Below are 61,554 nucleotides of genomic sequence, written 5' to 3'. Positions count from 1 at the left end.
GGTCACCTCGCCCCTGGGGGGCCAAATTGCTGCGGATGCTGGGATCTTTATCGAAAGCAACAAATGCTGGAGAACACAGTGGGTCAGACAGCAGCCATGGAGAGAGAGAAAGCTAATGTTCTGAGTCCAGATGACTGTTCACCACAGCTGAAGTGAAGTGTGGAGGGGACAGCATTTATGCTATAGTTTGGTTGGGGGGGGGGGGGGGGGGGGGTATATTCGAGCCACTCACTGAGTAGTCATAGAGCCATAGAGAGGTACAGCACGGAAACAGACCCTTCGGTCCAACCCGTCCATGCTGACCCAGATATCCCAACCCAATCTAGTCCCACCTTCCAGCACCCGGCCCGTATCCCTCCAAACCCTTCCTATTCATATACCCATCCAAATAGCTTTTAAATGCTGTAATTGTACCAGCCTCCACCACATCCTCTGGCAGCTCATTCCATACACGTACCACCCTGTGCGTAAAAAGGTTGCCCCTTAGGTCTCTTTTATATCTTTCCCCTCTCACCCTAAACCTATGCCCCTCTAGCTCTGGACTCCCCGACCCCAGGGAAAAGACTTTGCCTATTTATCCTATCCATGCCCCTCATGATTTTATAAACCTCTATAAGGTCACCCCTCAGTCTTCGACACTCCAGGGAAAACAGCCCCAGCCTGTTCAGCCTCTCCCTGTAGCTCAGACCCTCCAGCCCTGGCAACATCCTTGTAAATCTTTTCTGAGCCCTTTCAAGTTTCACAACATCTTTCCGATAGGAAGGAGACCAGAATTGCACGCAGTATTCCAACAGTGGCCTAACCAATGTCCTGTACAGCCGCAACATGACCTCCCAAATCCTGTACTCCATACTCTGACCAATAAAGGAAAACATACCAAACGCTGCCTTCACTATCCTATCGACCTGCGACTCCACTTTCAAGGAGCTATGAACCTGCACTCCAAGGTCTCTTTGTTCAGCAACACTCCCCAGGACCTTACCATTAAGTGTATAAGTCCTACTAAGATTTGCTTTCGCAAAATGTAGCACCTCGCATTTATCTGAATTAAACTCCATCTGCCACTTCTCAGCCCATTGGCCCATCTGGTCAAGATCCTGTTGTAATCTGAAGTAACCCTCTTCGCAGTCCACTACACCTCCAATTTTGGTGTCACCTGTGAGCTTACTAACTGTACCTCTTATGCTTCATGCTTCCTTTTCAGAGGCAGACTCATTCACCTGAGACTGCCTCAAGTGAGCAGACCTCCACCAGACTCCCAGACAGCACACTATAACATTCCTTGCCCGTCCCTAACTGCCCATTTGGCAAGGTGGTGGTGTAAGGACACCCTGCACAGTGCAATTCTGCGATCCGGCCACTCCGAAGGAATGGCCGATGTCGTTCCGAGTTGGAATGGTGTCTGGGGGAATGTGGAGGGGAACTTGCAGGGGGTGGTGTACCTCGTCCTTCCAGGGGGTAGAGGTGATGGGTTTGCAAGGTGCTGTCAGAGGAGCCATGGCGAGCCATACAGTCACACAGTATGGAAACACCCCTCGGTCCAACCAGTCCATGCTGACCATAATCCCAAACTAAACTAGTCATACCAGATAATCAAAGGGTTAGATAGGGTTGGACAGTGAGAGCCTTTTTCCTTGGATGGTAATGGCCAGCAGGAAGGGACATAACTTTAACTTGAGGGGTGATTGAGTAGAGAACTCTGTCCTATATCTGTGTAGTAGGGGCATGGAACGCCCTGCAACAGTAGTAGACTCACCAACTTTAAGGGCATTTAAATGGTCACTGGATAAACATATGGATGAAAATGGCCTAGTGTAAGATAGATCCTCAGATTGGTTCCACAGGTCAGCACAACATCGAGGGCCGAACTGCGCTGTAGGGTTCTATGTCCTAGCCCCACCTGCCTGCTCCTGGCCCATATCTCTCCAAACCTTTCCTCTTCGTGTACTTATCCAAATGTCTTATATTGTTCCAGCGTGTTTTGTAGACCATACACATTGTGGCTGCTGTCCACCGGCAGTGGAGAGTGGGAATATTGAAGGTGGGGGCTAGTGTGTCAAGTGAGCAGGAGTGGGCTACTTTGTCCTGGACTGTGTCGAGTTTCTAGAGTGTGAGGTTGTTGACTTGCGCGCTGAGTTGGTAAGTTTGCGGGAATTTCATCACCATACCCGGTAAAACCATCAGTGGGCCTCCGGTGAAACTTTGGTGCTCTGTCCTGGTTTGCTGAGGTGGCTTTGTTCTTTAGTGGTCGGTATATGGGGTCTAACTTGACATGTTTGCTAATGGAGTTCTGGGTTGAGTGCCAGGATTCCAGGAATTCCTGCGCATGTCTTTGTTTGGCTGGGTAAAAGCAATGACTGCAGACGCTGGAAACCAGATTCTGGATTAGTGGTGCTGGAAGAGCGCAGCATTTCAGGCAGCATCCGAGGAGCTGCAGCAAAATCGACGTTTCGGGCAAAAGCCCTTCATCAGGAATACAGGCAGAGAGCCTTGAAGGGTGGAGAGATGAATGAGAGGAGGGTGGGGGTGGGGAGAAAGTAGCATAGAGTACAGTAGGTGAGTCGGGGAGGGGATGAAGGTGATAGGTCAAGGAGGAGAGGGTGGAGTGGATAGGTGGAAAAGAAGATAGGCAGGTAGGACAAGTCATGGGGACAGTTTGTTTGGCTTGTCCCAGTCAAATTGGTGTCCTTTTTTGTCTGTGTGACAAAATACCTGCAGACAAACTTACCAGCTCAGCGAGCAAGTCAACAGCCTCAGCCACTACCTGAGCTACAAATCTTGTCAACAATTTTCTCAAATCTTCTAGGACCTGCCATCCAGCCAAGTATTTCATTACACTCCCGCCTTGTGCTTTGTCGATGGTGAGACAGGCTTTGGGGATGGAGGATGGGCAGGAAGTAAGTAATTTGCCCCAGGCAGTAACATAATTAAACGTCCAATCTGCAGGTTGTAAAAGATACATAATACAATGCCGGTCTCATTTTCAGTTCCTCAATTGCAGCAATAGAAAAAGCAGCATAAACTGGGGAGTGGGGAACAGCGCGCACACACACACACACAAACCCACACACGCACACAAACCCACACACACACGCACACACACACGCACACACACACACACACACACAAACACACACAAACCCACACACACACACACACACACACACACACAAACCCACACACACACACACACACAAACCCACACACGCACACAAACCCACACACACACAAACACACACAAACCCACACACGCACACACACACACACACACACACAAACCCACACACGCACACACACACACACAAACCCACACACGCACACACACACACACACACACACACAAACCCACACACGCACACACACACACACACACACACAAACCCACACACGCACACAAACATACACACAAACACACACAAACCCACACATGTACAAACGCACACAAACATACACACACACACAGACACACACACGCACACAAACATACACACACAAATACACACAAACCCACACATGTACAAACACACACAGACACACAAACATACACACGCACAAACCCACACATGTACAAACACAGACACACACACGCACAAACACACACATGTACAAACACGCATGCACGCACACACACACAGACACACACATGCACAAACACACACATGTACAAACACGCATGCACGCACACACACACATGCACAAACACATGTACACACATGCACACAAACATACACACGTACAAACACACACGCACAAACACACACATGTACAAACACAGACACACACACGCACAAACACACACATGTACAAACACGCATGCACGCACACACACACAGACACACACATGCACAAACACATGTACACACATGCACACAAACATACACACGTACAAACACACACGCACAAACACACACGCACACACACAGACACACGCAGACGTACAAACACAGACACACACACACGTACAAACACAGACACACGCACACATACGTACAAACACACACAGATGCACACGCACACACGTACAAACACACACAGACACACGTACAAACACACAGACACACATGCACACACGTACAAACACACACAGACACACACAAAACAAACACACAGACACACACGAACACACGCACAAACACACACAGACATGCACACACACGTACAAACACACAGACACACACACACGTACAAACACACAGACACACACACATGCACAAACACACGTACACACATGCACACAAACATACACACATACAAACACACGCGCAAACACACACGTACATACACACACACGCACAAACACACACGTACATACACACACACGCACGCACAAACACACACGTACATACACACACACGCACGCACAAACACACAAACATACACACACACAAACATACAAACACACAGACACACACACGCACACATGCACAGACACACGTGCACTCACACATGCACAAACACACACAGACACTCACACACATGCACAAACACACAGACACATACACATGCACAAACACACATGCACTCACACACACACACACACACACACCCCACACTAACTCACTCACACACACATACACACACGTGTTGGACTCTCAGGCTCCATATGAAAGAAATTATATCAAAGCAGGCATCTTCCCGGTGCCAATTTCAACCTTCCCCACAGCCTTGAAGCTTGCCAATCCTGATTGACAGAGCTTAATGCACAGAGGGAATTATCTGTGAGTCAGTGCTCCCACCTGTTGTAAAATGTGCATTTTTGCATGGTGTAGTCAAACTCCATGAGATCTAATTACTATGATGAGTTAGCAAGCATGCTGATGAGTAAACTCCCCACCACAACTTTCATGCTTCTGATACAACTACACTTTGCAGCTCTAATTAATGATCTTTTTTCATATTTGACTGGGTGTGGGCATCACTGACAAAAGCCTAATTTCTCACCCATCCCTTTGAGGTGGTGGTGAGCTGTCGGCCCTGTGTGGTAAAGTGAAATCAAGCAGGGCCGTTCAGGAGAGAGTTCCAGGACTTGCACCCAGCCACACTGAAAGGAACAGCTGCTATTAGACAGCACCTCCACGGCGATTTGAGAATTGGGACACGGCTGAATTGTCATTGTCTTCCCACCTTCAGGACCGTAATTTGTCCTCCCCTGTTATCAACAATGCCCTCCATTTCCTGCATCTCTGCCCTCAAACACGTTTCCACCCCCACAACCGCGACAAAGATAGAATCCCCCGTCCTCACTTTCCACCCCATTAATCTCCAAATCCAGCATAACGTTTTCACTGTGCCTCGGTACATGTGACAATAAATTCAATTCATCCCCCCGCCACTATCGACATCGACAGTCAGATCCCAGCACCAAAACTACATTTCTTTCCTCACCCCTACCTGCATTCCATAGGGACCATTCCCTCTATGACTCCCTTGTTACGTCCACACTCCCCCCAACCCCCCCCCCCCCCCCCCCCCTCCACTCCACACCTGCACCTTCTCCTGCTGCTGTACAAGGTGCAGAACCTGTGCCCACACCTCACACCTCCCTCAGCTCCGTCCAAGGTCCCAAAGGATCATTCCAAATCCGGCAGAGATTTATTTGCGAATCCTCAAACCCCCTTTACTGCATCCGTTGGTCTCGATGTGATCTCCGCTACATCAGAGAGACTGAGCGGAAACTCGCGGAACGGTTCAGGGGGAACATCTCTGGTCTGTACGCACCCACCTTCCTGTAGCCATCCATTTCAACTCCTCCTCCCACTCCCCCCCACCCCCCCTCCAATGACATGTTCATTCTGGGCTTCCTCCACCACCTGTACAAGGGCACCCGCACACTGAGGGAGGAACACCTCACCTTCCCCCCCCCCACCACCCCCCCCCCACCACCCCCCCCCCCCCTCGGGAGCCTACAACCACACGGCCTCAACACTGAATTCACCAGCTTCAAAATCTCCCCACCCCACATCCAACCCTCTGACTCGGCACCGCCCTCTTGACCTGACCTAACTGTCCACCTTCCTTCCCACCTATCCGCTGCGCACTTCCCACTGACCTACCTGCGCCCAGCCATCACCATTCCGACTCCCTTTTCCCGAGCTCCAACCCCCCCCCCCCCCCCGTCATTTATTTCTCAGCACCCCCTTCCCCCTCCCCAGGCCTGATGAAGGGTTAAGCCTGAAACGTCGACTCTCTTGCTTCTCAGATGCTGCCTGACTCAGTGTGCTTTTTTCCAGCACCGCACTGAACCCCGCTCACCTGGAATCAACAGCTTCAATTCCGAGGTCGTTTCTCGTTATTGTAGCTGTTCTATCACGCAGTATCAAAGCTACCTCGCCTTCCTTCCCTTCCCCTTCCTGCCCGTCCTTTCAAATAGTCAATACCCGTGAATATTTTGCTGCCAGTTTTGGTCTCCTTACATGAATGTCTCCGTAATGGCCATAAGATCGGACCCATTGACCTGCATTTATGCTGTTAATTCATTTATTTTGTCCTGAGCACTACCATTTTACTTTCTTTCCTACACTGAGCCTACGTGCTCCTTTTGTTTACTGCCTGCACACTCTCATCTCTCACTATCCTGTTCTGGGTGTCATGAAGAAAATAGCTACAATGCCACCATAGCCTTGCTCATTGTAGGCCTATGTATTGCCACCAACATCCTCCCCCAAACACAATCTCTAATTAGTTTAAAGCCCTCTCTACAGCCATAGGTATTCAATTTTTCAGGTTGACCCTTGATCAACCTCTGTGTGATTAGGGATGGTCAATAAATGCTGCCGCATTCTGGTCAGAGGGTTGGACGTGGGTTGGGGTGGGGAGATTTGGAAGCTGGTGAATTCAGTGTCGAGGCCGTGTGGTTGTAGGCTCCCGAGGGGTGGGGGGGGGAAGGTGAGGTGTTCCTCCCTCAGTTTGCGGGTGCCCTTGTACAAGATGAGCAGCGGCCCTCAGGACACAGGAATGGAAGGGAGGCCATTCAGCTTACATCATGGCCAATCGCGATTTCAATCTCACCCAACACTTTCCCAGCAATAATCAGGCAGAATATTGGAATACTGCGTGCAATTCTGGTCGCCCTGCTATCAGAAGGATGTTGTTAAACTTGAAAGGATTTACAAGGATGTTGCCAGGGTTGGAGGATTTGAGCTACAGGGAGAGGCTGGATAGGCCAGGGGCTGTTTTCCCTGGAGTGTCAGAGGCTGAGGGGTGACCTTATAGAGGTTTATAAAATCATGAGGGGCATGGACAGGGTAAATAGACAAGGTCTTTTCCCCCTGGGGTGGCGGAGTCCAGAACTAGAGGTTTATAAAATCATGAGGGGGACATAGATAGGGTAAATAAACGAGGTCTTTTCCTCTGGGGTGGGGGAGCCCAGAACTAGACGGGCATAGGTTTAAGGTGAGGGGAAAGATTTAAAAGGGACCTGAGGGGCAACTTTTTCTCACAGAGGGTGGTGCGTGTATGGAATGAGCTGCCAGAGGATGTGGTGGAGGCTGGTACAATTGCAACATTTTAGAGGTATTTGGATGGGTATATGAATAGGAAGGGTTTGGAGGGATATGGGCCGGGTGCTGGACTAGATTAGGATTGGGATATCAGGTGGGCACGGGTGGGTTGGGCCGAAGGGTCTGTTTCCGTGCTGTACATCTCTATGACTCTATAAATCACCAATGAGAGATTGCACATTCTGCTAAAGATGAGATCAAACATCCCAGTTTGGTCACAGTTCCAAGCACTGGGTCCTTTTACCTCACCTGCTTAGCTCTGGTATCTGCCGAAGATCTGAGGGACACTCCGAAACCTCTCTGAACAACCTTTTCACCGCTTTGTTCTCCTCCTCAAACAGTTGGCTGCAAATCAAAAGACACAAAAAAAAGGCAGCAATGCTTTCACATCAAATCTGTTTTCATGTTGTGTTTCTTAAAATATTCTTTCAGACACATCTCAAGATCTGATATTCTTAGACATCCCGGGGGAATGCCTCATGGTAGAGTAGAGTAGCCTTTTATTTCTCATTTCTACCATGTACTACAGTAAAAATGAGACAGCGTTCCCCCAGGACAGAGGGTGCCTTATGAACAGCACAAACTGCACACGTCATAACGTGCACATGAAATGCAAATCGTGCACGGTACAGTCTAACAGAAGAATGATGAATAATAGACATTTTTCTACCAGAAATACAAAAAGGTCTCAGATGGGAAAGGGTCCAATTATAACTGTGTTAAAGAGCCTGATGGCTCGGGGGAAGAAACTGTTGCACAGTTTGGCCGTGAGAGACCGTATGCTCTGGTATCCTCTGCCAGATGGCAGGAGGGTGAAGAGTTTGAGTGAGGGGTGTGTGGGGTCCCCCACAATACTCTTAGCCTATCGGATGCAGCGTGTGGTGTGAATGGGAGTGCAGGGAGACCAGGGGAAGGCCAAGATCATAGAGTCAGAGTCATAGAGATGTACAGCATGGAAACAGACCCTTGGGTCCAACCCGTCCATGCCGACCCAGATATCCCAACCCAATCTAGTCCCACCTGCCAGCACCCGGCCCATATCCCTCCAAACCCTTCCTATTCATATACCCATCCAAATGCCTTTTGAATGTTGTCATTGTACCAGCCTCCACCACATCCTCTGGCAGCTCATTCCATACATGTACCACCCTCTGGTTGAAAAGGTTGCCCCTTAGGTCTCTTTTATATCTTTCCCCTCTCACCCTAAACCTATGCCCCTCTAGTTCTGGACTCCCCCACCCCAGGGAAAAGACTTTGCCTATTTATCCTATCCATGTCCTTCATGATTTTATAAACCTCTATAAGGTCACCCCTCAGCCTCCGACGCTCCAGGGAAAACAGCCCCAGCCTGTTCAGCCTCTCCCTGTAGCTCAAATCCTCCAACCCTGGCAACATCCTTGTAAATCTTTTCCGAACCCTTTCAAGTTTCACAACATCTTTCCAATAGGAAGGAGACCAGAATTGCACGCAATATTCCAACAGTGGCCTAACCAATGTCCTGTACAGCCGCAACATGACCTCCCCACTCCTATACTCTGATCAATAAAGGATACCCATGATGTGGAAAGACCAGGGATACCTAGGATCAGATATCCTCACAGTGCATGGAGGCCAGAGCTACCTTTTGTCTGAGGCTTCACTGTGCAGATGGACTGGAGAAGCTATGACCAAGGCCCCATGGTGCAGGGAGACAGGGGTGTCTAGGCCAGCAGCCTCACAGTGCAGGTAACCAGGGAAATCCAGGCTTCAGGACCCAAGGTGTACGGAGACAATACCCAAAGGCAAAGGAGTCCAGGGCAAAGGCCTGAGATCCCATTCACTGAGAGAGAGGGAAAGGCCCTCCCAGTATGTTCTGGGAGACCAGGGAAAGGCCCAAGGTCGCATAATGCAGGTCATTCAGGCCTGAAGCCCCAAGGCGCAAAAAGATCAGGTCCAAGGCTTCACTGAGCATGGAGAACAGGCCCAAGGCCTCACATGGTGCAGATGGACCAGAGCAAGGCCTGAGGCCCCACGGTGCATGGAGACAGGGACAAGGCACTGAGGGCAGGGAGACCAGGCCGAGACCCAATGGTGCAGGAAGACAAGGCCCAAGGCCTCACACGGTGCAGATGGACCAGAGCAAGGCCTGAGACCCCACGGTGCAGGGAGACAGGGACAAGGCACCGAGAGCAGGGAGACCAGGCCGAGACCCAATGGTGCAGGAAGTCAAGGCCCAAGGCCTCACACGGTGCAGATGGACCAGAGCAAGGCCTGAGACCTCATGGTGGAGGGAGACAGGGACAAGGCACCGAGAGCAGGGAGACCAGGCCGAGACCCAATGGTGCAGGAAGACAAGGCTCAAGGCCCCACATGGTGCAGGTGGACCAGAGCAAGGCCTGAGACCCTACAGTGGTTGTAACGAGTTGAAAAGTGTGGCGCTGGAAAAGTACATCAGGTCATGCAACATCTGAGGAGCAGGAGAGTCAATGTTTTGGGCATAAGGCCTTCAGCATTCCTGAAGGCTGATCACCTCACCTCCCCACCACCCCCCCCCCCCCCCAAAACACACACACACACAATTTACCAGTTGCAGTACTCACTGGGTAAACTTTGCCTCTTTGCTGTGCAGGAAGACAGCCTCGTCAGAAGCAGCTCCCAGTTGCCGAAGAGAGTCCAGTTCCTTGTCCAGGGTGCCCAGCTTCTCCAGCATTGTGCGCTCTGTTTCAGAAAAAAAGACAACGGAGGTAGATGATGGCCTCAAGAAAGGGTTGGTGGGAGCAGGAGGGGGGAGTGTTGAGGTGTAGCAGCAGGGGGTGGGCTTAGAAACTCACGTATGTCATTCAATCTCAGTTAGTTGTGATAAGGGAGTGGTTACCTTCGCTCAGGAGTTGCTGCTTGGAGTTTTCAATGTTCCGCATCTCCAGTTCAAGCCTGGCCGGAGTCTGCTGGAACGGAACAGACAAAGAAGGGCACTCAATGTGGAGTAGAGGCAAGCCACTGACAACTAGGCCTGGTAGCAATTCTGGTCACGGGAGACAAGGATGAGTTTTTAGTGCTCCCTTAATTTTCCATTCTTTGTTTTGCCACGTCGGCAATGTGTCGTTAGGCATGCACACCTAAGGCACTTCCAGATGTGAGTGGGATAGTAAGGAGGAGGCCAACAGCAAGTGTGAAAGCATGGGCTGTCAAACCTGTTCACTCCTCTTCACAGGGTCATCAATGCACAGGCTCAGTGGTTAGCACCGCTGCCTCACAGCGCCAGGGTCCTGGGTTCAATTCCACCCTAACAAGTGGAATTGTGTGGAGTTTGAACATTCTCCCTGGGTTTATCTGGGTTTCCTCTGGGTGCTCTGGTTTACTCCCATGATCCAAAGGTGTGGTGCCACTGTTTAAGAAGGGCGGTAAGGACAAGCCAGGGAATTGTAGACCGGTGAGCCTGACCTCGGTGGTGGGCAAGCTGTTGGAGGGAATCCTGAGGGACAGGATGTACATGTGTTTGGAAAGGCAAGGACTGATTCGGGACAGTCAACATGGCTTGGTGCGTGGGAAATCATGTCTCATGAACTTAGTTGGGGTATTTGAAGTAACAAAGAGGATTGATGAGGGCAGAGCAGTAGATGTGATCTATATGGACTTCAGTAAGGCGTTCGACAAGGTTCCCCATGGGAGACTGATGAACAAGGTTAGATCTCATGGAATACAGGGAGAACTAGCCATTTGGATACAGAACTGGCTCAAAGGTAGAAGACAGAGGGTGGTGGTGGAGGGTTGTTTTTCAGACTGGAGGCCTGTGACCAGTGGAGTGCCACAAGGATTGGTGCTGGGCCCTCTACTTTTTGTCATTTACATAAATGATTTGGATACGAGCATAAGAGGTACAGTTAATAAGTTTGCAGATGACACCAAAATTGGAGGTGTAGTGGACAGCGAAGAGAGTTACCTCAAGATTACAACAGGATCTGGACCAGATGGGCCAATGGGCTGAGAAGTGGCAGATGGAGTTTAATTCAGATAAATGCGAAGGGCTGCATTTTGGGAAAGCAAATCTTAGCAGGACTTATACACTTAATGGTAAGGTCCTGGGGAGTGTTGCTGAACAAAGAGACCTTGGAGTGCAGGTTCATAGCTCCTTGAAAGTGGACTCACAGGTAGATAGGATAGTGAAGGCAGTGTTTGGTATGCTCTCCTTTATTGGTCAGAGTATTGAGTACAGGAGTTGGTAGGTCATGTTGCAGCTATACAGGACATTGGTTAGGCCACTGTTGGAATATTGCGTGCAATTCTGGTCTCCTTCCTATCGGAAAGATGTTGTGAAACGTGAAAAGGTTCAGAAAAGATTTACAAGGATGCTGCCAGGGTTGGAGGATTTGACCTACAGGGAGAGGCTGAACAGGCTGGGGCTGTTTTCCCTGGAGTGTCCGAGGCTGAGGGGGTGACCTTATAGAAGTTTATAAAATCACGAGGGGCATTGATAGGGTAAACAGACAAAGGGTGGGGGAGTCCAGAACTAGAGGGCATAGGTTTAGAGTGAGAGGGGAAAGATATAAAAGAGACCCAAGAGGCAACTTTTTCACGCAGAGGGTGGTACGTGTATGGAATGAGCTGCCAGAGGATGTGGTGGAGGCTGGTACAATTGCAACATTTAAAAGGCATCTGGATGGCTATATGAATAGGAAGGGTTTGGACTTGCCTAAATTGGGCTGGGATGTCTGGTTGGCATGGACGAATTGGACCAAAGGATCTGTTTCCATGCTGTACACTCTATGACGCAATTGCAGGTTAAGGTGGATTGGCCATACTAAATTGTCCACAGTGTTAGGAGCATTAGTCAGGAGTAAATATCAGGAGTTAGGGGAATGGACCTGGGTGGGTTGCTCTTTGGAAGGCCAGTGTGGACTTGTTAGGCCAATTTGACTGTCTCCATACTGTAGGGATTCTAATCTCTAATCACCTTGGAGAAAGTGAGGACTGCAGATGCTGGAGATTAGAGCTGAAAATGTGTTGCTGGAAAAGCGCAGCAGGTCAGGCAGCATCAAAGGAGCAGGAGAATCGACATTTCGGGCATAAGCCCTTCTTCAGGAATGAGAAGAGTGTGCCAAGAGGGCTGAGATAAAGGGTAGGGGGGAGGGACTTGGGGGAGGGTCGCTGGGAATACGATAGGTGGAAGGAGGTTAAGGTGAGGGTGATAGGCCGGAGAGGGGGTGGGGGCGGAGAGGTCGGGAAGAAGATTTGACCTGCAATCTTCTTTCCCCCCTCTCCGGCCTATCACCCTCACCTTAACCTCCTTCCACCTATCGTATTCCCAGCGACCCTCCCCCAGATTCCCTCCCCCCTACCCTTTATCTCAGCCCGCTTGGCACACCCTCCTCATACCTAAAGAAGGGCTTGTGCCCGAAACGTCGATTCTCCTGCTCCTTTGATGCTGCCCGACCTGCTGCGCTTTTCCAGCAACACATTTTTAAGCTCTAATCTCTAATCAGGTCAGGCTAAAAGTGACAGTTGCATTTATTCCCGAGGTATAAAACTAAACTGAAGCAGAGACACACAGCCAGGAAGCCAGTTGTACAATGTTGGATTACTCAATATATGACGGTTGTAACTAAATCATTTTCAGTAGCTTTTGGATGTGAGCACCGTCCCTCAACTCCCACGAGGACAGATGGTGGAATTTGAATTCAATAAAAAGTCTGCAATTAAGTGTCGAAAGAGGATCATTAAACTATTATCAATTGTCTGTTTAAAAATAAAACCTTATGCGGTTGAACAAACGGGAGATTGGAACAAAGACTCAGTCATTGCCCTGATGGAAGGGCAGAGCAGTGCTGAGGAGCCAAATGGCCTCCTCTTGCTCCTAACGTTTGTGTTCTTGTTCCTGGTCCCATTTTTCTTACATAAAATTCAGCCATCCACTTGTGCTTGTTGATGAGTTCCTCAAGTTGCTGCTCAAACGCGTTCCTGTAAGAGTTAAAGAAGGCTGCTTGAAGCACAACATCTGTCCCAATTCATCTCAATAGGTGCTTTTGAAAACTTTTAACAACCGGGAGCACGTCGCGGGCTACGTACGCACGAGCCGCTTAAGCCAAGCTCGGAACCCCAACCCGGTGCTGCACTTTACAAAGACGTAACACCATTAATCACATTTCAGTGGCAGAACTAGAGGCGCAGTGTGTTTCTTGAAAGAGAGGGACAGCGTTGACTGAGGCTGGATGCAGAGTGGACCCTGATCCCTGGGGAATCCAGGACCATGTACAGGAGGAAGCTGGGACGGAGGACAGGAGGCTGGGGGCTGGAAAGACCAGGTATGTTCTGGGAGCTGCAGGTTCGGAGGGTCCTGGGTGTGGGCACCTTTCACCGACTTGGCAGGGACACTGAGCTTCTTTTGAAAATAAAAACTAAGAATCAGCTAATTTCGACATTTAAGGGAACATTTTGACAGGATACATGGATGGGATGGAGGAATATGGACCAACTGCAGGGAATGGGACTAAGTTTAAATTGTGAAAACTGGGTGGCATGGGTAAGTTGTGCTGAAGGACCTGTTTTCATGCTGTACACCTCTATGACTCATGAATCTGATTGGTGGACAGGAACATCACAGTCAAGGAGTAAGTTACAAACTGTACATCCAGGCAATTGGCCTCTTGAGCCTCTGCTTGGTGTGCGCGATTGAGCTATATCATACGTCCCCGAACCCCCTCAAACACCTGGGACCCCCAACAGGTTAAACTAGATCTACTTCAGGCCCACTCGAGGAAGCAGGGTGGCAGAGAAGCTGGTGAAAATTCAGTGACACTGTACAGCCAGTGGGAGGAATTAACGCCATGTCTGTCGTTAACCTCTTGGGTGCGACAGATGTAACTTTTAGTGGCCAGGTACTGCCTGCAACGCTGGCCCTCTGTTACCTGCTTGAAGACAGCGTGGACCGCAGACGCTGGAGATCAGAGTCAAGATTGTGGTGCTGGGAAAGCACATCCGGTTAGGCAGCATCCGAGGACGTTTCGGGCAAGAGCCCTTAATCAGGAATGAGGCTTGTGAGCCAAGGGGGTAGAGAGATAAATGGGAGAGGCTGGAGGGGGGACGGTAGCTGAGAGTCTCCATATTCTTGTCAGGCAGGGGCTCGATGGGCTGACTTCTCACCCCTCCTTCCTACCTTTCTCTCTTCCTCTTCAGCTTCTCTTCCTCAATCTGGGCAGTTAGCGCCTCAATTCTTTGTTTCCTCTCCCGGCTCACATCCAGCTGTCTAAGGAAATCGCACACAGTACCGTTAACATTTCAGGGGACAGGTGGAAAGGGGGTCGCTTTTAGCCGCAGCGACCAGCATTGTCTGGCAATGGCCGACGATCAGATGTGTCCAGTGACAAGTGGTTAGTGACATCCCCCCCCCACACCAGGCCTTCTGTACCAGCACTCTGAACTGCCGAAGCAGAAACCAGCAGTGAGGGTCGTTGGCGAAAGGCCCGTTGCAGATTGGCCATCTCAGTGTCAGGTCCTGATTAAACCCTGGGGAGTTTCACACTGAGAACTGCAGCACCACTATGTCACAGTGCAGCGGCTCCTGCATTCTGATGTTCCTGCTCCTTGCATGCATCAGCAGCGCACATCGCTGCAGCGGGCAGCCTTGGTCCACCATTCTCACTACCTCTCGAGGGGGAGCACTCTTGAACAAGGTGTGTGGCAAACGAATCAAAGGCAAGGACTCTTTTCTCGCACAGCGAGTGGTCACGGGTCTGGCGTGCACTGCCCAAGAGCGTGGCGGAGGCAGAATCAATTGGACCTTTAGCTGTGGGGAGTGGGGCTGAACGGAGTTGTTCTTGCAGACAGCCAGCATGGATTCAGAGGGCTGGATAGCCTCCATCTGTGCTGTAACTGTCACCACCATCCGACAGACGGGGCTAATTCCAGACGGCGCTCTGTGCTGACCTCCAACAGGGTGACCGTCAGGCTTTATGAGCGCTGAAGTACACTCTGTGCTGGGGTGGACTGATCCAGAGAGAACTCTGCCTGCTGGCTCGCACTGAAATCGTCTCCCGGGTCCTCACTGTGCCAAGCATCGCACACCCAGTTTAGTGGGGTCAAGGGTAATGGGGAGTACCAGGAACGCAGGAGAGGAGGAGACAGGGTGCTGCGCCTGGGGGGGGCAATACTGTCAACAGTCTACCTTGGTCAAAGCCTCAAAACGAGACAATTTAACTTTGACAAACATATTTAACCGGCTCAGCTGGCCAGGTAAAGTCCATCATAGGTTACCTTGTTGAGAGGCTTGTTAATGGGGTTGAGTCCTCTCTTACCTCTCAGTCTGAGCTTTACTCTGATCGTACTGGAAATGCAGCCTCTTCAAACTTGCTGCAAAGGAAAATGGTTGGGAAAAGAGACTTAAAATGTTTACCGTACATCTACTGACATAGCCCACGGGCCACCAAAAGACTGCCTAAAACTGACACAGCGTTTCTCCTTCAGTTTCACAAATCGGTTTTGTGACAGTTGGGGAGCTGTGAGACGGGGTGGCGTGCATGCACGCAGACACACACACACACACACACATATATATATATACCCCCAGACACACACACAGCCCCATATACACCCCCAGACACACACACATATACACCCCCAGACACACACACACACACACATATACCCCCCCAGACACACACACACATATACACCCCCAGACACACACACACAGCCCCATATACCCCCAGACACACACACACAGCCCCATATACCCCCAGACACACACACACATATACACCCCCAGACACACACACACATATACCCCCAGACACACACACACAGCCCCATATACCCCCAGACACACACACACCCATATACCCCCAGACACACACACCCATATAACCCCAGACACACACACACATATACCCCCAGACACACACACCCACCCACCCATATACCCCCAGACACACACACACACCCATATACCCCCAGACACACACACACATATAACCCCAGACACACACACACACACACATATACCCCCAGACACACACACCCACCCACCCATATACCCCCAGACACACACACACACCCATATACCCCCAGACACACACACCCATATACCCCCAGACACACACACACACCCATATACCCCCAGTCACACACACACACCCATATACCCCCAGTCTCACACACACACACACCCATATACCCCCAGTCACACACACACACCCATATACCCCCAGTCACACACACACACCCATATACCCCCAGTCACACACACACACCCATATACCCCCAGTCACACACACACACACCCATATACCCCCAGTCACACACACACACACCCATATACCCCCAGACACACACACCCATATACCCCCAGACACACACACACACACACCCATATACCCCCAGTCACACACACACACCCATATACCCCCAGTCACACACACACACACACACCCATATACCCCCAGTCACACACACACACACCCATATACCCCCAGTCACACACACACACACCCATATACCCCCAGACACACACACACACACCCATACACCCCCAGACACACACACATATACACCCCCAGATACACACACACACATATACCCCCAGACACACACACATATACACCCCCAGACACACACACACAGCCCCATATACCCCCAGACACACACACACAGCCCCATATACCCCCAGACACACACACACACCCATACACCCCCAGACACACACACACACACCCATGCACCCCCAGACACACACACACATATACCCCCAGACACACACACACAGCCCCATATACCCCCAGACACACACACACAGCCCCATATACCCCCAGACACACACACACCCATATACCCCCAGACACACACACACACATACACACCCATATACCCCCAGACACACACACACATATACCCCCAGACACACACACACACATTTACCCCCAGACACACACACACACACACATACCCCCAGACACACACACACACACACCCATATGCCCCCAGACACACACACACACACCCATATACCCCCAGACACACACACACACACCCATATACCCCCAGACACACACACATACACACACCCATATACCCCCAGACACACACACATACACACACCCATATACCCCCAGACACACACACATACACACACCCATACACCCCCAGACACACACACATACACACACCCATATCTCCCCAGACACACACACACACACACCCATACACCCTCAGACACACACACACACACACCCATACACCCTCAGACACACACACACACACCCATACACCCTCAGACACACACACACCCATTCACCCTCAGACACACACACACACACACACACACTGCAGTCAACATTCAACTCAAAGGTAGACTTGCCAGGAAAAATGCTATTCAGGACAATAGTGTAGACACAAAGTGTTCCTTTCCCCCTCACCTCACCTCTCCTGTTTACGTTCTAAGGAGATGGTCTCCATTCCACAATGTGGAGGGGCTGGTGTTGGACTGGGGTGGACAAAGTTAAAAATCACACAACATCAGGTTATAGTCCAAAACTAGCTTTCAGAGTTTGCTCCTTCATCAGCTGATGAAGGAGCAACGCTCCGAGAGCTAGTGCTTCCAAACAAACCTGTTGGTCTATAACCTGGCATTGTGTGATTTTTAACTTTGTCTTTCCCAGTGACCTGTATAAGAAGGACAGATTGCACCTAAATTGGAAGGGGACTAATATACTGGCAGGGAAATTTGCTAGAGCTGCTCGGGAGGATTTAAACTAGTAAGGGGAGGGTGGACCCAGGGAGATAGTGAGGAAAGAGATCTATCTGAGACAGGTACAGTTGAGAACAGAAGTGAGTCAAACAGTCAGGGCAGGCAGGGACAAGGTAGGACTAATAAATTAAACTACATTTATTTCAATGCAAGGGGCCTAACAGGAAAGGCAGATGAACTCAGGGCATGGTTAGGAACATGGGACTGGGATATCATAGCAATCACAGAAACATGGCTCAGGGATGGGCAGGACTGGCAGCTTAATGTTCCCGGATACAAATGCTACAGGAAGGATAGAAAGGGAGGCTGGAGAGGGGGAGGAGTGGCATTTTTGATAAGGGATAGCATTACAGCTGTGCTGAGGGAGGATATTCCCGGAAATACATCCAGGGAAGTTATTTGGTTGGAACTGAGAAATAAGAAAGGGAAGATCACCTTATTGGGATTGTATTATAGCCCCCCTCAATAGTCAGAGGGAAATTGAGAAACAAACTTGTAAGGCGATCTCAGCTATCTGTAAGAATAACAGGATGGTTATGGTAGGGGATTTTAACTCCAAACATCGACTGGGACTGCCATAGTGTTAAAGGTTTAGATGGAGAGGAATTTCTTAAGTGTGTACAAGACAATTTTCTGATTCAGTATGTGGATGTACCGACTAGAGAAGGTGCAAAACTTGACCTACTCTTGGGAAATAAGGCAGGGCAGGTGACTGAGGTATTTGGAAAGGCAAGGACTGATTCGGGATAGTCAACATGGCTTTGTGCATGGGAAATCATGTCTCACAAACTTGATTGAGTTTTTAAAGAAGTAACAAAGGGGATTCATTAGGGCAGAGCAATAGATGTGATCTATATGGACTTCAGTAAGGCGTTCGACAAGGTTCCCCATGGGAGACTGATTAGCAAGGTTAGATCTCATGGAATACAGGGAGAACTAGCCATTTGGATACAGAACTGTCTCAAAGGTAGAAGACAGAGGGTGGTGATGGAGGGTTGTTTTTCAGACTGGAGACCTGTGACCAGTGGAGTGCCACAAGGATCGGTGCTGGGCCCTCTACTTTTAGTCATTTACATAAATAATTTGGATGTGAGCATAAGAGGTACAGTTAGTAAGTTTGCAGATGACCCCAAAATTGGAGGGGTAGTGGACAGCGAAGAGGGTTACCTCAGATTACAACAGGATCTTGACCAAATGGGCCAATGGGCTGAGAAGTGGCAGATGGAGTTTAATTCAGATAAATGTGAGGTGCTACATTTTGGGAAAGCAAATCTTAGCAGGACTTATACACTTAATGGTAAGGTCCTAGGGACTGTTGCTGAACAAAGAGACCTTGGAGTGCAGGTTCATAGCTCCTTGAAAGTGGAGTCACAGGTAGATAGGATAGTGAAGGCAGCGTTTGGTATGCTCTCCTTTATCGGTCAGAGTATTGAGTACAGGAGTTGGGAGGTCATGTTGCTGCTGTACAGGACATTGGTTAGGCCACTGTTGGAATATTGCGTGCAATTCTGGTCTCCTTCCTATCGGAAAGATGTTGTGAAATTTGAAAAGGTTCAGAAAAGATTTACAAGGATGTTGCCAGGGTTGGAGGATTTGAGCTATAGGGAGAGGCTGAACAGGCTGGGGCTGTTTTCCCTGGAGCGTCGGAGGCTGAGGGGTGACCTTATAGAGGTTTACAAAATCATGAGGGGTGTGGATAGAGTAAATAGGCAAAGTCTTTTCCCTGGGGTCGGGGAGTCCAGAACTAGAGGGCATAGGTTTAGGGTGAGAGGAGAAAGATATAAAAGGGACCTAAGGGGCAACTTTTTCACACAGAGGGTGGTACGTGTATGGAATGAGCTGCCAGAGGATGTGGTGGCGGCTGGTACAATTGCAACATTTAAGAGGCATTTGGATGGGTATATGAATAGGAAGGGTTTGGAGGGATATGGGCCGGGTGCTGGCAGGTGGGACTAGATTGGGTTGGGATATCTGGTCGGCATGAACTGGTTGGACCGAAGGGTCTGTTTCCGTGCTGTACATCTCTATGACTCTACGACAACATAAGCCTTTTTCACCCTTTCCCACCCCATGGTTCTTTCCAGATGAAGTTAAAAATCACACAACACCAGGTTCTCGTCCAACAGGTTTATGTGGAAGTACTAGCTTTTGGAGCCACTGCTCCTTCATCAGGTAGCTAGATGAGGCAGTGATTTACTGTACTTCTTTCCCTTGTGATATACCGCATTCACTGCTCACAGTACTGTGTCCCGTACACCAGGGAGAACAGATGCAGCTTGGGAGACCACTTTGAAGACTATTTTGCTTTCAGTTTAATTACACCTGCAATCAAAGATCTTGGTTTCTTCTTTCCTTCCCCTTCCCCCTTCCCCTCCCAGGTTTCTCTGCCTCTGCACTTGCTAAAACCTGTTACATACAACTTTTCGAAAGTAGGCTCTTTGGTCCCTTGAGCTTACTTTGAAACAGCTCCCCTCCTTACAATCTCCTTTCAGTCAACTACAACAAAGAATTCGATTAATTTCTTTTAGCATCCTTAGTCAACTAGGGTGAAAGTAAGAGAAATCTTATTATCTAATAACCTCCCCCATCCCAACAAAAAATAGTAAAATGCAACACCAAACACACACATACAACACAACACAACGCTCCCCCCCCCCCCCACACACACACACAGAGGTACACACACACAGGTACACACACACACATCCACACAGACAACCACCCACAGACACACACACACACATCCACACACGCACAGACACCCACCCACCCACCCACACACACACGCAGACAGATACACACACACATCCACACACACACGCAGACAGACAGACACACACACACATATATAATTTACTTAAAAAGAACACAGGGGTGGGAGGCACATGTTTTGAAAGGTGTCCAGTACAAACACGAAGATAAAAGCAGATACATTTTAAAGTTCTTCATATCTTTGAGTTGTGAGAGTGAATACTGACTCTGTCACTGTTTATCTCATTTTCACAGCGGTAGTGAGATGTTTCGAAGCCTAAATAGCTCAGTGAATGGTAGTTTCCCCTCCAAGTATTTTTTTTTGCCACCAGGCAGTTAGGTACAGTGAATATCTTAAGAGAAGAAACACACAAAGAAGGGAGAGAGTGAGAGAGAAAGAGAGACAGCCAGGTTTTGCTGCTATCAATCTCATTTATCCATCTCTCTCCCTGCTCTGCTGCACAGATCTGCTGAAATGCGAATGGTTTATACATTCCTGAGTCTAGCTCCACTGACTTTCTAAACTTGCAGGCAACATTTCATTTCCCAGTGTGAGGCAGCATCATGCAAATATGAATCAGGCAGGACATGCAAATACTTTGATGCTGACGTTATTGCCTAGTTTCACTGTGTTTTGGATGAAGTGGTAATTTCAGAGTATATCTTGTACGGGTTCCCTGGATTTACATCATCTGTGGTCAGGTGACAACAGCAGCCATTTTAGATCAACACATGTTGTCTTTAAAAACCACCTTAGTCCAAGAAGATTTCAGGCGTTAAAATCAGATGATGTAAGTTGAATATTAGTGGTCAACATTTACTCATGGGGGTGGGGAGATGACGGCCTAGTGGTACTATCACCGGACTGTTAAACCAGAGACCCGGATAATGTTTTGGGGACCTGAATTTGAATTCTCAAAGAGTGGAATTTGAATTCAATAAAAAATATGTCTGGAATTACGGCCAGAGAAAGTGGTGGAGGCTGGTATAATTACAGTGTTTAAAAGGCATCTGGATGGGTACATGAATAGGAAGGGTGTAGAGGGATATGGTCCTAATGCTGGCAAATGGGACTAGATTAGTTCATGATATCTGGTCAGCATGGACGAGTTTCACCGATGGGTCTGAATCTGTGCTGTACATCTCCATGACTCTAAGAGCCTAACGATGACGATTAATCCATTGTCGACTGTTGGAAAAAAGCCCATCTGGTTTTTTTTTTAGATTAGATTAGATTAGATTACTTACAGTGTGGAAACAGGCCCTTCGGCCCAACAAGTCCACACCGCCCCGCCGAAGCGCAACCCACCCATACCCCTACGTCTACCCCTTACCTAACGCTACGGACAATTTAGCATGGCCAATTCACCTGACCTGCACATCTTTGGAGTGTGGGAGGAAACCGGAGCACCCGGAGGAAACCCACGCAGACACGGGGAGAACGTGCAAACTCCACACAGTCAGTCGCCTGAGGCGGGAATTGAACCTGGGTCTCTGGCGCTGTGAGGCAGCAGGTTCACTAATAGGGAAGGAAACTGCCATCCTTGCCTGGCCCGGCCTACATGTGACTCCAGACTCACAGCAACGTGGTTGACTCTGAACTGCCCTCCGGGCGATTAGGAATGAGCAATACACACTGCCGAGCCAGCCACGCCCTCAACCAATAAATAAAGGGCAAAGATTACCACAACAGTATCTCTCAGGCTGAGAATTTGTGGCCTGATTCTGGACACTCCAAACCAAGGGAACCGTCCTTTCGGTATGTCCCCTTTCCCACCCCGTGAAAATGTGTCTTGTCTTTTTAACTTTGCTTTTCTAACCTATATTATATGGTGTCTAGCTGGAATGTAACCTTTTTTATCCCCCTTCGTTTCTCGATTCTGTAACTACGGATTATACCTAGGTCCCTTTGTACCTAAGATGGCATTGTAAGTGGCAACTAATAAACTCTTCATTGGGCCCATTCGAGTGCACGAGACAATAAAGGCTATTTTATTATGAACTTTTCATTGTACTCATTTGAGTATTGGGTGACAAAAAAAAGGTGATTCATTTCAGTTCAAAATTGGTATGCTTCAACAAGATCGCCTCTCATTTTTCTGAACTCCAGAGATGACAGGACCAGTCTTCTCAATCTCGCCTCATAGGGACAAGATACACCAGCAGAAATCTCCCATTCTTTAGGAGCAGGAGTAGGCCATTCAGCCCCTCAACCCTGTTCCGCTATTTAACACAATCGTGGATGATCTCATCTCAGCAACATCTCCACTTTCCTGCCCGCTCCCCATAACCCTTCAACTTGATACGAATTAAAAATCTGTCTATCTCCTCCTTAAATGTAGTCAATGTCCCAGCATCCACTGCATTCTGGGGTAGTGAGTTCCACACATTCACCACCCTCTGAGAGGAGTAATTTCTCCTCATAGAGTCATACAGTACAGAAATAGACATTTTGGTCCAACTAGTCCATGCTGAACATAATCCCAAAGTAAACTAGTCCCCCACCTGCCTGCTCCTGGCCCATATTCTTCCTAATCGTTCCTATTCATGTACTTATGCTAATGTCTTTTAAATGCTGTAACTGTACCCTGCATCCACCACTTTCTCTGGAAGTTCATTCCACACATGAACCACCCTCTGTGTTAAAACTGTGCCCCTCGTGTCTTTTCTAAACTCTCCCTCCTCTCACCTTAAATATGTGCCCCCTAGTCTTGAAGCCCCCCCCCCCATCTTGGGGACAAGACAATTACCATTAACTCTAGCTGTACCCTTCGTTATTTGATAAATTGCTATCAGATCGCCTTTCAACCTGCTACACTCCAGTGAAAAAAGTCCCAGCCTATCCAGCGTTTATTTATAACTCAAACTTTCCATACCCAGCAATATCATGATAATAAATCCCTTCTGAACCCTCTCCAGCTTAACAATATCCTTCCTATAATGGGCCAACTGGAACTGAACACAGTACTCCAGAAGAAGCTTCTCCAATGTCCTGTACAACCTCAACATGACTTCCATCTCTGTTTTAAATCTGCTACCCCTTATTCTAAAACAATAACCTTTCATTTGAGATTGACCCGTATGAGGATAGATCCTTTCCACAACTACTCTTTAACATCTAAGATTAGATTCCGTACAGTATGGGAACAGGCCCTTTGGCCCAACCAGTCCACACCGACCCTCTGAAGAGAAACCCACCCAGACCCATTTCCCTCTGACTAATGCACCTAGCACTATGGGCAATTTAACATGGCCAATTCACCTAACCTGCACATCTTTTTGGATTGTAGGAGGAAACCAGAGCACCCGGAGGGAACCCAGATAGACACGGGGAGATTGTGCAAATTCCACACTGACAGTCGCCCGAGGCTGGAATCGTACCTGGGTCCCTGGTGCTGTGAGGCAGCAGTGCTAACCATTGTGCCACTGTGCCGCCCTCTATTGGGCATCTATCAGCTAGATCGCCTATTATTCTTCTAAACTCTCGAGATGATAGGCCTAAAGTGGTCACTCCCTCTTCATAAGACAAACCCCTCATCTCTGGAATCAATCTAGTGAACTCCGACTGAATACAACTCCATCCCTCCTTAAGTAATGAGACCAATACTCCAGCTGCTGTCTCACTACTGCCTTGTACAGTTGCAGCAACACTTCCCTACTTTAACACTCTATTCCTTTAGCAATAGATGCCAAAATTCCAGTTTACCTTCCTTGTTCCCTGCTGTCCCTACATCCTAGTTTTCTGTGATTCATGCACAAGGACACAGAGCTCGTGCATTTCAAAATTTCTCTCTGTGTGGATGAAATGCTGCTGTTCTGTTCCATCGATCAGAATGGATAACCTCCAGCTCCCAGAGGTCAGCCCGCTCACCTGAGCTATCTACATCCATTTGTAAATTGCTTATTTCCTCGTTGCAACTTACTTTCTTACCTATTTTAGTGCCATATGCAAATCTAGACAAAGTGAGGACTGCACATGGTTGAGATCAGAGTCGAGAGTGGGGTGCTGGAAAAGCACAGCAGGTCAGGCAGCGTCCGAGGAGCAGGAGAATCAATGTTTCGGGCAAAAGCCCTTCATCAGGATCGATTCACCATTCCTGATGACGGGCTTTTGCCTGAAACGTTGATTCTCCTGCTCCTCGGATGCTGCCTGACCTGCTGTGCTTTTCCAGCACCCCACTCTCGACCCATATGTAAATTTGCCGATAGCATTTTCTATCCCTGTATCCAATTCATTAACATAGATTGTCAATAGGCAAAAGTGAGGACTGCAGGTGCTGGAGATTAGAGTCGAGAGCGTGGTGCTGGAAAAGCACAACAGGTCAGACAGCATCCGAGGAGCAGGAAAATCAACGTTTCAGGCAAAAGCCCTTCATCAGATTGTAAATAGTTAACCAAATCTATGGAACCCCATTATTTACAGTTTGCCAACCAGAAAAAAATTCCTTTTATCCTGACTCTCTGCTTTCTGTTAGTTAGCCAATTCTCTATCCAAGCTAATAAATGACTCCTAACCCCTTGTGATCGGTGTTAACCTTATCAAATACCTTCTGGAAGTCCTGTTGTGCTAAATTTCCAGGATCCTGATTATCCACCTTGCTTGTTACATCTTCAAAGAACGCTAGCAAATTAGCCAAACATGATTCATCCTTCACAAAACCACAGTGACTCTGACGGACTCTATTTTAACTTTCAAAATGACCTGTTATTACTTCCTTAATAACGGATTCCAACAATTTCCCAATGGCACTTCTTAAACTAACCGGTCTGTAGTTTCCTACTTTCTGCTTCCCTCCCTTTTTAACCTTCAAAAGGACTGTGGCTGCTGGAAATCAGAAACAGAAATTGGTGGAAAAACTCTGTGGTTCTGGCAGCATCTATGGAGACAAAAAGCAGAGTTGACGCTTTGAACTTTTTGAAAAAGAGTCATTGGATCTGAAGTGTTAACTCTGATCGTTTTTCCTCTCTCTACAGACGCTGTCAGACCTGCTGAGATCCCCCGGCAATCTCTGCTCTTGTTTCCGATTTCCAGCATACGCAGTTCTTTAGCTTATTCAAAGAGGGGGGGGGAGAGACGGAAAGTAGCAACATACAGACCAGCAGCAATTCTCCTGCTCTTTGGATGCTGCCTGACCTACTGTGCTTTTCCAGCACCACACTCACGATTGAGCGATCAAGCCCTCACGGGGAAAGCCAGTGTGGAGCGACTGCAGGCCCGTCCTTAAAGACGGACAGCGATTTGGAACTCTTCATTTCATTTCTTACTTATTGGAACAAGGAACAATGAATAATACAGCACAGGTACAGGCCCTTCGGCCCTCCCCAAGCCTGTGCTGATACATTTTGCCCCTTCCATACTAAAACTGACTTCACTTTGAGGATCCACATCTTCCTGTTCATGTATTTGTCCAGGTGCTTCCTGAATGCCACTATTCATACTGACAAGAACTGTAATGTTGAATTTTAAGCTTATTTGTTACTTTCCTTCTCTTTACCTCAGATTTTGTACCTATGTACTTGTACCTAAGGTGGTGCCATGAATGACGACAGTATAAACTTTTCGCTGTACTCCTCTACTTGAGTACACGTGACAATGAAACCTAATTCTAATACTGGATCCACACCGCTGGATAAAGAAGGGATTCCTTTAAGAAAAAGAGAAAGCCAATCCTAGTTGACGTAAACAAAATTGAATCGCCCTTTCAGGTGAGATTGGTTGCCACCACCACCACAAAGCTGTTTCTCGTGACAGGCAAGGCTTGGTTAGCAGGGTGGGAATTGCCCACAGCCATTTCAGGAACGGTACCAACCTGCCCTGGCAGGGTGTGAAACGCAGGTGCAGACACGCTGGCACTCAGGTGAGTTTGCAGCATTCCTGAGGTTAGGTCCTGGCTCATCGGCTGCAAGCTTGGGCGCTCACAAAAGCTCACAACAGCACCAAGGCTTAGACACGGAAGTTACAAACTTTTCCCCACAAATGTAGATTAGGGGAAAAAAAAAGTTGTTTCAAGTCTCTGCCAACTACTAGAACTCTTGTAATGGAGGACTTCTCTCTTTAGCCCCCTCTAACTCCCAAACCATTGCCAAGTGGAAATAACATAGTAACATACTCCAGATATCATCTGAATAGTTGAGTAATTCCCGGCGTTTACCCTGAATTAAATACTCCAGATCCTGCCTGATCTGCTGAACACTTCCCTGGTACTACCTGCGTAAAATGCTGTATAATCAGCTGAGTATTTCCTGAGTTATACGTGCTAGTGAGTTTTGAGAAGATTTGTAGCTCAGGTAAATGGGATCCAAGTCAATGTCATAGAGTCACAGAGATGTACAGCACGGAAACAGACCCTTCAGTCCAACCCATCCATGCCGAGCAGATATCCCAACCCAATCTAGTCCCACCTGCCAGCACCCGGCCCATATTCCTCCAAACGCTTCCTGTTCATATACCCATCCAGATGCCTCTTAAATGTTGCAATTGTACCAGCCTCCACCACATCCTCTGGCAGCTCATTCCATACACGTACCACCCTCTGTGTGAAAAAGTTGCCCCTTAGGTCTCTTTTATATCTTTCCCCTCTCACCCTAAACCTATGCCTCTCTAGTTCTGGACTCCCCCCACCCCAGGGAAAAGACTTTGTCTATTTACCCTGTCCATGCCCTTCATGATTTTGTAAACCTCTATAAGGTCACCCCTCAGCCTCCGACGCTCCAGGGAAAACAGCCCCAGCCTGTTCAGCCTCTCCCTGTAGCTCAGATCCTCCAACCCTGGCAACATCCTTGTAAATCTTTTCCGAACCCTTTCACGTTTCACAACATCTTTCCGATAGGAAGGAGACCAGAATTGCATGCAATATTCCAACAGTGGCCTAACCAATGTCCTATACAGCCGCAACATGACCTCCCAACTCCTGCACTCACTGCTCTGACCAATAAAGGAAAGCATACCAATGTGGTTGTTGAAAGAGTTCCATATGGATCCCATTTACCATCCCCTGAGAGAAAGAAGTGGAAATGACATCACCACAGGAAATGACACCACCAGCCCAAAGAAACCTAAACACATAAATAAAAAGCGGGCCATACCACCAGTGCTTCACCTGAGGCTCACTGATTATCTTACCTAGTACGGTGACGAAACTTCTGAAAACAAACCTTCCAGCTCAGCGAGCAAACTTACATCCAGAGTATTACGTGCATTAATACTTATCTAACGTCGATGTGGAGGTGCTGGTGTTGGACTGGGGCGGACAATGTTAAGATTCACACAACACTTCCAAATAAACCTGTTGGACTATAACCTGGTGTTGCGTGATTTTTAACTATATCGGCTCATTCTGTCTTACCTTCCTTAGTGTTGCAGTCACCCTCCAGATGAAAGATCTCCTGATTTACTGTGGAGAAACAAAAATGTCATTTGTAAACCGGCCGTAGATTATCAAAGTCAAAGGTTTGTTTAATTGAATAATTTTCATCTTCTTACCCCTGCTCCCACCTCAATGGGCAACCCCCCCCCCCCCCCCCCCCACCACGTCCCCCACCCCAGATCCCATGCCAAGGTAAACTCATGGTGTTGAACATCCGGAATCACTTCTTCTTTGTCTCTGAGCGATCCAGTCAGCCTTCCCGATCGTGATCACCGCCCCTCACCCCTGTCTGAAGCAATTCAGCCTAGTTCTGATCCCGCAGTCACAGTGGAAGAGCCCGTCGGTGCTCCTAAATAAACCTGTTGGACTATAACCTGGTGTTGTGTGAGTTTTAACTTTGTACACTCTTTAAAGGAAAGACTGAAGGCGGGCCTTGTGGCACGGGAGGGGCACCACAGGGAAGTGTCCAGGAGGGGCCAGGAACTGAGGGGTATAAAAACGAGAAGAGATGCTTTCAGCACTAGAGTTGCACACTTGACTGGCTCGCACTCTCGCAAACGTGTCTCACGGGCTCTGCTCCGGCCTGCTTTTAGGACAGGCTGACCCCCGTGGTAGCAACCCCAGCAGATTGAGTGAAGAGGGTTGTACTGTCCAACCCTCCACACTGAGGTGTGTCAGATATTCGCAAGGAATTTTTTTAAAAAAATTCACTTGCGGGATGTGGCCGGCCTCCATTTATTGCCCGTCCTTAACTGAGGAGGTTGGGGGTGGGGGGTGAGTTGCTCTCTTGAACTGCTGCAGACCCCACGGGGTGCGGGGACAACCCGGCAGAGCAGTTAGGGAGGGAGTTCCTGTGGGCGGCACGGTGGTACAGTGGTTAGCACAGCGCCAGAGACCTGGGTTCAATTCCTGCCTCAGGCGACTGACTGTGTGGAGTTTGCATGTTCTCCCCGTGGGTGGGTTCCCTCTGGGTGCTCCGGTTTCCTCCCACACTCCAAAGATGTGCAGGTCAGGTGAATTAGCCATGCTAAATTGCCCGCAGTGTTAGGTAAGGGGTAGATGTATGGGTGGGTTACGCTTCGGTGGGGCGGTGTGGACTTGTTGGGCCGAAGGGCCTGTTTCCACACTGTAAGTAATCTAATCTAATCTAATCTAATGTTGACCCAGGACAGTGAAGGAATGGCCAATACATTCCAAGACAAGAAAACTGCAGATGCTGGAATCCAAGGTAGACAAGCAGGAAGCTGGAAGAACACAGCAAGAGTTACACCCGACACGTTGACTTCTCCACCTCCTGATGCTGCCTGGCTTGTTCTGTTCTTCCAGCCTCCTGCTTGTCTAACATATCGTTCCAAGGTCAGGGTAGGGTGTGGGGACTTGATGGGGAACTTGCAGCGGGTGGTGTTCCCATGACCTGCTGCCCTTGGTCCTTCTAGATGGCAGAGGTCATAGCTCTAAGGGGAAGTACAGAGAGCACCTCTCTGAGAAACAATGATCTAGCCAGAGAGATCTAGTCATTAAGATGTACAGCACAGTAGTAGATACTTTGGTCCAGCTCATACATGCCAACCACATATCCTAAACTAATCTGGTCCATTTGCCAGCATTTGGCCCATATCCCTCGAAACCCTTCCTATTCATGTCCCCATCCAGATGCCTTTTAAATATTGTAATTGTACCAGACTCCACCTTTTCGTCTGGCACCACCCTCTGTGTGAAAAACTGGTCCCTCAGGTCCCTTTTAAATCTTTCCACTCTCATCTTAAACCTATGCCCCTCTAGTGTTGAATTCCACAACCCTGGGAAAAAGATCTTGGCTATTCACCCATTCTGCGCCCATCGTGATTTTATAAACTCAACACCCTCAGCTCCAGGGAAAATAGCCCCAGTCGCTGCTGATAGCGCCAACCCTTCAATCCCACAACATCCTTGCGCGAATCTTTTCTAAACCCTTTCAAGTTTGATAACATCCTTCCAAAAGCAGGGAGACCAGAATTGAACGCAGTGTTCCAGAAGTGGCCTGACCAGTGTCCTGTACAGCCACAGCATGACCTCCCAACTCCTATACTCAATGCACTGACCAATGAAGGCATGCGTGCCAAACGCCTGCTTCACCACCCTATGTACCTGCAGCTCCACATTCAAGGAGCTATGCGTCTGCACCCCAGTGGTCTCTTTCTTTGGCAACACTTGCCAGGGGCCTTACCGTTTTAACCGTATAAGTTCAGAGTGAAATCTCCAGCACTGGAAACAAAACAAATTGCTGGAAAAGCTCAGCAAATACGGCAGCATCTGTGGAGAGAAAACATTTCATAACCAGTTCTGAGGGAGGGGTCACTGGGGCCGAAACATCAACTGATTTTTCTATACAGATGGTGCCGGTCGTGCTGAGCTTTTCCAGCAAGTCCTGTTCTTGTTACTATGCAAGTTCTGATTTACCTGACCAAAATGCAACAGCTCACACTTACCAGTCCTGGACAGCATCAGAGAGTTACATCCATCCCTTGGCTCACCTGACTTCAGGGAACCTTTGATTAGGCGCCCTTCCGGGAAATGATTGTTGACAGGGTGGTTTTTCTTTTTAAAGAAATGCATTGTTTTGACCTGTTTTGGCAGCAGCTAAGCCAACAGCTTCCAACGTAGCAGCTGCTGGTGTGTAGCCACCACCTGCAAACTGGTATTACCTGTTCCTCACCCTCACATCCTTGAGAAGGAGGTCGCACTCATTTACCTGGGTTTTTGATGGCCTTGGTGGATCCTACTCTGGTTAAGAGACATTGCGGTCCGAAAGCACTATGTAATAGCCACTTACTAACCACTGCACTGTCCTGCCCGACCTCTGGTAACCCCAGTAAAGGGGAGACGTGCGTACATACATACACTCATCGAGTTCCTTCTCCATTTCTCCTCGCCGTGCCTGCAACTTCTTCAGTTCCTCGTTGTTCACTCTTTTCTCTGAAATGCATTGACACCTTTGTTTTTTTAAAGAAAGCTCGAAACAACTGCAGGCGTGTTGTAAATCAGAGGCAGAGGCAGAAATTGCTGGAAAAGCCCAGCAGGTCTGGCTGCACCTGTGGAGAGAAATCAGAGTGAATGATTTGGGCCGAGTGACCTTTCCTCAGAGCTCAGTCACTCGACCCAAGTCGAGCTCTGAGGAATGGTCGCTGGACCCGAAGCGTTAACTCTTATTTCTCTCCGCGGACGCTGCCAGACCTGCTGCGCTCTACCAGCAATTTCTGACACTTTTTAAAAGTTCATTCATGAGGTGTGGGTGGCAGTGGATGGGCTCGGGATTTACCCATCTCAAATTGCCCAGAGGACAGTTCGTAGTCAACCACGTCACTATGGGTCTGGAGTCACATACAGGACAGACTAAGTAAAGATGGCAGTTTCCTTCCCGAAAGGACGTCAGTGAACCAGATGGGGTTTTCTCCCCCTACAATCGGTCATATTAACTCCTAGTTCTAGATTTCTTTAAAAAAACTGCATTTAAATTCCATCATCTAGGGAGAACTAGCCATTTGGATACAGGTGCTGGCAGGTGGGACTACATTGCGTTGGGATATCTGGTCGGCATGGACGAGTTAGACCGAAGAGTCTGTTTCCGTGCTGTACATCTCTGTGACTCTATCTGTCATGGTGGAATTCGAACCCAGGTCCCTGGGACATTACCTGGGTCTCTGCATTAACAGGCCAGCAATAATTCCAGTAGGCTATCACCTACTCATGAGCGATAAGCCTGAGAGAGACAGCACCTCGCTTTCCAAGTTGGTAGCTGGGAATCAGAGGTTTTGTTTTTGGGAGGTGGAGTGTAGGTGTGACATTCATTGACAGGAGAATCTTTGTTTCCTAAATGGAGTACATCATTGGCTGTTTAGTGCAGGTAGCACAGGCTCAGGTAAATCTCCTTTCAGACAGGGCCAGTGAGAGGTGACCGTCCCGATTGGTGCAGTCTGGTGAGGCACAACCATTTACCTGTGGCTAATAGCCCATGTAGGATTGCTCACCCAGTGGCCGGACGAGGGGGTTGTCATGCTGTGGGTGCACCAGCCACCAGAATTTCAGATAGGCCGCACATTAGAGATGTGATTCTGCTCCAGATAAGTCCAGGGTTATGAGGTGTGTGTGGGGGGGTTGGGGGGGCAGCACGTATAGCGTGCGTTTCAATCTCAGAAAACAGTTGGGATGGGGAGAAACCACTATTCTGACTCCGAGTAGCCCCCTTCCGGTTTTACCAGAGACGAGGCAGGAGAGGTGGGCTTGACCAGGAGCTGGCCTGGTCATTTTAAGTTTCATTAAGGGGTCTGTGTGGATCAGGTTTATGCTGCCTTCCAGGTTCAGCATTGTCTAGGCGAGTGAAACACAACAGCTGAAAAGGAAGTGGGCGCCACCAAACAACTGCAATCTTTATGGCGTGGCTTATGGGTCAAAGTTGCTCTTGTGAAACAGACATCTCCTTGCTTCCTTGCCCATTGTGAGAAGTACCCCCCACTTCTTCCATGGTCTTTACAGCACATGGATAACACAAACCTGGATGCAAAGATTCCTGCTGAAGTGGTCCAACAGGAATTTTATCCTGCATCTAGGAGAGAAATGGGTGCTGTAGCAGTAACATCACGCTGTGAGTCATCCAGATGTCCGAGTTAGGGCATGCTGGTGGAATTTAAATGCAATTAATAAGCCTGGAATTGAAAGCTCAGTGATGCCGACTGTGAAACCTTCAGCGATCGTCATAAAACAAACCTGCCTGATTCACAAATGCCCTTCAGGAAAGGAAATCTGTTGCCCCTTTCTGTGGTGTGGAGGTGCCAATGTTGGATTGGGGTGGACAAAGTTAAAAATCACACAACACCAGGTTATAGTCCAACAGGTTTAATTGGAAGCACTAGCTTTCGGAGTGACGCTCCTTGATCAGGTAGCTACCTGATGAAGGAACAGCGCTCCAAAAGCTTGTACTTTCAAATAAACCTGTAATCTGGTGTTGTGTGATTTTTAACTTTGTCCTTATCTGGTCTAGCCTTCACTCATAGAGTTATAGGGTCATACATCACAGAAACAGTCCCTTTGGTCCAACCAGTCCGTGCCAAACATAATCCCAAACTAAACTAGTCCCACCTGCCTGCTCCTGGCCCATATCCTTCCAAACCCTTGCTATTCACGTAGGTATCCAAATATCTTTTAAATGTTGCAACTGTATCCACATCCACCATAGAGTCATAGAGATATACAGCACGGTAACAGACCCTTCGGTCCAACCCGTCCATGCCGACCAGATATCCCAACTCAATCTAGTTCCACCTTCCAGCACCCGGCCCATATCCCTCCAAACCCTTCCTATTCATATACCCATCCAAATGCCTCTTAAATGTTGTAATTGTACCAGCCTCCACCACATCCTCTGGCAGCTCATTCCATACACGTACCACCCTCTGCGTGAAAATGTCGCCCCTTAGGTCTCTTTTATATCTTTCCCCTCTCACCCTAAACCTATGCCCTCTAGTTCTGGACTCCCCGACCCCAGGGAAAAAACTTTGTCTATTTAACCTACCTATTAGATTAGATTAGATTAGATTACTTACAGTGTGGAAACAGGCCCTTCGGCCCAACAAGTCCACACCGCCCCGCCGAAGCGTAACCCACCCATACCCCTACATCTACATTTACATTTACCCCTTACCTAACACTATGGGCAATTTAGCATGGCCAATTCACATCTTTGGACTGTGGGAGGAAACCGGAGCACCCGGAGGAAACCCACGCAGACACAGGGAGAACATGCAAACTCCACACAGTCAGTCGCCTGAGGCGGGAATTGAACCCGGGTCTTAGGCGCTGTGAGGCAGCAGTGCTAACCACTGTGCCACCGTGCCGCCCACTATGCCCCTCATAATTTTGTAAACCTATATCAGGTCACCCCTCAGCCTCCGACACTCCAGGGAAAACAGCCCCAGCCTGTTCAGCCTCCCCCTGTAGCTCAAATCCTCCATTCCACCCTCTGTGTAAAACATTTGCCCCTCTTTTTTAAAAAAAATCTCTCTCCTTTCACCCTAAAAAATGTACCCCCTAATCTTGAAATTCCCTGTGCTAGGAAAAAGACAACTACCATTAACCCTATCTGTGCCCCTCATTATTTTATAAACTTCATAACGTCGCCTCTCAACCTTCTATGCTCCAGCGAAAAATGTCCCAGCCTTTCGTTATAACTCACACCTTCCATATCTCAGATCATGCGTGGTTTAATCTTAACTGCTGTTTAAAATGTCCTGAGCAAGAGACTTGGTACAATTTGGCGTATGTAACAAATGTACCATCCAGTGTTACATAAGGACAAGTTACCTTCAATTAGGGCCTTGATCCTTTTCACTAAGTCTCCAATCTGGGGTTCCACTTTATTTCCTGCGTAGGGAACAAATACGGTTTGTCACTGATTAGAAATAGGAATGCTGGCTAATTACAATGATCAGTGTCTCCCTCTCTCTCATACAAATCCAATTGGGTAGGGGCTGGGTACAGACAGAAAGTAAAGAGAAAGTATTTTCAATGGCTGGAGGGTTGGTTAACAGATGGCATAGTTTTAAGACAATTGGTTTATTTTCGGACTGGTGGCACCGCGAAGGAACGCTTTCTTCACCGAGGGTAAGGCTCCCCCCTACACTGTCCCCTCATCAAACACTCCCATCAGGAACAGCACGGGGTTAGATACAGAGTAAAGCTCCCTCTACACTGTCCCCCCCATCAAACACTCCCAGGGACAGGGACAGCACGGGGATAGATACAGAGTAAAGATCCCTCTACACTGTCCCCTCATCAAACACTCCCAGGGACAGGGACAGCACGGGGTTAGATACAGAGTAAAGCTCCCTCTACACTGTTCCCCCATCAAACGCTCCCATCAGGGACAGCACGGGGTTAGATTCAGAGTAAAGCTCCCTCTACACTGTCCCCCCATCAAACGCTCCCATCAGGGACAGGGACAGCACGGGGTTAGATACAGAGTAAAGCTCCCTCTACACTGTCCCCCCATCAAACACTCCCATCAGGGACAGCACGGGGTTAGATACAGAGTAAAGCTCTCTCTACACTGTCCCCCCATCAAACGCTCCCATCAGGGACAGCACGGGGTTAGATACAGAGTAAAGCTCCCTCTACACTGTCCCCCCATCAAACGCTCCCATCAGGGACAGCACGGGGTTAGATACAGAGTAAAGCTCCCTCTACACTGTCCCCCCATCAAACACTCCCATCAGGGACAGCACGGGGTTAGATACAGAGTAAAGCTCCCTCTACACTGTCCCCTCATCAAACACGCCCAGGACAGGGACAGCATGTAGTTAGATACAGAGTAAAGCTCTCTCTACACTGTCCCCCCATCAAACACTCCCATCAGGGACAGCACGGGGTTAGATACAGAGTAAAGCTCCCTCTACACTGTCCCCCCATCAAACACTCCCATCAGGAACAGCACGGCATTAGATACAAAGCAAAGCTCCCTCTACACTCTCCCCCCATCAAACCCGCCTAGGGACACCGATAGCACTGGTTTAGATACGGAGTAAAGCTCCCTCTACACTGTTCTCACTCAAACACTCCCAGGACAGGGACAGCACAGGGTTAGATACAGAGTAAAGCTGCCTCTACACTGTCCCCCCATCAAACACTCTCAGGGACAGGGACAGCACAGGGTTAGATACAGAGTAAAGCTCCCTCTACACTGTTCCCCATCAAAGGGGCAGGAAAATGACGCCAAGAAGAAGTCAGCCATGTTGAACCGGAATGGCACAACAGGTGCTGAGTGGCCTCCTCTTGCCTAGAAATTTGTACTGTGCGACAGCGGCTGAAAAAGAAACTGAATTAGACAGTGATGGGGAAAGGGGGCGGCGGTGGGGTCCAAAAGGACCGCGTTTCCATCCAGGAGCCACGGACATGATGGGCCGCGCGGCTTCCACTGAGTTGCAGGGTCCCCACGGAGGTGGGAGTCCGTACCCAGCTCCATGGCAGCGAGGGGGTCCGTCTTCAGAGAGGTTGCCTCATTCCCTGTCGAAGGAGAAAAGGGAGAATGAATTAAAGCGGGGAAAAGATGGACAAGAAGGGATGACAGGGGTCAAAGGTCAACCGGTTGACGTCCGAGGGCGGCAATCCCGTTTCGAAGGGATTGCGCCGATCACTGTTGGCGAGCGGGCGGGCAGGAAGGTGAATTCCTGGGATCTTTGGAATGCTCTCCCCCACCCGCCTCCGCTCCCCAACCCACCCTGCCGCCAACCAAAGAAACGTCAAGTTCGTCGGGTCCGGGCCCTGAGGGCGACCTTTCCGCGAAAGGACAGCAAAACGTCCTCTCGGTTTCGGCCTGGCTCCGGCCTTTCCGGAGACAAAAGGGCAAGAGCTGGAGAGCTTCGCCGGGCGGCGGAGAGGGGTGGGGGTGGGGGGGGGCTAGAATGGGCAGCGTGGGCTGAACGGCCACTCGCCCAGCCCTGGAGTTCCCACTCAAGGGACATGTTGTCGCCCATGGTCATAAATTGGTCATATATGCGATGATGGTCCCCTCTTTGCCCTACTTGGGGTGCCATCCCATTGCCCTCACCCATTCCCGCCATCACCCCCTCAGGGCGGGAAGACAGCAGTGACCGTTACTGCCTTCCCGCCAAAAAAAACGGACATCCACAACACCTGCCAGGGGGCGTGGCTCCGACCGGCGCTGAAGGGGCGTGGTTTGGGGCGGTACAGGGGGCGCGGCTTGAGCGCGAGGGCTGGGTTTTGGGACCGAGCTGCTGTGACGTTCGCTCAAGGGGTGCGGCTTCGGCGAGAGGGGGGGGGCGCGGTTTGGCCGGAGGGGCGTGGTTTGACCTGGATGGGTCGTGGTTTGGGCTGAAGTGGGTGGGGTTTGGGCGAGGAATTCTGGGAGGGGGTGTGTTTTGGAGTGGGGGTGGGGTTTGGCTGGGAGGGGTGTGGCTGGGGTGCGTGGTTTTTGAGGGCGGGGCAGTGGTTTTTGGTGGGCAGGGGTGCGGCTTTAGGAAGGGGCGTGGTTTTGGGAAGGGGAGGAGTTTTGGGTAGAGTGTGATTGGGTAGGGGTGTGGTTTTGGAATTGAGGGGTGTGGTTTGGAATGGAGGGGTGTGGTTTGGGGAAGGGGGTGTGGTTTGGAATGGAGGGGTGTGGTTTGGGGAAGGGGGTGTGGTTTGGAATGAAGGGGTGTGGTTTTGGGGAAGGGGTGTGGTTTGGAATGGAGGGGTGTGGTTTTGGGGTAGTGGGCGAGGTTTGGAATGGAGAGGTGTGGTTTGGGGAAGGGGGTGTGGTTTGGAATGGAGGGGTGTGGTTTTGGGGTAGGGGGTGTGATTTGGAATGAAGGGGTGTGGTTTGGGGAAGGGGGTGTGGTTTGGAATGGAGGGGTGTGGTTTGGAATTGAGGGGTATAGTTTGGAATGGAGGGGTGTGGTTTGGAATTGAGGGGTATAGTTTGGAATGGAGGGGTGTGGTTTTGAGGTAAGAGGTGTGGTTTGGAATGGAGGGGTGTGGTTTTGAGGTAAGAGGTGTGGTTTGGAATGGAGGGGTGGGGTTTGGGGAAGGGGGTGTGGTTTGGAAGGGAGGGGTGCGGTTTTGGGATAGGAGGTGTGGTTTGGAATGAAGGGGTGTGGTTTTGGGGTAGTGGGCGAGGTTTGGAATGGAGGGGTGTGGTTTGGGGAAGGGGGTGTGGTTTGGAATGGAGGGGTGTGGTTTGGGGAAGGGGGTGTGGTTTGGAATGGAGGGGTGTGGTTTGGGGAAGGGGGTGTGGTTTGGAATGGAGGGGTGTGGTTTGGGGAAGGGTGTGTGGTTTGGAATGGAGGGGGGTGGTTTGGAATGGGGGGGTGGTTTGGGGAAGGGGGTGTGGTTTGGAATGGAGGGGTGTGGTTTGGGGAAGGGGGTGTTGATTTGGAATGAAGGGGTGTGGTTTTGGGTAGGGGTGTGGTTTGGAATGGAGGGGTGTGGTTTTGGGGAGGGGGTGTGGTTTGGAATGGAGGGGTGTGGTTTTGGGTAGGGGGTGTGGTTTGGAATGGAGGGGTGTGGTTTTGAGGTAGGGGGTGTGTTTTAGGTGTAGGGGGTGTGGTTTGGAATGGAGGGGTGTGGTTTTGAGGGAGGGGGTGTGGTTTAGGTGTAGGGGGTGTTGATTTGGAATGGAGGGGTGTGGTTTTGAGGGAGGGGGTGTGGTTTAGGTGTAGGGGGTGTTGGTTTGGAATGGAGGGGTGTGGTTTTGAGGGAGGGGGTGTGGTTTAGGTGGAGGGGGTGTGGTTTGGAATGGAGGGGTGTGGTTTTGAGGGAGGGGGTGTGGTTTAGGTGGAGGGGGTGTGGTTTGGAATGGAGGGGTGTGGTTTTGAGGGAGGGGGTGTGGTTTAGGTGTAGGGGGTGTTGATTTGGAATGAAGGGGTGTGGTTTTGAGGTAGGGGGTGTGGTTTAGGCGGAGGGGGTGTGGTTTGCATGGGAGGGTATGGACTACACGTGGCTCCATAGCCCACAGGAATGTGGCAGGACTCTGAGCTGCCCACTGAGTGATGGGGAATGGGTCATAAATACTCGCCTAATCCCCTCCCATGAGAACAACAAAGAAAATTACAGCACAGGAACAGGCCCTTCGGCCCTTCAAGCCTTTGCCAACCCAGATCCTCTATCTAAACCTGTCACCTGCTTCCAAGGATCTGTGTCCCTCTGCTCCCTACGTATTTGTGTATCTGTCTACCATTGCCGCCTCTACCACCCCCACTCTGGGGAAAAAAAGCTTCTTCCTGTCTATACCTCTCATGATTTTGTCGACTCTAATCAGGTTCCCCCCCCCTCAACCTCTGTCTTTCTGATGAAAATAATCCCAATCTGCTCAACCTCTCCCAGAGTCACGGAGCACAGAAACAGACCCTTCGGTCCACTTGTCCATGCCGATCAGTTATCCCAAACCAATCTATTTCCACCTTCCAGCACCCAGCTCATATCCCTCCAAACCCTTCCTATTCATATACCCATCCCCCTCTCACCCTAAACCTATGCCCTAGTACTGGACTCCCCCACCCCAGGGAAAAAGACTTTGCCTATTTATCCTATCCATGCACCTCATGATTTTATAAACCTCTATAAGGTCACCCCTCAGCCTCTGACACTCCAGGGGGAAGAGCCCCAGCCTGTTCAGCCTCTCCCTATAGCTCAAAGCCTCCAACCCTGGCAACATCCTTGTAAATCCTTTCTGAACCCTTTCAAGTTTCACAGGTGAGGTGCCGGAAGACTGGAGGTTGGCTAACGTGGTGCCACTGTTTAAGAAGGGTGGTAAGGACAAGCCAGGGAACTATAGACCAGTGAGCCTGATGTCGGTGATGGGCAAGTTGTTGGAAGGAATCCTGAGGGACAGGATGTACATGTATTTGGAAAGGCAAGGACTGATTCGGGATCGTCAACATGGCTTTGTGTGTGGGAAATCATGTCTCACAAACTTGATTGAGTTTTTTGAGGAAGTAACAAAGAGGGTTGATGAGGGCAGAGCAGTAGATGTGATCTATATTGACTTCAGTAAGGCGTTCGACAAGGTTCCCCATGGGAGACTGATTAACAAGGTTAGATCTCATGGAATACAGGGAGAACTAGCCATTTGGATACAGAACTGGCTCAAAGGTAGAAGACAGAGGGTGGTGGTGGAGGGTTGTTTTTCAGACTGGAGGCCTGTGACCAGTGGAGTGCCACAAGGATCAGTGCTGGGCCCTCTGCTTTTTGTCATTTACATAAATGATTTGGATGTGAGCATAAGAGGTACAGTTAGTAAGTTTGCAGATGACACCAAAATTGGAGGGGTAGTGGACAGCGAAGAGGGTTACCTCAGATTACAACAGGATCTTGACCAAATGGGCCAACGGGCTGAGAAGTGGCAGATGGAGTTTAATTCAGATAAATGTGAGGGGCTGCATTTTGGGAAAGCAAATCTTAGCAGGACTTATACACTTAACGGTAAGGTCCTAGGGAGTGTTGCTGAACAAAGAGACGTTGAGTGCAGGTTCATAGCTCCTTGAAAGTGGATAGGATAGTGAAGGCAGCGTTTGGTATGCTTTCCTTTATTGGTCAGAGTATTGAGTACAGGAGTTGGGAGGTCATGTTGCAGCTGTACAGGACATTGGTTAGGCCACTGTTGGAATATTGCGTGCAATTCTGGTCTCCTTCCTATTGGAAAGATGTTGTGAAACTTGAAAGGGTTCAGAAAAGATTTACAAGGATGTTGCCAGGGTTGGAGGGTCTGAGCTATAGGGAGAGGCTGAACAGGCTGGGGCTGTTTTCCCTGGAGCGTCGGAGGCTGAGGGGTGACCTTATAGAGGTTTACAAAATCATGAGGGGTATGGATAGAGTAAATAGGCAAAGTCTTTTCCCTAGGGTTGGGGAGTCCAGAACTAGAGGGGCGTAGGTTTAGGGTGAGAGGGGAAAGATATAAAAGAGACCTAAGGGGCAACTTTTTCACTCAGAGGGTGGAATGAGCTGCCAGAGGATGTGGTGGAGGCTGGTACAATTGCAACATTTAAGAGGCATTTGGATGGGTATATGAATAGGAAGGGTTTGGAGGGATATGGGCCGGGTGCTGGCAGGTGGGACTAGATTGGGTTGGGATATCTGGTCGGCATGGACGGGTTGGACCGAAGGGTCTGTTTCCATGCTATACATCTCTGTGACTCTATATCAGGAGGCCATTCAGTCCCCTCCCTCTTCCTCCTCCTCCTCCAGACTGTTACACAGGAGACAGGAGGCCATTCAGCCCCCTCCTTTGTCCTCCTCCAGCCTGTTACACTTAAAGAGGAGGCCATTCAGCCCCATCCTCCTTGAGCCTGTTACACAGGAGACAGGAGGCCATTCAGCCCCCTCATCCTCCAGCCTGTAACACAGGAGACAGGAGGCCATTCAGCCCCCTCCTCCTCCAGCCTGTTACACAGGACACAGGAGGCTATTCAGCCCCTCCTCCTCCAGCCTGTTACACATAAACAGGAGGCCATTCAGCCCCCTCCTCCAGCCTGTTACACAGGACACAGGAGGCTATTCAACCCCTCCTCAAGCGTGTTTCGCAGGAGATAGGAGGCCATTCAGCCCCCTCCTCCTCCAGCCTGTTACACATAAATAGGAGGCCATTCAGCTCCCTCCTCCAGCCTGTTACACAGGAGACAGGAGACCATTCAGCCCCTTTCCCCAACCTGTTACATCTCTGTGACTCTATAAATGGTAAGGGTGGACCCTTCCCCTTTAAATCCTCCTTAAAGGGATCTCCCACCGACCAAACAGGGAAAGGGGCTGAATTCCTGTCGGCTCACCGAAAGGTGGCGCCTGAGGTGAGCGGATGCCCCGCCCCCCTCTCCCATGACCGCCCCCCCCGGCCTTTGTTTTGTGTTGGGGACGAGACCCCGCCCATCCGACCGTCCCCCTGGTTCACCGGCAGGTCGGGCGCCTCGAACACAGTGGGGCGGGCGGCCCGGGGAAAAGCCTTCCCGTCCGGGGGGGACTGAAGGGATTGATGACGTGGGCGGGGGGGCGGGGAGGGGCAATTTAATCCTGCGGTTGTCATCCCCCTCCCGTCCCGGGGCGAATCCAAGATGGCGCAGGCTCTCTCCGAGGACGAGTTCCAGCGGATGCAGGTAGACCCCCCCCCCCAAACCCCCTCAACCCTCCCCCCCACCCCCACCCCCACCCCCTTTGGGGAGGTGGGGGGGGGGGGTTGGTGACGGGGTTTAACCCCCTCCCCCCCCCCCCGCGCGTCGACGGGCCGCTCCGCCGACTAGGCCCCAACCCGGACCCCGGCCTCGATTAGTCGCTGAGGCCGGGCTGGAGGGTACCCGGCGCCGGCGGCGGATGTTACCCCCCTCCCCCCCCTCACACACACATATTTCGAGTCGATTGCCAACACACCCCCCCCCCCCCAGCAGCAGCGAAAACAGAATCAGAAAAAAAAAACAGGGGATTTTTAAAAAAATAAATAAATAAACCTGAGTCACAACTGGCGAAGGATGTTACAGGTTAGGGTGGATTGGCCCGTGCTAAATTGTCCCCGTAGTGCCCAGGGATGTACAGGTTAGGGTGGATTGGCCGTGCTAAATTGTCCCCGTAGTACCCAGGGATGTACAGGTTAGGGTGTATTGGCCGTGCTAAATTGTCCCCATAGTGCCCAGGGATGTGCAGGTTAGGGTGGATTGGCCGTGCTAAATTGTCCCCATAGTGCCCAGGGATGTGCAGGTTAGGGTGGATTGGCCGTGCTAAATTGTCCTGTAGTGCCCAGGGATGTGCAGGTTAGGGTGGATTGGCCGTGCTAAATTGTCCTGTAGTGCCCAGGGATGTGCAGGTTAGGGTGGATTGGCCGTGCTAAATTGTCCCCGTAGTGCCCAGGGATGTACAGGTTAGGGTGGATTGGCCGTGCTAAATTGTCCCCGTAGTGCCCAGGGATGTACAGGTTAGGGTGGATTGGCCGTGCTAAATTGTCCCATAGTGCCCAGGGATGTGCGGGTTAGGGTGGATTGGCCGTGCTAAATTGTCCCCGTAGTGCCCAAGGATGTGCAGGTTAGGGTGGATTGGCCGTGCTAAATTGTCCCCGTAGTGCCCAAGGATGTGCAGGTTAGGGTGGATTGGCCGTGCTAAATTGTCCCGTAGTGCCCAGGGATGTACAGGTTAGGGTGGATTGGCCGTGCTAAATTGTCCCCATAGTGCCCAGGGATGTACAGGTTAGGGTGGATTGGCCGTGCTAAATTGTCCCCGTAGTGCCCAGGGATGTACAAGTTAGGGTGGATTGGCCGTGATAAATTGTCCCCGTAGTGCCCAGGGATGTGCAGGTTAGGGTGGATTGGCCGTGCTAAATTGTCCCCGTAGTACCCAGGGATGTACAGGTTAGGGTGTATTGGCCGTGCTAAATTGTCCCCGTAGTACCCAGGGATGTACAGGTTAGGGTGTATTGGCCGTGCTAAATTGTCCCCGTAGTACCCAGGGATGTACAGGTTAGGGTGTATTGGCCGTGCTAAATTGTCCCCATAGTGCCCAGGGATGTGCAGGTTAGGGTGGATTGGCCGTGCTAAATTGTCCTGTAGTGCCCAGGGATGTGCAGGTTAGGGTGGATTGGCCGTGCTAAATTGTCCTGTAGTGCCCAGGGATGTGCAGGTTAGGGTGGATTGGCCGTGCTAAATTGTCCCCGTAGTGCCCAGGGATGTGCAGGTTAGGGTGGATTGGCCGTGCTAAATTGTCCCCGTAGTGCCCAAGGATGTGCAGGTTAGGGTGGATTGGCCGTGCTAAATTGTCCCGTAGTGCCCAGGGATGTGCAGGTTAGGGTGGATTGGCCGTGCTAAATTGTCCCCGTAGTGCCCAGGGATGTGCAGGTTAGGGTGGATTGGCCGTGCTAAATTGTCCCCGTAGTGCCCAAGGATGTGCAGGTTAGGGTGGATTGGCCGTGCTAAATTGTCTCCGTAGTGCCCAGGGATGTACAGGTTAGGGTGGATTGGCCGTGCTAAATTGTCCCCATAGTGCCCAGGGATGTACAGGTTAGGGTGGATTGGCCGTGCTAAATTGTCCCCGTAGTGCCCAGGGATGTACAAGTTAGGGTGGATTGGCCGTGATAAATTGTCCCCGTAGTGCCCAGGGATGTACAAGTTAGGGTGGATTGGCCGTGCTAAATTGTCCCATAGTGCCCAGGGATGTGCAGGATAGGGTGGATTGGCCGTGCTAAATTGTCTCGTAGTGCCCATGGATGTGCAGGTTAGGGTGGATTGGCCGTGCTAAATTGTCCCCATAGTGCCCAGGGATGTGCAGGTTAGGGTGGATTGGCCGTGCTAAATTGTCCCGTAGTGCCCAGGGATGTACAGGTTAGGGTGGATTGGCCGTGGGTAATACAGGGGATAGGAGTGTGCTCAATGGGCTGAATGGCCTGCTTCCATTCTGCCAGGGATCTCTTAGGTTCAGATTCTCTCTGTCTCCCCCAGTGTCGTGCCGTCACTCAACCACCCGCCCGCACGCACGTGCATGCATACCCCCCCCCCAAACGCCTGTGCACACGTACTTGCGCACACCCCTCACATGTCCCCATCCACACTGTCGCACGCCCCCCCCTACACCCACAGTTGTGAGGACACCCCCCCCCCTCCCACTCTGTTACAGACCCCACCCTGCACACCCACTCTCCCACTCACTCTCACCTATACTTTCCCTGTGCACATACTAATAATAATACAGCACGGGACCAGGCCTTTCAGCTGACTGCGCCGACACATTTTGCCCTTCCACACTAAAACTGTCTTCACTTACAGGATCCTTCTTCCCTTCCTGGTTATATATTCGTCCAGGAGCTTCTTGAGTGCTGTGTTTGTGTCTGCTTCCACCACCACCCTGTGTGTGAAAAACGTGTCTTGCACATCACTTTTGAACTCCCCCCTCCTAGCACCTTGAACCTGTGTCCCCTAGTAATTGCCTCATGCTTCCCACTCTATCCACACCATTCATGATCTTATTAACTTCTATTAGGTCCCTCCCCCCCTCAACCTCCTGCATTCCCATGAAAACAAGCTCAGTCTCTCCGACCTGTCTTCGTAACTAAAATCCTTCAGACCGGGCAACACCCTGGTAAACCTTTCCCATTCCCCCTCCAAAGCATCCCTATCAGGAGGGGAGTTACTCACTGCAGGATTCCCAGCCTCTGACCCGATGGTGGGAGAGTCAGGAGGGGAGTTACTCGCTGCAGGATTCCCAGCCTCTGACCCGATGGGGGGGAGAGTCAGGAGGGGAGTTACTCGCTGCAGGATTCCCAGCCTCTGACCCGATGGTGGGAGAGTCAGGAGGGGAGTTACTTGCTGCAGGATTCCCAGCCTCTGACCCCGATGGTGGGAGAGTCGGGAGGGGAGTTACTCGCTGCAGGATTCCCAGCCTCTGTCCCGATGGTGGGACAGGGCTTTGGGGGGAGAGTCAGGAGGGGAGTTACTCGCTGCAGGATTCCCAGCCTCTGACCCGATGGGGTGAGAGTCAGGAGGGGAGTTACTCGCTGCAGGATTCCCAGCCTCTGACCCGATGGGGTGAGAGTCAGGAGGGGAGTTACTCGCTGCAGGATTCCCAGCCTCTGACCCGATGGTGGGAGAGTCGGGAGGGGAGTTACTCGCTGCAGGATTCCCAGCCTCTGACCCGATGGTGGGAGAGTCGGGAGGGGAGTTACTCGCTGCAGGATTCCCAGCCTCTGACCCGATGGGGGGAGAGTCAGGAGGGGAGTTACTCGCTGCAGGATTCCCAGCCTCTGACCCGATGGGGGGGGGAGAGTCAGGAGGGGGGTTACTCGCTGCAGGATTCCCAGCCTCTGACCCGATGGTGGGAAAGTCGGGAGGGGAGTTACTCGCTGCAGGATTCCCAGCCTCTGACCCGATGGGGGGAGAGTCAGGAGGAGAGTTACTCGCTGCAGGATTCCCAGCCTCTGACCCGATGGTGGGAGAGTCGGGAGGGGAGTTACACGCTGCAGGATTCCCAGCCTCTGACCCGATGGGGGGAGAGTCAGGAGGAGAGTTACTCGCTGCAGGATTCCCAGCCTCTGACCCGATGGTGGGAGAGTCGGGAGGGGAGTTACTCGCTGCAGGATTCCCAGCCTCTGACCCGATGGGGTGAGAGTCAGGAGGGGAGTTACTCGCTGCAGGATTCCCAGCCTCTGACCCGATGGTGGGAGAGTCAGGAGGGGAGTTACTCGCTGCAGGATTTCCAGCCTCTGACCCGATGGTGGGAGAGTCGGGAGGGGAGTTACTCGCTGCAGGATTCCCAGCCTCTGACCCGATGGGGGGAGAGTCAGGAGGGGAGTTACTCGCTGCAGGATTCCCAGCCTCTGACCCGATGGGGGGAGAGTCAGGAGGGGAGTTACTCGCTGCAGGATTCCCAGCCTCTGTCCCGATGGGGGGAGAGTCAGGAGGGGAGTTACTCGCTGCAGGATTCCCAGCCTCTGACCCGATGGTGGGAGAGTCGGGAGGGGAGTTACTCGCTGCAGGATTCCCAGCCTCTGACCCGATGGGGGAGAGTCAGGAGGGGAGTTACTCGCTGCAGGATTCCCAGCCTCTGACCCGATGGGGGGAGAGTCAGGAGGGGAGTTACTCGCTGCAGGATTCCCAGCCTCTGACCCGATGGTGGGAGAGTCGGGAGGGGAGTTACTCGCTGCAGGATTCCCAGCCTCTGACCCGATGGTGGGAGAGTCGGTAGGGGAGTTACTCGCTGCAGGATTCCCAGCCTCTGACCCGATGGGGGGAGAGTCAGGAGGGGGGTTACTCGCTGCAGGATTCCCAGCCTCTGGTAGTGTGGTGACCAGAACTGTACGCAATTTCCCACTCTCTCGTGCCCCACCTCACGCGCGCACATGCAAACGTATCTCACACAAAAGCTTAAACGTGCGTACCAACAGATTCAAGAACAGCGTCCTGCCTGCTTCTATTACACTTCAGAGTGATAAATTGTGATGCCCTTTGAGATTTGGTATTCTTGCATTTCTGTCCTGATGGTGACAAACAGCACAAAAACCTGCCTGTGCTTTCAGGAAAGAATAGACTTCTGAGTGGACCTCTCAAATTTGAAATCTAATGTTGATCTCGCTCTCGGCGCACATTTTCTGTAGCTATAGCAGTGTATTCCTCGTTCTGTTCAATTACCCTAACACACTTTGTGTGGTATGATCTGTCAGGACTGCACACAAAACAAACCTTTTCACCGTACCTAGGTATGTGACCATAATAAATCAAATCAAAAATATAACTTAGTCATACATCCACCCCTATGCATACACAGCCCCACACTCTCATCTCCGTCCCTCCCTTTCCCATTTCTGTGCACGCGCTCTCTCTCTCTCTCTCTCTCAGACTTTGACGCACACACACACACCCCCCCATCCTGCCGTATTTCCAACTGTCAGCTCCCACACAACACACTACTAGCCTCACTGTGTCACACACTCCCCACATTCTATGTCTCACAATCCCCCACACATGCACTCACAGGTAACAGTCTTTGCCCCACAGTGTCTCTCCACCCCCACCCCATGCAAACTCTCTCACTCTCACTCTCACTCTCACTCTCACACTCTCACTCTCACTCTCACTCTCACACTCTCACTCTCACTCTCACTCTCACTCTCACTCTCACTCTCACTCTCTCACTCTCACTCTCTCACTCTCACTCGCACTCTCACTCTCTCACTCTCTCACTCTCTCACTCTCACTCTCTGTCTCACTCTCTGTCTCACTCTCTCTCTCAGCTCCATCTTAAACATGCGCTCACACCCCCTCCCCATTCTCTCTGTCTCTCTTACGACCCCCTCCACACACAACTGCCTTGTCCCTGGACTGTCTTGATCTTCTCAAGTGTTGTTGGAGCTGCCCCAGTCCAGGGCAAGGGGGGGAGTATTCCCTCACCCTCCTGACTTGTGCCTTGTCGATGGTGGGACAGGGCTTTGGGGGGAGAGTCAGGAGGGGAGTTACTCGCTGCAGGATTCCCAGCCTCTGACCCGATGGGGGGAGAGTCAGGAGGGGAGTTACTCGCTGCAGGATTCCCAGCCTCTGACCCGATGGGGGGAGAGTCAGGAGGGGAGTTACTCGCTGCAGGATTCCCAGCCTCTGACCCGATGGGGGGAGAGTCAGGAGGGGAGTTACTCGCTGCAGGATTCCCAGCCTCTGACCCGATGGGGGGAGAGTCAGGAGGGGAGTTACTCGCTGCAGGATTCCCAGCCTCTGTCCCGATGGGGGGAGAGTCAGGAGGGGAGTTACTCGCTGCAGGATTCCCAGCCTCTGACCCGATGGGGGAGAGTCAGGAGGGGAGTTACTCGCTGCAGGATTCCCAGCCTCTGACCCGATGGTGGGAGAGTCAGGAGGGGAGTTACTCACTGCAGGATTCCCAGCCTCTGACCCGATGGGGGGAGAGTCAGGAGGGGAGTTACTCACTGCAGGATTCCCAGCCTCTGACCCGATGGTGGGATAGGGCTTTGGGGGGAGAGTCAGGAGGGGAGTTACTCGTAGCAGGATTCCCAGCCTCTGACCCGATGGGGGGAGAGTCAGGAGGGGAGTTACTCGCTGCAGGATTCCCAGCCTCTGACCCGATGGGGGGAGAGTCAGGAGGGGAGTTACTCGCTGCAGGACTCCCAGCCTCTGACCCGATGGTGGGAGAGTCAGGAGGGGGGTTACTCGCTGCAGGATTCCCAGCCTCTGACCCGATGGGGGGAGAGTCAGGAGGGGAGTTACTCGCTGCAGGACTCCCAGCCTCTGACCCGATGGGGGGAGAGTCAGGAGGGGAGTTACTCGCTGCAGGATTCCCAGCCTCTGACCCGATGGGGGGAGAGTCAGGAGGGGAGTTACTCGCTGCAGGATTCCCAGCCTCTGTCCCGATGGGGGGAGAGTCAGGAGGGGAGTTACTCGCTGCAGGATTCCCAGCCTCTGACCCGATGTGGGAGAGTCAGGAGGGGAGTTACTCGCTGCAGGATTCCCAGCCTCTGACCCGATGGTGGGATAGGGCTTTGGGGGGCGAGTCAGGAGGGGAGTTACTCGTAGCAGGATTCCCAGCCTCTGACCCGATGGGGGGAGAGTCAGGAGGGGAGTTACTCGCTGCAGGATTCCCAGCCTCTGACCCGATGGGGGGAGAGTCAGGAGGGGAGTTACTCGTAGCAGGATTCCCAGCCTCTGACCCGATGGGGGGAGAGTCAGGAAGGGAGTTACTCGCTGCAGGATTCCCAGCCTCTGACCCGATGGTGGGAGAGTCAGGAGGGGGGTTACTCGCTGCAGGATTCCCAGCCTCTGACCTGCTCCTGGAGCCGCTGGATTGACATTGTTGGAACTCTACTGCTGCAGTGTTAAACCGAAGCTCCCTTTGCTTTCTTTGGTGGATTAGATTCCCTACGGTGTGGAAACAGGCCCTTCGGCCCGACAGGTCCACACCGACCCTCCCGAAGAGTAACCCACCCAGACCCATTCCCCCCTGACTAACACACCGAACACTGAGGGCAATTTAGCACGGCCAGTTCACCAGACCTGCACGTCCTTGGACTGTGCAAGAAAACCCATGCAAATACTGGGGTGGGGGGGGGGGGGGAAGAATGTGCAAACTCCACACAGACAGTTGCCTGAACCGGGGTTCGTGGTGCTGTGAGACAGCAGTGCTAACCACCGTCCCGCCCAAATAAATGCATGATTAAAAAAAAAACAATCCCATGACTGCTATAGCGTGAAGAGGGTGGGGATGGGAAGGGTGGCAGCCCTCCCGCTCCTGAGGTCAGTATTTATTGATCGTCCGACCTCCAGACCAAACCGGTGACCTGGGACCCTATCACTTGTGGGGTGGGGGGGGGTTGCGGTTTCCCTCTTTCACGGCGTAGGCTGTGAGGAGCTTGGGCAGGGTGCGAGGTGGGGAAAGGGGCGACGCAGGGGGCAGGGTTTTTCTGTCAGAGAGACCCGGTGTCTCCCAGCCCCCTCCAGCGAAGGCTCAACCCGATGTGTTTCCCTGCTGCCCCTCTTCCCCCCCCCCCCCCCCCACCCCCCCTCCCGCCAAACCCCACGCTGCAGGCTCAACTGCTGGAACTGAGGACTCAGAACTACCAGCTCTCAGACCAAGTACGGAAGCAGAGTGCAGGTAAGGCATGGACAGCACGGTGTAGAGGGAGCTTTACTCTGTATCTAACCCCCCCCCCGTCCCTGGGAGTGGGGACGGTGGAGAGGGAGCTTTACTCTGTGTCTAACCCCCTGTCCCTGGGAGTGGGGGATGGTGTAGAGGGAGCTTTACTCTGTATCTAGCCCCCCCTGTCCCTGGGAGTGTTTGACAGGGGGTAGGGGGGGGAAGACAGTGTAGAGGGAGCTTTACTCTGTATCTAATCCCCTGTCCCTGGGAGTGGGACAGTGTAGACGGGGAGGGGGTGTGAGGGAGCGTCGGGACGGGGGAGGGGGCGGGGAGGGGGTGTCGGGACGGGGGAGGGGGCGCGAGGGGGTGTCGGGACGGGGGAGGGGTGGGGAGGGGGTGTCGGGACGGGGGAGGGGTGGGGAGGGGGTGTCGGGACGGGGAGGGGGCGGGGAGGGGGTGTCGGGACGGGGGAGGGGTGGGGAGGGGGTGTCGGGACGGGGAGGGGGCGGGGAGGGGGTGTCGGGACGGGAGAGGGGCGGGGAGGGGGCGGGGAGGGGGTGTCGGGACGGGGGAGGGGTGGGGAGGGGGTGTCGGGACGGGGGAGGGGTGGGGAGGGGGTGTCGGGACGGGGGAGGGGTGGGGAGGGGGTGTCGGGACGGGGGAGGGGTGGGGAGGGGGTGTCGGGACGGGGGAGGGGTGGGGAGGGGGGTGTCGGGACGGGGGAGGGGTGGGGAGGGGGTGTCGGGACGGGGGAGGGTTGGGGAGGGGGTGTCGGGACGGGGGAGGGGTGGGGAGGGGGTGTCGGGACGGGGAGGGGGCGGGGAGGGGGTGTCGGGACGGGGGAGGGGGTGTGAGGGGGTGTCGGGACGGGGGAGGGGGCGTCGGGACGGGGGAGGGGGCGTCGGGACGGGGGAGGGGTTGTGAGGGGGTGTTGGGACGGGTGAGGGGGCGTGAGGGGGTGTTGGGACGGGTGAGGGGGCGTCTGGACGTGGGAGGGGGTGTGAGGGGGCGTCGGGACGGGGGAGGGGGTGTGAGGGGGTGTCGGGACGGGGGAGGGGGCGTCGGGACGGGGGAGGGGGGTGTGAGGGGGCGTCGGGACGGGGGAGGGGGTGTGAGGGGGTGTCGGGACGGGGGAGGGGGTGTCGGGACGGGGGAGGGGGTGTGAGGGGGTGTCGGGACGGGGGAGGGGGTGTCGGGACGGGGGAGGGGGTGTGAGGGGGTGTCGGGACGGGGGAGGGGGTGTGAGGGGGTGTCGGGACGGGGGAGGGGGTGTGAGGGGGTGTCGGGACGGGGGAGGGGGCGTCGGGACGGGGGAGGGGGTGTCGGGACGGGGGAGGGGGTGTGAGGGGGTGTCGGGACGGGGGAGGGGGTGTGAGGGGGTGTCGGGACGGGGGAGGGGGCGTCGGGACGGGGGAGGGGGTGTGAGGGGGTGTCGGGACGGGGGAGGGGGTGTGAGGGGGTGTCGGGACGGGGGAGGGGGTGTCGGGACGGGGGAGGGGGTGTGAGGGGGTGTCGGGACGGGGGAGGGGGTGTGAGGGGGTGTCGGGAGGGGGTGTCGGGACGGGGGAGGGGGTGTCGGGACGGGGGAGGGGGTGTGAGGGGGTGTCGGGACGGGGGAGGGGGCGTGAGGGGGTGTCGGGACGGGGGAGGGGGTGTGAGGGGGTGTCGGGACGGGGGAGGGGGTGTGAGGGGGTGTCGGGACGGGGGAGGGGGTGTGAGGGGGTGTCGGGACGGGGGAGGGGGTGTCGGGACGGGGGAGGGGGTGTGAGGGGGTGTCGGGACGGGGGAGGGGGTGTGAGGGGGTGTCGGGACGGGGGAGGGGGTGTCGGGACGGGGGAGGGGGTGTGAGGGGGTGTCGGGACGGGGGAGGGGGTGTGAGGGGGTGTCGGGACGGGTGAGGGGGCGTGAGGGGGTGTCGGGACGGGGGAGGGGGTGTCGGGACGGGGGAGGGGGTGTGAGGGGGTGTCGGGACGGGGGAGGGGGTGTGAGGGGGTGTCGGGAGGGGGTGTCGGGACGGGGGAGGGGGTGTCAGGACGGGGGAGGGGGTGTGAGGGGGTGTCGGGACGGGGGAGGGGGTGTGAGGGGGTGTCGGGACGGGGGAGGGGGTGTCGGGACGGGGGAGGGGGTGTGAGGGGGTGTCGGGACGGGGGAGGGGGTGTGAGGGGGTGTCGGGACGGGTGAGGGGGCGTGAGGGGGTGTCGGGCCGGGGGAGGGGAGGGGATGGGGTGTCAGTCGCCCAACGGTAACCTCCTCTCTTTCTCCCCCATGTTGTAGAGCTGAGCTCACTGCGGCAGAAGTACAGCACCGTGGAAAGGGATCTGGTGAAGGCACAGAAGGTGGGTGTAGCCACAGCCACAGCCACAGCCCGGCCCGGTGTTACCCACAAAGACCTGGCCTGGCACCGTCACATCGGGGGGGCCTTCTGTTTGAGTGTAGACCAGGAGGAGCCCAGAGCACATGGGGACAGTTTGGAGGGCAGGGAAACGGCTACAATACCCAAAGGAAATCCCTTCTCCCGGCTACCTCGCCATCTCCTCATGGATTACTGTTTCCATCTGGGAGCTTTTTGATCCAAATGCCCCTGTCCTGGGAGGATTTGATGGGTGGGGGGGGGGGGGGACAGTGTAGAGGGAGCTTTACTCTGTATCTAACCCCGTGCTGTCCCTGTCCCTGGGAGGGTTTGATGGGGGACAGTGTGGAGGCAGCTTTACTCTGTATATAACCCCGTGCTGTCCCTGGGAGTGTTTGATGGGGGGACAGTGTAGAGGGAGCTTTACTCTGTATCTAACCCCGTGCTGTCCCTGTCCTGGGAGTGTTTGACAGGGGACAGTGTAGAGGTAGCTTTACTCTGTATCTAACCCCGTGCTGTCCCTGTCCCTGGGAGTGTTTGATGGGGGGACAGTGTAGATGGGGCTTTACTCTGTATCTAACCCCGTGCTGTCCCTGTCCCTGGGAGTGTTTGACAGGGGACAGTGTAGAGGGAGCTTTACTCTGTATCTAACCCCGTGCTGTCCCTGTCCCTGGGAGGGTTTGATGGGGGACAGTGTAGAGGCAGCTTTACTCTGTATATAACCCCGTGCTGTCCCTGGGAGTGTTTGATGGGGGGACAGTGTAGAGGGAGCTTTACTCTGTATCTAACCCCGTGCTGTCCCTGTCCCTGGGAGTGTTTGATGGGGGGGACAGTGTAGAGGGAGCTTTACTCTGTATCTAACCCCGTGCTGTCCCTGTCCCAGGGAGTGTTTGATGGGGGACAGTGTAGAGGGAGCTTTACTCTGTATCTAACCCCGTGCTGTCTCTGTTCTGGGAGTGTTTGATGGGGGGACAGTGTAGATGGGGCTTTACTCTGCATCTAACCCGTGCTGTCCCTGATGGGAGTGTTTGATGGGGGGGGACAGTGTAGAGGGAGCTTTACTCTGTATCTAACCCCGTGCTGCCCCTGTCCCTGGGAGTGTTTGATGGGGGGGACAGTGTAGAGGGAGCTTTACTCTGTATCTAACCCCGTGCTGCCCCTGTCCCTGGGAGTGTTTGATGGGGGGGACAGTGTAGAGGGAGCTTTACTCTATCTCACCCGCTGTCCCTGGGAGTGTTTGATGGGGAGGGACAGTGTAGAGGGAGCTTTACTCTGTATCTAACCCTGTGCTGTCCCTGTCCCTGGGAGTGTTTGATGGATTTATGGCGATACAGCAGAGGGGCCGAATGGCCAGCTCCTGTACCATGTGTATTAACGTTGTTTAATTTCTCTCTCTCTCTCTCCCCTCAGGCTGTCACTAAAAGCAAGAAAGCCCAGGTGAGGTGTCCCTATGTCCGCTCCTGATGTCTAACCCTTCCCATCATCCACCGGGGCTGCTCTCTAGCCTCTGCCCGTAGCTCCCTTGCGACCGTACAGCGTCAAGTATCGGTCGCTCCCGTGTATATGTTGACCTCTTTCCCTGCCCCCCCCCCCAGTTGCCTGAGGTGCGGCGCACTGTGGGAGGGGACCTGGAAATGCCATGCGGTTCCCTCTCTGCGCTACCGTCTGGGCTAGCGGGACGCGTGGGCTTGGAGGGTACCAGCCCCTGCCCCCTTCCCGTGCCGCGGGTCGTCTGTCTTGCAGTGGCGCTCAGAGCGGCCGTGATCAGGTTGGTATCCATCGGCGTGCAAGCGCTCATGTCCCCCCCCCCCGCCCCCCAGCCCCCCAGCTATCCCCGGAACGGTCGCCAACGTCCGCGAAGAGGGGAAGAAATAAAAACATTTTTGTTCGCTGACGGGTCGAGAGCATCGCTGGCCGGGCCCAGCGTTGATTACCCAGAGGGCAGTTTAAGGGTCAGTTGCGTTGCTGTGGGTAAGGGCGGCAGGTTCCTTCCTTGAGGGGCGTCCAGGCGGGTCTTTGCGACTCTCCCCTGGTCGTCACTGTAATCCGAAATGCTGGCGGGTTCGGATTCCACCGCGGGACTCAAACTCAGGACCTCGGAACGTCAGCCGGGTGTTCGCGATGGTACTGGGGGAGTGGGGGGGGGAAGGTCTGCTGAACTGCTACCACCTCGCTGAACCAGCTAGGAGCCTCCCCCCCCACTGCGATCAATTTTGTTTTAATTCACCACCCCCCCCCCCCCACCAGGAAGTGGATGCCCTGCTAAGTGAGAACGAGATGCTCCAAGGAAAACTGCACAGCCAAGAGGATGACTTTCGCCTGCAGAACACCACACTGATGCAGGAACTCTCCAAGGTGGGTGGCTTTGCCCCCCTCTATCCCACATCCCCTGTCACGAGGAGAGTTTGAGCCTACAGGGGGGAGGTTGGATAGGACGGGGGCTGTTTTCCCCGGAGCGTCAGAGGCTGAGGGGTGACCTGATAGAGGTTTATAAAATCATTGGGGGGGGGCATGGATAGGGTAAATAGACAAGGTCTTTTCCCCCCTGGGGTGGGGGGAGCCCAGAACTAGAGGGTTATAAAATCATGGGGGGGGGGGACATGGATAGGGTAAATAGACAAGGTCTTTCCCCCCTGGGGTGGGGGGAGCCCAGAACTAGAGGGTTATAAAATCATGGGGGGGGGGGATAGGGTAAATAGACAAGGTCTTTTCCCCCTGGGGTGGGGGGAGTCCAGAACTAGAGGGTTATAAAATCATGGGGGGCATGGATAGGGTAAATAGACAAGGTCTTTTCCCCCCTGGGGTGGGCGGGTCCAGAACTAGAGGGAGATACGTTTAAGGTGAGAGGGGAAGGGGACCTGAGGGGTAACGTTTTCCCCCAGAGGGTGGTGCGTGTGTGCACCGAGCTGCCAGAGGGAGTGGTGGGGGCTGGTACAAGTGCTGGCAAACAGGGACTGGATTAGGTTATGATAACTGGGTCGGCACGGACGGGTTGGGCCGAATAGTCTGTTTCTGTGCTGTATGACTCAGGAAGTGTCAAATGGAGGGTGAACGATGGTAAGGGAGTGCTAGGGTTGTGAAATAGGTGTTAATGGCGGGTGGGTGCCTGACTCGCTCCCTCTGTCTGTCTCTCCTCCACTTCAGCTTTGCTCCCAGATCGAGGAGCTTGAGGTAGAGAATAAACGGTTGAAGGAGAGCTGCCCGGCGGCTGACACAGCGTCCCCAACAAGCCCACTCGATGGGGAGCTGCTCAGGCTCCAGGCTGAGAACACAGCTCTGCAGAAAAGTATGGCAGGTAATTCCCTCAGCCCCCTCCGGAGGGCAGTGTCACTGCATCATGCAACAAGCTACTGGATCTAACCCCGTGCTGTCCCTGTCCCTGGGAGGGTTTGATGGGGGGGGGACAGTGTAGAGGGAGCTTTACTCTGTATCTAACCCCGTCCTGTCCCTGTCCCTGGGAGTTTGATGGGGGACAGTGTAGAGGCAGCTTTACTCTGTATCTAACCCCGTGCTGTCCCTGTCCCTGGGAGTGTTTGATGGGGGACAGTGTAGAGGGAGCTTTACTCTGTATCTAACCCCGTGCTGTCCCTGTCCCTGGGAGTGTTTGATGGGGGACAGTGTAGAGGGAGCTTTACTCTGTATCTAACCCCATGCTGTCCCCGTCCCTGGGAGTGTTTGATGGAGGGACAGTGTAGAGTGAGCTTTACTCTGTATCTAACCCCGTGCTGTCCCTGTCCCTGGGAGTGTTTGATGGGGGACAGTGTAGAGGAAGCTTTACTCTGTATCTAACCCCGTGCTGTCCCTGTCTTGGTGTGATGGGGGGTGGGGGGGACGACAGTGTAGACGGAGTGTTCCTGTGTGTCTCACCCCGTGCCCTCCCTGTCTCGGTGTGATGGGGGGGGGTGGGGGGGACAGTGTAGAGGGAGTGTTCCTGTGTCTCTCACCCCATGCCCTCCCTGTCCCGGTGTGATGGGGGGACAGTGTAGAGGGAGTGTTCCTGTGTCTCTCACCCCGTGCTGTCCCTGTCCCGGTGTGATGGGGGGTGGAGGGGACAGTGTAGAGGGAGTGTTCCTGTGTCTCTCACCCCGTGCTGTCCCTGTCCCGGTGTTTTGGGGGAGGGGGTGGGGGGGGGGACAGTGTAGAGGGAGTGTTCCTGTGTCTCTCACCCCGTCCTGTCCCTGTCCCGGTGTGATGGGGTGGGGGACAGTGTAGAGGGAGTGTTCCTGTATCTCTCACCCCGTGCTGTCCCTGTCCCGGTGTGATGGGTGGGGGGGGACAGTGTAGAGGGAGTGTTCCTGTGTCTCTCGCCCCGTGCTGTCCCTGTCCCTGTCCTGGGGGGTGGGGGGGACAGTGTAGAGGGAGTGTTCCTGTGTCTCTCACCCCGTGCCCTCCCTGTCCCGGTGTGATGGGGGTGGGGGACAGTGTCGAGGGAGTGTTCCTGTGTCTCTCGCCCCGTGCTGTCCCTGTCCCGGTGTTTTGGGGGAGGGGGTGGGGGGGGGGGGGGACAGTGTAGAGGGAGTGTTCCTGTATCTCTCGCCCCGTGCTGTCCCTGTCCCGGTGTGATGGGGTGGGGGGACAGTGTCGAGGGAGTGTTCCTGTGTCTCTCGCCCCGTGCTGTCCCTGTCCCGGTGTGATGGGGTGGGGGACAGTGTAGAGGGAGTGTTCCTGTGTCTCTCGCCCCGTGCTGTCCCTGTCCTGGTGTGATGTGGCGCGGGGGGGGGGACAGTGTCGAGGGAGTGTTCCTGTGTCTCTCGCCCCGTGCTGTCCCTGTCCCGGTGTTTTGGGGGAGGGGGTGGTGGGGGGGACAGTGTAGAGGGAGTGTTCCTGTGTGTCTCACCCCGTGCCCTCCCTGTCCCGGTGTGATGGGGGGGGGGGGGGGTGGTGGGACAGTGTAGAAGGAGTGTTCCTGTGTCTCTCGCCCCGTGCTGTCCCTGTCCCGGTGTGATGGGGGGTGGGGGGGACAGTGTCGAGGGAGTGTTCCTGTATCTCTCGCCCCGTGCTGTCCCTTTCCCGGTGTGATGGGTGGGGGGGGGACAGTGTAGAGGGAGTGTTCCTGTATCTCTCGCCCCGTGCTGTCCCTGTCCCGGTGTGATTGGTGGGGGACAGTGTAGAGGGAGTGTTCCTGTGTCTCTCACCCCGTGCTGTCCCTGTCCCGGTGTTTTGGGGGAGGGGGGTGGTGGGGGGGACAGTGTAGAGGGAGTGTTCCTGTGTCTCTCGCCCCGTGCTGTCCCTGTCCTGGTGTGATGGGGCGCGGGGGGGGGGACAGTGTCGAGGGAGTGTTCCTGTGTCTCTCACCCCGTCCTGTCCCTGTCCCGGTGTGATGGGGTGGGGGACAGTGTAGAGGGAGTGTTCCTGTGTCTCTCACCCCGTGCTGTCCCTGTCCCGGTGTTTTGGGGGAGGGGGTGGTGGGGGGGACAGTGTAGAGGGAGTGTTCCTGTGTCTCTCGCCCCGTGCTGTCCCTGTCCTGGTGTGATGGGGCGCGGGGGGGGGACAGTGTAGAGGGAGTGTTCCTGTATCTCTCGCCCCGTGCCCTCCCTGTCCCGGTGTGATGGGGGGGTGGGGGGGACAGTGTAGAGGGAGTGTTCCTGTATCTCTCGCCCCGTGCCCTCCCTGTCCCGGTGTGATGGGTGGGGGGGACAGTGTCGAGGGAGTGTTCCTGTGTCTCTCACCCCGTGCTGTCCCTGTCCCGGTGTGATGGGGGGGTGGGGGGGACAGTGTCGAGGGAGTGTTCCTGTGTCTCTCACCCTGTGCTGTCCCTGTCCTGGGGGGTGGGGGGACAGTGTAGAGGGAGTGTTCCTGTGTCTCTCGCCCCGTGCTGTCCCTGTCCCGGTGTGATGGGGGGTGGTGGGACAGTGTAGAGGGAGTGTTCCTGTGTCTCTCGCCCCGTGCTGTCCCTGTCCCGGTGTGATGGGGGGGTGGGGGGGACAGTGTAGAGGGAGTGTTCCTGTGTCTCTCGCCCCGTGCTGTCCCTCTCCCGGTGTGATGGGGGCGGGGGACAGTGTCGAGGGAGTGTTCCTGTGTCTCTCGCCCCGTGCTGTCCCTGTCCCGGTGTGATTGGTGGGGGACAGTGTAGAGGGAGTGTTCCTGTGTCTCTCACCCCGTGCTGTCCCTGTCCCGGTGTTTTGGGGGAGGGGGTGGGGGGGGGGGAACAGTGTAGAGGGAGTGTTCCTGTGTCTCTCGCCCCGTGCTGTCCCTGTCCTGGTGTGATGGGGCGCGGGGGGGGGACAGTGTAGAGGGAGTGTTCCTGTATCTCTCGCCCCGTGCCCTCCCTGTCCTGGTGTGATGGGTGGGGGGGACAGTGTAGAGGGAGTGTTCCTGTGTCTCTCGCCCGTGCTGTCCCTGTCCTGGTGTGATGGGGCGCGGGGGGGGGGACAGTGTAGAGGGAGTGTTCCTGTATCTCTCGCCCCGTGCCCTCCCTGTCCCGGTGTGATGGGTGGGGGGGACAGTGTCGAGGGAGTGTTCCTGTATCTCTCACCCCGTGCAGTCCCTGTCCCGGTGTGATGCGGGGGTGGGGGGGACAGTGTCGAGGGAGTGTTCCTGTGTCTCTCACCCCGTGCCCTCCCTGTCCCGGTGTGATGGGGGGTGGGGGGACAGTGTAGAGGGAGTGTTCCTGTATCTCTCGCCCCGTGCCCTCCCTGTCCTGGTGTGATGGGGGGGGTGGGGGGACAGTGTTGAGGGAGTGTTCCTGTGTCTCTCGCCCCGTGCTGTCCCTGTCCCGGTGTTTTGGGGGAGGGGGTGGGGGGCGCACAGTGTAGAGGGAGTGTTCCTGTGTCTCTCGCCCCGTGCCCTCCCTGTCCCGGTGTGATGGGGGGGTGGGGGGGACAGTGTAGAGGGAGTGTTCCTGTGTCTCTCGCCCCGTGCTGTCCCTGTCCCGGTGTGATGGGGGGGTGGGGGGGACAGTGTAGAGGGAGTGTTCCTGTATCTCTCGCCCCGTGCCCTCCCTGTCCCGATGTGATGGGGTGTGGGGGGACAGTGTAGAGGGAGTGTTCCTGTGTCTCTCGCCCCGTGCTGTCCCTGTCCGGTGTGATGGGGTGGGGGGACAGTGTCGAGGGAGTGTTCCTGTATCTCTCGCCCCGTGCCCTCCCTGTCCCGGTGTTTTGGGGGGAGGGGGGTGGGGGGAACACTGCGTGGGAATAGCGGCCTGGAACTCTGATGCCTCTGACTTGCTGTCAGCCCTGCAGCAGCGGTATGAAGCTGAGATCCGTGCCCTCAGGGAGCCCAAGGAGAGATGTGACAATGGGCAGGAAGTGGACGGGCAGCTGAAGGATCCCGACGCTCAGCTGAAGGAGGAAGCCGAGCAGGGTCCTGTCAAAGACAGCCTGGAGTCAAACCAACCCCTCCTGGAGAAACTGGAGCAGGTACAAGAGGCTCACAGCAAATGATCCAACAGGAACAGGGAGATTTACCCTGTCCCGGGGATGGTGGGGCAGTGTAGAGGCAGCTTTACCCTGTCCCGGGGATGGGGGGGCAGGGTACAGGGAGCTTTACCCTGTCCCGGGGATGGGGGGGGGCAGTGTAAAGGGAGCTTTACCCTGTCCCGGGGATGGGAGGACCGTGTAGAGGGGGCTTTACCCTGTCCCGGGGATGGGGGGGCAGTGTAGAGAGAGCTTTACCCTGTCCTGGGGTTGGGGAGGCTGTGTAGAGGTCGCTTTACCCTGTCCTGCGGTTGGGGGGGGGGGGGGGCAGGGTACAGGGAGCTTTACCCTGTCCCGGGGATGGGGGGGACAGTGTAGAGGGGGCTTTACCCTGTCCCGGGGATGGGGGGGCAGGATAGAGGGAGCTGTATCCTGTCCTGGGGATGCGGGGGGGGGGGGGGGGGGGGGCAGTGTAGAGGAAGCTTTACCCTGTCCTGGGGTTGGGGGGGGAGCAGTGTAGAGGGAGCTTTACCTTGTCCTGGGGATGGGGAGGGACAGTGTAGTGGGGGCTTTACCCTGTCCCTGGGATGGGGGGACAGTGTAGAGTAAGCTTTACCCTGTCCTGGTGGTGGTGGGACAGTGTAGAGGAGCTTTACCCTGTCTCGGGAATCGGGGGTGGAGGGACAGTGTAGAGGCAGCTTTACCCTGTCTCTAGCCCCTTGCTGGCCCTGTCCCGGGGATGGGCAGTGGGGACAGTGTAGAGGGAGCTTTACTCTGTATCTAACCCCGTGCTGGCCCTGTCCCTGGGAGTGTTTGATGGGGGGGGACAGTGTAGGGGGAGCTTTACCCTGTATCTAGCCCTGTCCTGGGGAGGGTTTGCTGGGGGACACTGTAGAGGGAGCTTTACCCTGTATCCAGCCCTGTCTTGGGGAGTGTTTGCTGGGGGACACTGTAGAGTGAGCTTTACCCTGTATCTAGCCCTGTCCTGGGGAGTGTTTGCTGGGGGACACTGTAGAGTGAGCTTTACCCTGTATCTAGCCCTGTCCTGGGGAGTGTTTGCTGGGGGACACTGTAGAGTGAGCTTTACCCTGTATCTAGCCTTGTCCTGGGGAGTGTTTGCTGGGGGACACTGTAGAGTGAGCTTTACCCTGTATCTAACCCTGTCCTGGGGAGGGTTTGCTGGGGGGACACTGTAGAGTGAGCTTTACCCTGTATCTAGCCCTGTCCTGGGGAGGGTTTGCTGGGGGGACACTGTAGAGTGAGCTTTACCCTGTATCCAGCCCTGTCCTGGGGAGGGTTTGCTGGGGGACACTGTAGAGTGAGCTTTACCCTGTATCTAGCCCTGTCCTGGGGAGTGTTTGCTGGGGGACACTGTAGAGTGAGCTTTACCCTGTATCTAGCCCTGTCCTGGGGAGGGTTTGCTGGGGGACACTGTAGAGTGAGCTTTACCCTGTATCCAGCCCTGTCCTGGGGAGGGTTTGCTGGGGGACACTGTAGAGTGAGCTTTACCCTGTATCTAGCCCTGTCCTGGGGAGTGTTTGCTGGGGGACACTGTAGAGTGAGCTTTACCCTGTATCCAGCCCTGTCCCTGGGAGTGTTTGATGGGGGACACTGTAGAGTGAGCTTTACCCTGTATCCAGCCCTGTCCTGGGGAGGGTTTGCTGGGGGGACACTGTAGAGTGAGCTTTACCCTGTATCCAGCCCTGTCCTGGGGAGGGTTTGCTGGGGGACACTGTAGAGTGAGCTTTACCCTGTATCTAGCCCTGTCCTGGGGAGGGTTTGCTGGGGGGACAGTGTAGAGGGAGCTTTACCCTGTATCTAGCCCTGTCCTGGGGAGGGTTTGCTGGGGGACACTGTAGAGTGAGCTTTACCCTGTATCTAGCCCTGTCCTGGGGAGGGTTTGCTGGGGGACACTGTAGAGTGAGCTTTACCCTGTATCTAGCCCTGTCCTGGGGAG

The 61,554-nt window shown here is 53.2% G+C and overlaps 2 protein-coding genes across 5 annotated transcripts; one reads left to right on the top strand and one right to left on the bottom strand.

Annotated features, from left to right (window-relative positions):
• Nucleotides 1-7,692: 7,692 nt before the first annotated feature.
• On the bottom strand, nt 7,693-36,982 carry LOC140474144 (synaptonemal complex central element protein 1-like). 4 transcript variants are annotated; one of them, XM_072567671.1, is made up of 11 exons: nt 36,910-36,982; nt 36,315-36,365; nt 34,668-34,727; nt 31,212-31,286; nt 28,311-28,358; nt 15,767-15,821; nt 14,629-14,718; nt 13,370-13,433; nt 10,354-10,423; nt 10,079-10,196; nt 7,707-7,844 (listed from the first exon to the last, which is right to left on the bottom strand). In XM_072567671.1, the coding sequence occupies exons 1-11, from the start codon at nt 36,920-36,922 to the stop codon at nt 7,745-7,747; spliced, it is 744 nt and encodes a 247-aa protein (XP_072423772.1). In that variant the 5' UTR covers nt 36,923-36,982; the 3' UTR covers nt 7,707-7,744. The 4 variants fall into 4 exon arrangements, with proteins under 4 accessions (XP_072423774.1, XP_072423775.1, XP_072423772.1 ...); XM_072567672.1 differs by having other exon boundaries at nt 7,710-7,844; nt 10,354-10,420; XM_072567674.1 differs by lacking the exon at nt 31,212-31,286 and having other exon boundaries at nt 7,698-7,844.
• A 4,856-nt stretch (nt 36,983-41,838) lies between these two features.
• Nucleotides 41,839-59,600, top strand: LOC140474143 (GRIP1-associated protein 1-like; the record flags this gene model as incomplete). Its single annotated transcript, XM_072567670.1, has 7 exons — nt 41,839-41,941; nt 49,841-49,907; nt 52,167-52,228; nt 53,653-53,679; nt 54,490-54,597; nt 55,387-55,537; nt 59,416-59,600. Coding segments are annotated over exons 1-7 (642 nt in total), but the record flags the coding sequence as incomplete, so codon positions are not given.
• Nucleotides 59,601-61,554: the final 1,954 nt, after the last annotated feature.

The sequence above is a fragment of the Chiloscyllium punctatum genome, unplaced genomic scaffold (genome assembly GCF_047496795.1).
Source record: "Chiloscyllium punctatum isolate Juve2018m unplaced genomic scaffold, sChiPun1.3 scaffold_856, whole genome shotgun sequence".
NCBI lineage: Eukaryota > Metazoa > Chordata > Chondrichthyes > Orectolobiformes > Hemiscylliidae > Chiloscyllium > Chiloscyllium punctatum.
The sequence above is the reverse complement of the archived record's forward strand: the minus strand, read 5'-3'. Positions and strand labels throughout refer to the sequence as shown.

Bases quoted from the DNA above. Each gene is read 5' to 3' on its own strand.
- LOC140474144 (XM_072567671.1), bottom strand. The intron at 13,434-14,628 runs GTAGGAAGGAGG...TAACTCTTACAG, and splicing joins CTGAAGAGGAAGAGAGAAAG to GAACGCGTTTGAGCAGCAAC. The intron at 7,845-10,078 runs GTGAGTACTGCA...TTTGATTTGCAG, and splicing joins AAAGAGGCAAAGTTTACCCA to CCAACTGTTTGAGGAGGAGA.